The following is a 72,089-nucleotide window of genomic DNA, read 5'->3' on the forward strand; positions in this document are numbered from 1 at the left end:
ATCTTCTAGAAGGTGCTAGTTAAATGTTAAGTAGAATCTGATTGGTTGCTATGGGCAACATCTCCATTTCTATAAACTTTCACTGTAGATAATATACCCCTTAATGCTGTGCTCATCTGCTGCTGGCATGATTTACGATTCATTGCTGCAGTATAGAACACTCCTACCTAGATGGGTCTATCGCTCTCTGAATAGCAGTATATTGGGGGATAATCTCTTTAACAAAATGTAGTTTTCCACCTCAGTTTTCTATTCTCGAAATTCCATTGTCTGGAGAACATAAGTGTGTCGGGATTTTGGGCCTGATTCAATGATCTACGTTCATCCAAGGATGTGCGCATATGTAGAACGGGCCCTGAGATCTTGCTCGCAGACCCAACAGAGCGGTTGCCTGCTTGGTTGCCGTTCTGAAAATGGTGCCATGTGGCCTCCATTTTCCGGGAGGGACGAGGCTATGGTCTGTGTTAGCGGACGCAAAATCCCGGCCTCTTGCATGGCCAGGCACCGTTCAGGCTGTGGGAGGCTTCAGCTACTGGGGGCCCACACTGCACACCCTTCATCCATTTAGTATAATTGCCTCTCCGGAGTCCCACATCGGTGCTGCACAATCAACGGGAACATGGCAGACCAGCACAAGTGCAGTAGACTCTGGCACTTGGATCTTCGTACAGAGAGCCCCCTCTTACTGCTGTGTCAACCCAGGTTGAGGCTCAGTGGAAAAGGTTCCTAGGAAAAAATCCCAGGTTGACTTCCTGGGTCTGGAGCAGGGTTTTACACAGTTAAGCCCCGGGTAGAGCTCAGTTTAAACGGGGAAGCTAGGTCATAGTGATTGGGTTTACAGCATAGTGATTGGGTTAAATCGGATGATGTGACTGTGACAGCTGTCACCAGGGAGGGAGAGATTACAGCTTCACCATATGGTCCGGACCGTTGTAGTATTTATCCCATCCCCGCTTTATATGGGGATGCTGTACTCTCTCCCTGCTCCTCTCTCCGGTGCCAGCTGTGACATAGGACCCCATCAAAAAGGATCCCCTCCCTTCCCCTCTGCAGGTCGCTGGTCCTCTCCGGTCTGCCATTCCGGGGAGAGCTGGAGTTTATGGCGCTTGATGATGACCCGTGTGCAGTGTGAACAGCGCCGACCCAGGAATATTCGGTGAACAGTGCCTGGTCTGACCCGGCTTGGAACCGTGTTCCAAATCTTGCGTCAGACCTGGGATTCTGGTGGAAAAGCGGGATAAGTGAGATTTTTATTTTCTGTTGTAAAACCCACTTGAGCAGACAGCAAAATAAAAATAAGTTATTTCCGGAGTAAGCGACCTGCGGATAAACTGTAAAACTCGCTCAGGACATATGGGAAATACTTGGAAGCCTAACGTGGTACTGGGTATAGCAAAAACTTGTCTCCTAAATCATTATCTTTAATTTGATATGAATTCAGTTTTATTAAATATACATAATTATTTAAGATAATTGTAAACATGTTTCCTTTCCACTGTCTGACTGAGAAAGTATCTGTACTGTATCTCTGTAGCAGCACAGGGGTGCACACATTGCTAGTATTACTATGAAGAACATGTACAGCATGTGCAGTCTTCAAAAACTAGAGAGAAAACTGTACTACAGACAATGGACACTAAGAAATGTCTCTTATTCATTAAGCTAAGTCCAACGTATTGGCCATTTTGTTGAAGACCACAGTCATTGCTCATTGGTGTTTCTGGCTCAGAGAAAATGTCTGCACAGCTGAGACAGTAGTTTGTTAACTTCTAGTCTAGGTGAAGTGACGTATCCGGGACAGTAAGCGTTTTCTTCTGTCCTGTGCTGTGACTGTCTGCGCTGGCAACCGGCAGACATGGCGGCCTTCTCAGGTAAGGAACCTAATATAGTCCACTATAGTAATGATAGCCTATAACTGTGTACTTTGCAATGTGCATGTGCCTCTGTGCACCAACCGCTGTGGAACTACAAGCCCCAGATTTCCAGGTTCAGCTAGAGCTGGAGAGATACAGAGGCTGCTGCTCCTGCTGTACCCTAGTGCCTGTGCATTCTTATACAATAACATAATGGTGCACTGCCTCAGGGGTGCCCATTACCAATATCATGGTGCCAAAGCACCTAATGCCGAATGTAATAGTGTACTACTCTCCAGTGTATGTCTGCCTGGTACATGGGGTATATTATAAGTATGACTGTGGTCTATTCTGCACTCACAGGAGCATGGCATAGCACCCAGCAGCTGGGACTAAAGTATTCACTATTAGGATGGCGGGCAGACCCATCCATAGATATTTAGATGATAAAATATAACAGACAAAAATTAAAGTGCAACTTTATTTTGTACATCTCTTATGTAAATAACACATAAACAAATCTATTTTTTTTTTATAGAGATAGATGAATGAAGGACTTTATATTGACATCAGGTCATCTTGAACACACACATTCTGCTGCTTGTATCCTAACCCACTGCTTCATGCACCTTCCTAATTATCTACCCCTGTCAGTCTGCTCCTCCTCTTTAGAATGTAAGCTCTCACGAGCAGGGCCCCTCGTCCCTCACATGCTTCTCCTCCCCCTACTTATATTATCATTTACTCTATGTGTATAAACCATGTCCTTGTTTTGTATTACTATTAACTGTTTTTCTTGTGTGCTCATTAATGTACTGTGTAAGACGCTGTGGAACCTTTATAGCGCCATATAAATAAAGGAGAATAATAATAATATGGGCCTGATTCAGCATGAATCACAATTGCGTACACAGATCAGTCAATGGTGCATACTGCATGAGTTAGCATAGCGATCACGTACACACAGATACAAAGCCATCGCAGAGTGAGTGACGGGACATCAGTGTTTGGGGGGTGGTGACGGGAGCGGTTGGAGAAATGCAGGCGTGCCAATCTGAACACACTTTCTTGGGTGTGCATTAATTAGCCATTGTGACGGCATTCACAGCTTGTATACTCACTGCGTGCGACGACAGTTGCAATTTCTGAGACAGTTCAGGGCTGCTGTAATTGTGCGTGAGGGGCCGATGTTACTCGATGGTACCGATGTATAGGTAGGTCTGCGAGGTATTACGGATGTGAGATAGCGGTAGTGGGCGTCTCTATGCTGGCTTTGCGATTGCAGACATTAGCATATTTCCGCAGCAGAACTGCGTGCGGAATGGCAGCTGAGATCGTAATAGCGATCCATAGTGAATCAGGCCCTATGTCCTGGATGAGTTCTGCAAACCATTTATTGTATCTTAAAGCAGCGGTACCACATATTTATTGTTTTATTTATATAGCAAGTTAAGTACCTATGTAAGCCTGCACCTGACGATGATTTGCAGAAGGACATCTTAAGCTGCATACACACGTAAAGATTTTCTGTCCAACCATCCAACTAGTTGATTGGTTGGAATGAAAATCCGGTAACGTATGAAAGCAAATGACAATCAGCAATTGCTCCCAAATACCGGAAAATGGACAAAAACTGTTTGAACAAATTGTTTAGATCAAACATTTAACAAACATGTCTGACGACCATTTTCATCTGTTTTCTGACATCTAGGAGCAAATTGTTGATCATCAGTTACTCCCATACGTTACCAGATTTTCATTCCAACCAATCAACTAGTTGGATAGCTGTACAGAAGATCTTTATGTGTGTATGCAGCTTAAGAATGACTATTTCCTTTCCAAAATATTTCTGGAGCATAAACAAAAATATCTGCAAGTCAAAGTCAGTCTGTCAGCAAGTCATGTGATGGAAGGGAGATATGACTGTGGTTGCCATGGTAGTTTTCAATCATAAACCATCAATGGCATACTGACCTAAATAAACAATGGAAAATTACTAGGAATATAGTTGTTGTTGTTGTTGTTATTCTTTATTTATATGGCACTAAAAATGTTCTGCAGCGCCTTATAAAGTAAATAAGTGAACAAGAAACCAGTGACTAACAGTATAGTAAGGACAAGGTTTATATACATTGCTGCATTTAGCGATCATAACACTCAAATAAGCAACAGGGCGTAAGGCACTAAGTGATAGGTGTCCAAGTGGGGAGTGAGGAGTAGATGAAGGTATAAGTAAGGAGAAGCACAAGAGGGTAGTGGGCCCTGCTCGTGAAAGCTTACAATCTAATGGAGAGGGGCAGAGAAACAGGCATGACACAGGTGGGGTAGACAGAGAGAAGGAGCATGTACAAGCGGATTAGGATAAGAGCTGGAAGGTATGATGAAGTAGTGGGACTTGAGAGCCCGTTTGAAGATTGGTGGAGAGGGGGAGAGTTTCAGAGGTAGGGAGCAGTGCGGGTTTACAAGGCAAGTTGATGTAGTCACACTGTAGTATGCAATAAGTAGTGCAGGGATTATGTGTTTTGGACACAGGCTGTTTGTAGTACACTGATTATTTAGTGCTTGTATACAATATTTCGAGCAAGCATGGAGGGAGGTTCAGTTCCCTGTGACTGCTGCAAGTGCCTCCTGTAATGGGCGGGTGAACGCAATTTCTGACCAGTAACATTGCTAAATTTCCCACAGCGGTGTTCAGAAAAATGAGCAATGTTTAGCTGCTATAATATTGATATATGCAGCCGAGATTTGAATATCCATCCATTTACTGGGCATTATTAGTTATGACATGTCTGTTCTGCATTACTTTCTGTCTAATAACGTTTTGCTAAACTCCTCTTTTTACAATCCTATCCTAAGTACATTATTGCTTATACAACAAATGTGTGTTTAGTTAACTTTCTTGCTTTATATTGCAGAAATGGGTGTGATGCCGGAGATTGCCCAGGCTGTGGAGGAAATGGATTGGCTGTAAGTTACATATAATTGCACTTTCCATACATACCTGTGGTATAATCAAACTGTAAACTTAAAGCAATGTAATATTGTCGTCTTTACAGATGATTATTCTCAGCCCTTTAATACATGTTCATAACGTTTCTGGCTGTTTAGACTTTATATTGGGCAAGTGATGATTTAACTATATACTTGTCATGTCTTATTGCTCAGGCTTCCCACTGACATCCAGGCGGAATCTATACCAATGATCCTGGGTGGCGGGGACGTACTCATGGTAAGTGAGCTGCCTCTATTATTCTTCCAATATTGCGCTTTCTGACTTATGGGCATACCCACTGCCCACATCATTTCATCTATTTAGGATTCTGTAACTAGTTTCTATTTCTAATTTTGTTTTTAGGCTGCTGAGACAGGAAGTGGGAAGACGGGGGTACGTATGCTTTGGATGGATAGACACTGCTTAAAGTTGTTACTTAAACAGAGACATAAATCTATGGAACCAGATGGTTTATTGGATACATGATTGTTATTTTATATTGTAGTTATTTGCATTGCTTTGTAATTGTTTCTGGCTTTAGGCTTTTAGCATCCCGGTCATCCAAATTGTGTATGAAACCTTGAAGGACCAACAGGAAGGCAAGAAGGGAAAAGCCGCTGTAAAGACCGGTAGCACAGGTATCCATCCCGATTACAATGCGGCTATCTTACACACTTGCCAATCTGTAGCTTGATAAAGTGGAGAGAGATAAATTGCCAATCAAGTAGCTCCTAAGGCCGGGTACACCAGGCGATATATTGGATGATCTATCGTTCCAACGCGGATCGGAACAATTTGTCGCCCAGTGTGTACTCTGTCACTCGTTCACCAGCGTCATCATCCTACCTAATGTGTTGTATGTAAGATGGGATGACGTCGCTGACTATCGCATGCACGTGAATGCAGGATGGAAGGCTATATCTCGTGGTTGTACACCGGATTGTGCATCCGTGTATGGCCGCCTGATATATCCTTCCATTGGGTGTCAGGTCGGCTGGGATACATCGTTTTGATGTGTTACCCAGCCTTAAGGTGGGTACACACTAGGTCGAAGGCCGGCAGATTGGTCGATCCTATCTAATGATTGGTAAGTGTATGCACACTTATCAATCATTGGCCTGATGTGTCGAGATTGACGTCACTGTGTCCGCCCAGCTATCAGTCACCGGTCACCTCTACAGAAAGTGTACGGGCAGTCGGCTTACCGCCCGTGCACACAGCACCATGTGCCGATATATCTTCAGACATATAGTATTTCTACTTCAGGGTCCATAGGGGGTCCACAGGGTTGACCTTGGGGTAAAGCTGGATCTGGATCCACGGGCACCACGCAGTTAAAGCTTTGCTGCTCCCAGGATGCACTTGGGTCCGTCCTCCTCTATACCCCGCCCCCGACCACAGGCACCTCAGTTTTAATTGGTGTCGGGTCACCCTGTCGCAGTGGGGCTGCAGGAGCAGCCCCTAAGCTTTATTTTAAAAGAGAAATTTTTTATTTTTTTCTACTTTTTTTACACTTTTAGAGCGGCAGCATCAGACTGTCCTTTAGGACGTCCACGCTGCCGCTCCTTCTCCCCGCTGGCGCCGCGACGCCAGTATAGCTCTGGGGATCGCGGCGGGACCCCAGAGCCTGTACTAGCCGGGCTCTGGGGACTTCCTTGACTGCTGCCGGACGCGACGGGGATCAGGTAAGCTGCGGGTCGCCGCGTGCGGCGGCCCGCGGATACTTTCTATGCAGTCAGAAGTCTCTGGGGACAGACCGGAGGCGCTAGCGGCGGCGGCGGGCTCCCCCTCTATTGAGGAATACCCCACGTGTCCGCTAGACCACCAGGGTAACAGGCTGGTAGCGGGACCGGCAACCCGGGGGTTAATTGCTAGCCAGGGGAGGCAGCCTTCCCTGTCTAGCGGCTCCTCCCCTCAGCTCAGCGCGCCTTTCAACAAGCAGTCTGGCGTCGCTGAGCTGCTCTAATCTTACGGCCACTCCTCCTCTGAGGTCTCCGGCGGCCATCTTTACTGGCAGGCATCGCAGGCTCCCAGGCGGTATCAAGTGGACCGATCCCCCTGTGTACCTCTCCCCTGCTAAAGGACAGTGTACACAGCGCTATAGCCCTCCCAGACACTGAATCTGGGCGGTTGATTGTAGCGGAAGGTGCAGTGAGTACTAACTTTTCTGCATTGTATGTGACTATTGCTAGTGATGCCTGTCTGTGACTTATTCTCCTTGCTGTCAGCTTATAACTAACCCTTTCCTTCTCCTACAGCCCGGCAGGTGTGTGGGGGAAGGGCGTTTTTCTGAGACCCTCACTTATATAAATCACGTATTTGTGGGGTCAGTCACATACTGTTGTGTGCACACAGTACCATATCTGGGCTGTTGTGTCACATACTGGTGAGTGCGCGGGTGTTAAAACCGTAATTCCTCTGGTGATATGTATTTCTTGTGTATTTACGGTATCATGTCTGATGAGGAGACTGAGCGCTCTGTGGCTCCTGTGCTATTTTCCTGCAGACGCTGTGCTGCTGGAGTTGATGGGGAGGACTTATCTCAGGATGGTCTGTGCGGGCGGTGCCAGCTGGTACCGGGCCCCTCCAACCCCCTTGTATCACAGGACCCTCCTTGGGCGATGTTTTCACAGGTGCTGGCGTCTATTGCGGACCGGTTATCGGTCCCATCAGCGGTCCCTTCTAGGGCGTTGCCTCAGCCCACCATCCCCCATTCCCCGGGTGTTCCACAAATATTGCGGTCTCCCCCCGGGGCCCAGACTGTGGGTCCTTACTCGGGACTGCCTGTGTATGTGCAGTCTTCCCCAGTGACGCGTCAGTCTGTAGTGCCTTTGCAGAGTTTTGCTCCGACGGCTCCTCCGCCTTGGGTGGATGTTCTCTCCAGCTCCGTACAGAGTCTGGCGGCTTCATCCTCAGCGTTTCAGTCCATGTTGCAAGGTGATGTGCCACCAAGGGCGTCTAAACGTCCGGTTGTGAGTTCATTAGCTGCGCAGTTGTCGGACTCGGAAGTGTCCTCAGATGATGGAGAAATCCATGAGGACTCTGACTCTGATGCCCTGGGGCAGGAGGTGGAAGCTAAGTCCTCCATTAATGTTCCAGCCTTAGTTAGGGCGATGCGGGCTATCCTACATGTTGAGGATGATGCGCCGGCTCCTAGGTCGAAGTTCCCTAATTTTAAAAAGGCCAAGGTGACTTCAACTGTGTTCCCCCTGTCTGATCAATTATCGGATCATATGGCGGCGGCCTGGCAATTACCCAGTAAGAGGTTCCATCCACAGAAGAGGTTGGCGGCGAACTATCCTTTTCCTGAAGCTCATTGCAGGAAATGGGAGACTCTGCCGGCGGTGGATTCCCACGTTACCCGCTTGATCAAAACCGCGACGCTGCCATTGCCGTCTATCTCCTCTTTGAAGGATCCCACGGACAGGATGGTGGAGACTTGTTTAAAGTCCATTTATTCTCTTTCCGGGGCGGTTGCTCGCCCGTCCATGGCTATCTCCTGGGTGGCTAAAGCCATTGAGGCATGGGCCAATGCCTTGGAGGATACCTTTCCTGATGAGGCTCCGGATATCCAGAGAGCGTTAGTGGGACAGATGCGGGATGCAGCTTCCTATATTGGGTAAGCGTCTTTGGATGCCAGCCTGCTCACTTCTAGGGTGTCAGCTGCAGCGGTGTCTGCTCGGCGCTCCCTGTGGCTGAGGTCCTGGAGGGCTGATGCAGATTCAAAAAAGGGTCTGGAGGCCTTGCCTTTTAATGGTGATTTACTATTTGGTCCGGATTTGGACAAAATAGTGGATACTTTGGCTAAGTCCAAGTCGGCTTTCCTCCCTTCAGCCTCTGCGCCAGCTAAAGTGAGGAGCTCTGCCTTTCGGTCCTTTCGGGTTCAGGGTAAGGCCAAGGGCCAGTCCTTCCCGAGACATTCGGCGACCAAGGCCGCACCCAAGCCCAAGAAGCAAGCATGGAGTGCTCGGCGCCCTTCTTCCAAGCAGGAGGATAAGCCTGCTGCCTGATGGGACGGGCCTCTCTCTGGGGGACCCCAGAGTGGAAGGCCGACTTCTCCAATTCGCCCAGTGTTGGCACAATACCACCACGGATGCCTGGGTTCGAGAAGTAGTCTCTCAGGGGTACGCCCTGTCTTTTCGGTTCAGGCCGCCCCACCAGTTTTTCTGTACGAGTCCTTCTCTGGACGAGACCAAAGCTGGTCAGATTCAGGTAGCTATAGAATCCTTGCTACAAGCAGGGTTCATCGTTCCCGTTCCGCAGTCTCAGCGCGGGACGGGGTACTATTCTACTCTGTTTCTGGTAGAGGAAACCCAATGGTTCTCATCGCCCTATCCTGAATTTGAAGTCTCTGAACAGATACCTCAGAGTTCCCAAGTTCAGGATGGAAACGTTACGTTCCATCATTCTGGCGATGGAACCCGGGGATTATATGGTCTCCCTCGATATCCAGGACGCCTATCTCCATGTGCCCATAGCACCGGCACATCAGCGGTATCTGAGGTTTGCTATACTGAACCATCACTACCAATTTCGGGCGTTGCCTTTCGGCCTCTCCACGGCTCCGAGGGCGTTCACCAAGGTGATGGCAGTTGTGGCTGCCCACCTTCGGGGTCAGGGTCTACGTCTGTTGCCGTACCTGGACGATCTTCTGCTGCTGGCGAGCTCCCCGGAGGTGCTTCTTCGACATCTCCACCTGACCATTGCTTGTCTTCAAGCACACGGGTGGTTGATAAATTGGAAGAAGTCCTCCCTGATTCCATCACAGCGGATGGTTCATTTGGGAGCCCTGCTGGATTCTCGTCAGCAACGGATTTTCCTGACTCCGGAGAAGGTCTCCTCCCTGCAACTGCGGATACACCGTTGCCTGAGCAGTTGCCGCCTGTCGGTCCATTCAGCTATGAGAGTTCTGGGGTCCATGGTGTCGACATTCGACATGGTGGAATTTGCCCAGTTCCATTCCCGGCCCCTGCAGGGGCTGATTCTATCGGAATGGAACGGGTTACCTCACCGGATCCGCTCTCAGATGCTGGTGTTGTCCCCGGAGGTTCGGCAGTCTTTGGCTTGGTGGCTTCAGACAGCGCATCTGGTCGAGGTGCACCCCTTTTGGATCCCGGACTGGGTCCTGCTCATGACGGATGCCAGTCTCCGGGGTTGGGGGGCAGTGACCGGCTCATTATCGCTTCAGGGTCGTTGGTCCGCGGAAGAAGCACTTCTGCCCATCAACATCCTGGAACTGCGGGCGGTATACAGGGCCCTGCAGTCGTCCGGCCCCGCTCTTCACGGAAGGGCGGTTCAGGTGCAGTCCGACAACGCCACCACGGTGGCGTACATCAACCACCAAGGGGGAACTCGCAGTCGGGCAGCAATGTCGGAGGTGTCTCGCATTCTTGCTTGGGCGGAGTGTCACGTTCCAGCGATCTCGGCAGTCTTCATTCCCGGAGTCCTCAATTGGGAGGCGGACTTCCTCAGCCGTCACGACGTGCATCCCGGGGAATGGTCGCTTCACCCAGAGGTGTTGCAGCTACTCGTGGACAGGTGGGGGCTGCCGGAGCTGGACTTGATGGCCTCCCGTCACAATCACAAGTTGCCCGTTTACGGGTCAAGGACAAGAGACGCAGGTGCCTGTCTGGTAGACGCTCTGTCGGTGAAATGGACGTTTCACCTGGCGTATCTGTTTCCTCCGATATCCCTGCTTCCTCGGGTTCTGCGGAAATTCAAGCAGGACGGCGGCACGCTCGTGCTGGTGGCTCCGGCGTGGCCCAGACGTCCTTGGTACTCCGATCTGAGGTGCCTCTCCATCGACGCTCCGTACCTTCTCCCTCAGCGTCGGGACCTGTTGTCTCAAGGGCCCTACCTTTACCCGGATCTGGGTCGGCTGTCTTTGATGGCATGGCTCTTGAGACAGCCGTCTTGAGGTCTAGGGGTTTCTCCAGTTCGGTCATTGGTACCATGCTTAGGGCACGCAAGCCGGCTTCCGCGCGGATTTACCACAGGGTGTGGCGCACTTATTTTCAGTGGTGTGAATCCAGAAACTATGATCCGCAGGTGTTCCGGGTTTCCAGAATCTTGGAGTTTCTTCAGTCGGGTTTGGACCTCGGCTTACGCCTGGCCTCTCTGAAGGTTCATGTGTCTGCTTTGTCCGTGTGGTTTCAGCTACGGATTGCTACACTGCCAGATATTCACACCTTTTTCCAAGGTGTTCTCAGTATCCAGCCTCCCTTCGTGCCTCCGGTGGCTCCTTGGGACTTGGCGGTGGTACTACGGGTCTTGCAGGGTCCTCCTTTTGAGTCGGTGGAGCTCAAGTGGCTGACGTTTAAGACCATTTTTCTCCTGGCAATTGCTTCTGCCAGCAGGGTGTCAGAATTGGGGGCGCTTTCCTGTCGCCCTCCTTTTCTGATTTTTCACCAGGACAGGGCGGTGCTCCGCACGCGTCCTGAGTTTTTGCCCAAAGTGGTCTCAAAGTTCCACATTAATCAGGAGCTTGTTGTGCCAGCTTTTCAGTCACCTGATCTTTCTGCTGGTGAGGCTTCCTTGGATGTGGTCCGGGCACTTAGAATCTATGTGGACCGGACTGCTTCGGTTAGGAAGTCGGATTCTTTGTTTGTCCTCTTCGGTTTTCACAAGAGGGGTTGGCCTGCCAACAAGCAAACGTTAGCCCGTTGGCTTCGTTCAGTTATTTGTGAGGCTTATGCACAGGAGGGTTTACCTGTGCCAGCCTCTGTTAAGGCTCATTCCACTCGTACTGTGGGTCCCTCTTGGGCTGCTAGACGTGGCGCCTCCGCTGTTCAGCTGTGTAAGGCGGCTACTTGGTCTTCAATTCAGACGTTTTTGAGGTTCTATGCGTTTGACACCTTCGCCTCCTTTGGGCGCCGGGTACTCCTTTCAGCACAGGAGCGTCCCCGCCCTTAGTTGAACTGCTTTGGGACATCCCCAAGGTCAACCCTGTGGACCCCCTATGGACCCTGAAGTAGAAAACAAGAGATATGGTAAGAACTTACCTTTGTTATCTCTGTTTCTACGAAGTCCATAGGGTCCACAGGGCGCCCGCCCTGACGCACCTAGCTTCAAATGGGCTGTGTGGCTGGTCACCGGTTTTCCGTCTCCCATTTCTGTGAGTATGGTTTCTTGTGTGTTCCAGTCTTCCTTCTCTCTGTTTAGTCTCCTCCTCCGGCCTTAGCTGCTTACCAACTGAGGTGCCTGTGGTCGGGGGCGGGGTATAGAGGAGGACGGACCCAAGGACGGACCCCTGGGAGCAGCAAAGCTTTAACTGCGTGGTGCCCATGGATCCAGATCCAGCTATACCCCAAGGTCAACCCTGTGGACCCTATGGACTTCGTAGAAACAGAGATAACAAAGGTAAGTTCTTACCATATCTCTTGTTGTACACACTGGCCGACACGCACATAATATATTGGCTGGTGTGTACCCAGCATTACTGCCACTTTGCAGTCTGTGTTTAAAAAAGGACAGTTAGGATCTGATTGGTTGGTACTTTATCTTTCTCCACTTTGTCTCTAGGGCACATGTTTCCCATGATTGATCGTCTCATTTTAGGAGGGTTATGACTACAATTTGTGCACTATGTATAACCGTGAGCCATGAACTAAGTCCCTGTCTAGCCTAGCATGTCTGAGCGTCACTCCTAACATGTGAGCCAATTCTAACTGCCTGAGCACTGACTGTGTGTCTCTGAGCGATGGACCTTACAGGGGAGATTCTAGTCTCCCATTCCTTACTTGTATGACCTTCCTCTACCTAATAAATATACACTTATAACTGTATATATTATTTCTCCATTTTCTTTACAGTCCTAAATAAATGGCAGATGAATCCGTATGACAGGGGCTCAGCCTTTGGTAAGTGACTGTCATGTATTTACTGTAGTATGACCTATTTCTATATGCATTATCTGAAAACACCTGTGTACATAAAATGAGCCCTAGCCATATTACTTCTTCCTTGGCCTCACGTCATAGATACAGTTATTGATCATACATCCTAATTACCCGTCTCTGCTTTCCTCTTTCTCAGCAATTGGATCTGATGGCTTTTGTTGCCAAAGCAGAGAGATGAAGGAGTGGCATGGATGCAGGTCAACTCGTGGCGTCAGTAAAGGTGAGCACAGCCAAACCCCCCCGAGGGGGCCGGGAATAAACAGCGGGGCATAGCGAGAACGTTTCTTTAATATAAACTCTTGGTAATCCACACACAGACCAATCTACATACATAAATTTAATGAAACAGGAATGTGAGCGCCAATTGTGCTTGTATCACCTTGTATAAATCTACATACATATTTGTGCAAACACATTTTCCTGACATGGATTGGTAATCTCTCTCTCATGCTGAGTTGCATCCTCTCCTTCCTGAAGTTAGGGGTGTATTCTTAAGGTGCGTACACACTGGGCGATTAAAGTGGACGACTGAACGGTAACGATATAGTTATCGTTCAGTCGTCCACTTTAATCGTCCATTTTTAACACAAAAACGATGAACGATAACGACGACGCGCGTTCCCGCGGGTCGTTCGTCATTATTGTTCATCGGGTTAACATGCAGGCCAACCTGACGATGTCGTCAGGTTGCTGCATTTTGTGGAATGAGGGAGATAGCCCGGCGCTGAACGATATCGTTAATGATATCGTTCAGCGGGTGTGCTCAATGTCATGAACGACATTGAGCACACCCTGCCGGGGACACACTAGCCGATATCGCTCAGGGAGCATATCGTCTAGTGTGTACGCTCCTTGGGAGGACCGTGTCCCATCCACAGAGTAAGCGATTTCTACTTTCTACTTCAGGGTCCATAGGGTATCCACAGGATACCTTGGGTATAGGTGATGACTTCAGGTACGGACACCACAGAGTTAAATTTTCAGCCTCCCTGGATGCACCAGGGTCCCTCTCCTATACCCCACCCCCAAGCCAAGGCAATTGAGTTTCGTGGGTGTCCGGCCAGAGGTCGGATCACATTCACAGAGGGGGCTGCAATAGCCCTAGAAGATTTCTTCAGAGTGCAGCTGTGGCTGCACAAGATGAGCCTTACAGCATGGACAGTCAGTACTGACGTCCATGCTGTCGCTCCTACAGCCCGCCGGTACCAGAACGCCGGTATCGATCCGGGGATGCTGGTAGGTAGCTGGGGTCACAGCTAGTGGTGACCCCGGCTACCTGGACTGTGGCCGGATGTACGGGGGACAAGGTAAGCGGCGGGGTCCCGGGGTGGGCACCCGCCGGTAACACAGTCCTTTTTGGTCCCCAGGCAGGGGGCTCCCTGGGGACCGGCTGCGCGTGGGGCCAGGTACTGATCCTGCGCCTTCCATTAGACCACCAGGGACAGCGGACCGCAGCATGTGCGGTACAGCGCGGCGTCCCAGGGGTTAATAGCAGGCCAGGGGAGAATGCCTTCCCTGTCTCATAGCCGTGGTCTCCTCCGCTGCACATTGCCGTTCCACAGCGGTCTGAACGTGCTGTGTCAGCGCTCCTCTCCCGGGCCCGCCTCCTCTCTGCTCCTCGGTGGGCATTTTCTGTCTGCATGTGCTGGGGATGGCAAACACTGCTGGAAGCTGATACAGGTGCCATTGCGGTCCGGGTCCCCTGCACACCTCTCCTTCAATTAAGGTCAGTGTATGCAGCACTGTTTCCTACCAGGCTCTGGTCTGTGTAGTTGATCGCAGTGCTTGTAATGCAGGATGTGATCTTTGCATTGTATGTGACTTACATGCTAGCGCTGTTTGCCTGTACTTTCATTTCTGACTGTCAGCCCTTTTCCTATCCCTGTTCTTTTTCTGCTACAGCCCTTGCGGTGCGGTGTTGCAGGGTGTTTATTACCTCACAGTAAACGTGGTTTTTCTGTGTGGGAAGTCGCATACGCTCCGTTCACACTCCTCATGTCGGAAAGTGAACGAGGATATCCTCTTCCAGCTATAATGTACTGATATAATGTGCAGTTAGCGGAGGGATATGTAGATGCTGAGGGTTTATGGAGGGCATGTTTTATTATACAGTCAGGTGCATAAATATTGGGACATTGACAGATTTTTCATATTTTGTCCTCTATTCACCACCACAATGGCTTTGAAATGAAACAAACAAGATGTGCTTTAACTGCAGACTTTCAGATTTAATTTGAGGGTAATTACATCCACATCAGGTGAACAGTGTAGGAATTACAACGGTTTCTATATGTGCCTCCCACTTTTTAAGGGGCCAAAAGTAATGGGACAAACTAAACAATCCTTAATCTAACTTTCACTTTTTAATACTTTGTTGCAAATCCTTTGCAGGCAATTACAGCCTGAAGTCTGGAACGCATAGACATCACCAGACACTGGGTTTCATCCCTGGTGATGCTCTGCCAGGCCTCTACTGCAAATGTCTTCAGTTCCTGCTTGTTCTTGGGGCATTTTCCCTTCAGTTTTGTCTTCATCAAGTGAAATGCATGCTCAATCGGATTCAGGTCAGAGGATTGACTTGGCCATTGCATAACATTCCACTTTTTAGCCTTAAAAAACTCTTTGGTTGCTTTTGCAGTATGCTTCGGGTCATTGTCCATCTGCACTGTGAAGCGCCATCCAATGAGTTCTGAAGCATTTGACTGAATATGAGCTTATAATATTGCCCGAAACACTTCAGAATTCATTCTGCTGCTTTTGTCAGCAGTCACATCATCAATAAATATAAGGGAACCAGTTCCATTGGCAGCCATACATGCCCACGCCATGACACTACCACCACCATGCTTCACTGATGAGGTGGTATGTTTTGGATCATGAGCAGTTCCTTTCCTTCTCCATACTCTTCTCTTCCCATCACTCTGGTGCAAGTTGATTTTTGTCTCATCTGTCCGTAGGATGTTGTTCCAGAACTGTAATGGCTTTTTTAGATATTGTTTGGCAAACTCTAATCTGCTCTTCCTGTTTTTGTGGCTCACCAATGGTTTACATCTATATTCGCTCTTGTGAAGTCTTCTCTTGATTGTTGACTTTGACACATATACACCTACCTCCTGGAGAGTGTTCTTGATTTGGCCAACTGTTGTGAAGGGGTTTTTCTTCACCAGGGAAATAATTCTTCTGTCATCCACCACAGTTGTTTTCCGTGGTCTTCCGGGTCTTTTGGTTTTGCTGAGCTCTCCGGTGCGTTCTTTCTTTTTAAGAATGTTCCCTACAGTCGATAATGTTTTTGCTATCTCTCTGATGGGTTTGTTTTGATTTTTCAGCCTAATGATGGCTTGCTTCACTGATAGTGACAGCTCTTTGGATCTCATATTGAGAGTCGACAGCAACTGATTCCAAATGCAAATGTCAAACCTAGAATCAACTCCAGGCCTTTTACCTGCTTAATTGATAATGAAATAACGAGGGAATAGCCCACACCTGTCCATGAAATAGCTTTTGAGTTGATAGCCCCATCACTTTTGGCCCCTTAAAAAGTGGGAGGCACATATAGAAACCGTTGTAATTCTTACACCATTCACCTGATTTGGATGTAATTACCCTCAAATTAAATCTGAAAGTCTGCAGTTAAAGCACATCTTGTTTGTTTCACTTCAAAGCCATTGTGGTGGCGAATAGAGGCCAAAATATGAAAATTCTGTCAGTGTCCCAATATTTATGCACCTGACTGTATATCACGCCCCATTTCTGTCACTGTGCCTGCACAAAAAGGGACCGCCCTCGGCTGGCTAAGATGCTTACAGCCCTTGTGGGCAACGCTCCCTGTGTTTCCCCATAGGGGTTATCGCAGCGAGTGGTGGTCTCATCACATGCAGGGGTCACTGGGCAGTTGATGGTACCCCAGTGTATCCTGTCTTTTGCCCCCCCCCCCCCCCAGGTCTCGCAGGAGCCTGTGTGGGTGAATTTATTGTCCAAATGGTATAGCACCTGATGGACGTTTTACAGGGGGAGTCACCATTTCGGCCTTCTAAACGGCCTCTCGGGTCTCAGACGGCTAAGGATAATAAGGACATGACGTCTGATGACGGTGACATTATTGACTTTTTCAGACACGAGCCCCTTCGTGCAGAGGAGGCGTAGTCTGGGTCTAAAGTCTATATACCTGGCCTTATACGGGCAGTCCGTGCGGCTTTGGTTATTACATATCCCCGTGGCTAAATCCAAATATACCTTCTTTAAGGTTAAGGGTGTTGCCACTGTAATTCCTCTATCTGGTCAGGTGGATCATTTAGAGGAGGCATGGAAAATCCGGGTGAGCGGTTCCAGCTTCAAAAACGGTTGACCTCCTTTGCGGATAATTACTTTTCCGAATGGGAGTTACCTTTACGGGTAGATTCTCATGTTACACGCCTAGTGAGGAGTGCTACGTTGCCCATGCCCTCCAGTTCCTCCTTGAAGGAGGTTACAGATTGCAAGGTGCAAATATATCTAAAATCCAATTATTCCCTTGCTGGAGGGGCGTCCAGGCTGGCTATGGCCATGTGCTGGGGGGCCAGAGCCATGGAGCGCTGGGTAGGTAACTGGATCTCTGCACACTGACTCTCCAGCAGAGCAGGTGGATAGTGGCAAATTCTCAGAGACTTAGCCACGTTCATAATGAGACAGTCTTACATATAGCCTGCTCCTTTCCAGAATCTCTTCGGCAGCAGTAGCGGCTTGCGCTCTTGGAAAGCGGACGCGAATTCCATTTGGAATGCTTTGCCTTTTACGGGACAGGTCCTGTTTGGCCCTCATCTGGACACAGTTGTGGCCCCGCAGGCAGCAGCTACGTCTGCGTGTCTGCCATCGTCTATAATCCCATCGGGGTCTGGGGCTTCGTGTTTTCGGCCCTGTGATGCCAGGGTAAGTCTAAAATACAGCTTTCCAAGACAGTCAGTAGCCAGGAAATCTGCTCAGCCATAAGAACAGGCTTGGAGTTCAAGACGTCCTACTCCCAAGTTGGACTATAAGCCTTCAGCCTCACGGGACGGGCCTCCTCTAGGGGGACCCCAGAGTTGGAGGCCGGCTTCTCCAGTTCGCCCAGTGTTGGTGTCTGACCACCACGGACACTGGGGTAAGAGAAGTATTTTCTTGAAGGTATGTCCTCTCCTCACGGTAAAGGCCTCCCAGACGGTTTTTCGTTGCAAGTCTTCTGTCAATTCAAGACAAGGCCCTGTAATTTTTGTTACACTCTATGCTACAGGCAGGAGTTATAGTACCTATTCCGTTGCCCCAAAGGGGAACGGGGTATTACTCCATTCTCTTTCTGGTACAGAAACCCAATGGGTCTTACCAGGACATCCTCAACCTCGAATCATTCAACAAATTCTTAAGGGTTCCTCGGTTCAGGAGGGGGACCCTGCATTCCATCATTCAATGGAGCCTGGGAATTTTGTGGTGTCGTTGGATATATTCAGGGTGACTACCTGAATATCCCTATTTTCTTAGCACACCAGTGTTTTCCTCAGGTTTGCAGTGGTCGATAATCGTTTCCAGTTTCTGGCATTGCCCCTTGGTCTGGCCTCCGCGCCTCACGGTTTACCGGGGTCATGGCAGTTATGGCAGCCCACCTGCGGATGCAGGGGGTCTGCTTGTTACCCTATCCGGGTGATCTCCTGTTGTTACCAGGGTCTCCAGAGATACTTCAGTGCCATCTGCAACGGACAATATCTGTGTTGCTACGTTACGGCTGACTGATGAACTGGAAATGGTCCTCTCTGATTACTCACAGAGGATGCTCCATATCCCAACATCTGAGGATCTTTGTGATTGAGGTAAAGATCTCTGCATTACAGGCAAAGGTATGCAGTTGCCTGCAGAGTCGCCGAGTGTCTAGTCCAGGGGTCTTCAAACTTGGCCCTCCAGATGCTGTGGAACTACACATCCCAGCATGCACTGCACATTGTTTTAGCATGCTGTTATATCAAAAAGGTGACAGTGCATGCTGGGATGTGTAGTTCCACAGCAGCTGGAGGGCCAAGTTTGAAGACCCCTGGTCTAGTCACTTGGCTATGTGGTTCCATGGTGTCACTGTTCAACATGGTGTAGAGTACCCAGTTTCACTCTAAACCTCTAGAAAAAATTGTTCCTCTCCGGATGGGATGGGTTGCCTCATAGGATAAAGTCAATAGTGCTTTCCCCGGAGGTTTGTCTCTCTCTGGCCTGGTGGCTGCGGAAAGCTCACCTTAACAAGGGGCACCCCCTTTGGGATTGCGGACAGGGTCCTTCTGACGACGGACGCCAGTATCCGTGGCTGAGAAGCAGTGACGGGTCCACACTTGTTCCAGGGCGGGTGGACTCCAGCAGATTATGCACTTCCCATAAACATCTGAGAACTCTGAGCAGTACTCAAGATTCTCCAACATGCAGGACAGGTCCTCCACGGAAATACCGTGCAGGTACAGTCTGACAACGCCATCATGAGGCGTTCCCGAAGTCAGGCGACACTGACAGCGGTGTCTGGTGTCCCGAATTCTGGTTTGGGTGGAAGGCTATATTCCTGCCATCATCGGCAGCGTTTATTCAGGAATCCTCATATGGAAAGCAGGCTTTCTTAGCCGTCAAGACGTGCATTCAGGGAAATGTTCGCTTCATCAGGAGGTGTTCAATGTTCTGGTGAACAAGTGGAGCCTTTCAGAGATAAGACTCTTCTGGTAGACGTATGTAGGTCCAGTGGACCTTCCAAGTTGTGTACCTCGTCCCTCCATTATCCCTTCTTCCTCCAGTAATAGCAAGAAGAAGGCACGCTCCAGCGTGGGCCAAATGGCACTATTACTCAGCTCTTCGGAGCCTCTCTGATAACACTCCGAAGCTGTTGCCTTTACGCTCTGACCTGTTGTCTCAGGATCCTAGCTGATACCCAGACCTGGTTTGTCTGTCCTTGACGGTGTGGCGGTGAAGACTGCCCTCTTAAGGTCTAGGGGTTTTCCAGCTCTATAGTTAATAGGGGCTCTGTCCATGCTAAGAGCTCGGACGCTTTTATCTGCAAGAATTTACCATCAGGTATGGCATACTTTCTTTCAGTTGTGTCGCCCTAGAGGCTATGCTCCTCGGGCATTCTGGATATCCAGAGTGTTGGCTTTCCTACAGGTGGGCTTAGATAACGGTCTTCGCCTTGCTTACCTGAGTTTGCAGGTTTCTGCCCTGTTAGTATGGTTTCAACGTAGGATTGCTACTCTTCCTGAGGTCCGCACCTTTGTGCAAGGTGTACATTATATTCAGCATCCCTTTGTTCCACCGGTGGCTCTTTGGGATTTGGCTGTGGTCCTTAGGGCTCTCCGAGGATCGCCATTTGATCCACTGGGCTCAGTGGATTTCAAATGACTTACGACTAGGACTGTATTCCTTCTGGCCTTTGATTTGGCCAGTAGGATCGCAGAATGGGGGGCTCTGTCATGTAGACCTCCCCTTTTTCTCATCTTTCCTAGGAACAGGGCAGTGCTTCGCACTTGCCCTGGTTTTTTACCTACGGTGGTGTCTAGTTTCCACATCAATGAGGAAATTATAGTACCGGCCTATAGAACCTTTTCTTCCCCAGTCCTGTCTGCTGGTGAGGCCTCCTTAGATGTGGTACGGGCTCTACGAATTTAAGTTGACCGTACCAGTCCATTTAGGAAATCAGACTCTCGGTTTTGTCCTTTCTGGTTTCCATAAAAAGGGTTGGCCTGCCACTACGCTAACTTTGGCAGGATGGATTCACAGGTCTTCCTGTTCCATCCTCTATTAAAGCTCTTCCACTAGGTCTGTGGGTCCTTCGTGGGCAGCTCGACGTGGCACCTCAGCGGTGATTGGCAGCCACGTGGTCATCTGTCCATATTTTTGTAAGGTATTATGCTTTTGATACCTTCGCCTCTCAGGATGCTTCCTTCGGGTGGTGGATTCTCCTTACAGCACAGGAGCAATCCCCACCCTTAAAGGATACTGCTTTGGGACATCCCCAAGGTATCCTGTGGATACCCTATGGACCCTGAAGTAGAAAATATGAGATATGGTAAGAACTTACCCTTGTTATCTCTATTTCTACGAAGTCCATAGGGTTCCACAGGACTCCCGCCCTGTCGCACCTGTACTGCAGATGGGCTTTGATCTGGTCACCGGTTTCTCCGTCTCCTTCTGGTGAGAATGTAATTCTTGTGTGTTCCAGACTTTCTTCTCTCTTGTTCTCCTCCGGCCTATGGCTTGTTACGAAACTGAATTGCCTTGGCTTGGGGGTGGGGTATAGGAGAGGGACCCTGGTGCATCCTGGAAGGCTGAAAATGTAACTCTGTGGTGTCCGTGCCTGACGTCATCACCTATACCCAAGGTATCCTGTGGAACCCTATGGACTTCGTAGAAATAGAGATAACAAGGGTAAGTTCTTACCATATCTCATATTTTCAATCTAGTTGATTAGAAACCTGATCTCTTCTGTGCGTTAACAGGAAAGTACTACTACGAGGTGTCTTGCCACGACCAGGGACTGTGCAGAGTTGGTTGGTCTTCACTGCAGGCCTCATTAGATCTTGGTGAGTGTCTGTATACTATAAATAGAGTATATTCCCAGCACTACACTTCCTAATAGTGTGTGATGCAATTCCTAGTGTTTCGATTGTAAGCTCAGGAGTACGGATAATTTAATGTTCTTCTGTGCTCTGTACTTTTAGTAAAAACTTAGGCCAGTAATCAACGAGCCCCATTCATTTTTCTCACGAAAAAAAAAAAACAGGCTGTTATCACGATTTTTGCCCGATGGTCATTATCAGGCTATCCAATCAGAGCCCGTTTTGTTAGTGAGAAAACACACAGGGTACGTGAAACCTTTGTTTTTTGGCGAACGCCGACACGGTAACGGGGCTGTGTTCTGGGATTTTGTTTCTCCTCCCTGAGGCAGGTGGATCACAATCCCCAATAAGTGCCGGCTTTCGGGGCTAATTGAGTACCGGCCTTGGCGTGTGTTCTTTAGTTTCCATCTTGAAGGTATTCATAAGCCCACAAGTGTAATCTGTAATTATCGGTCTCTTTTTGCTGAGCTTTTTCACAGAGGTTCATCACCCAGCGGAGACACGTTCTTGTCTGTTACAAGATTGTACCGAATCACGTGCAGTTATATGCCCCACTTAATGTCCACAGCTCTGTTTTCTCCTAGGAACGGACAAGTTTGGCTTTGGGTTTGGTGGAACTGGAAAGAAGTCTCATAACAAGCAGTTTGATAACTATGGGGAGGTAAGTCACTCTTGTTATATGTAAGGTGATAATGCATGCACGCTCATCTGTTAATTGCAAAATGCCCAAACCTATGTATTTGGATCATTTATATTTATTTTTGCAGACTGTTTCTGGCAGTGTGTATTGTTCCTGTCACAGCAGTCGTAGAAAATTATTATTCGGGCCAAATTCAATTATCCGCGAGTTCCTTAGTGTGCAGTACTACATTACATTAACGCGCATTTATGCAGCGCTCTGCTGATAGCCGCGCAATTCAATTATATTAAATTACGGCACTGTGCGACCTGATTCAGAGGTTTTTGCAAAGCCTATATTTACGCAAATGGAGCAATTGCTTGCCATTGTGATATGTGCGAAGCTGCGCTGCGCATGCACAGAGAGTACGAGGGTTTCTGAACGTACTTGCAATGCAAAGTGAGTGACAGGTAGTCGGCATTCGGGGGCGTGTAGAAAAACGAAGGCGTGTTTGGGCGTTTAAATGCCGTTTCATGGGCGTACATAAATTAGCCGCTGCAATCTCCTTCACGGCTCAATGTGCGTCAGGGGAGCTGTAATGTTTGCGGCTGGTCAGACTTTATTTACATGCTGTGTGATTGGCCGATGTGCGTTACTGAAGTTTACGCTGTTGCACGTCGTCGGGCGGATATGTGAAGGCAGCAGTGGGCGTCCCTATGCTCGGCTGAGCTTTGGACGGCATGCGCTTATTTTAGCAACTGAGATCCGTGAGAGAATGCTGTTGCGATTGCATTAGCATACATCTCGGAATCAGGCCTTATGTGATGTACATGGAAGAGTGGGGAAATCAACCTGAATGCCAGAGAAGTGGCAAGTAAGATAGCAGGACAGTGTAGGCGGCTGTTAGTGGCCACAAGCAAAGTATTGGAGGCAGTTACATGGTGTCATATGGTTGGTTTTTGCAATTTTTATAAACGATGGACAAAGTATAGCCAGCAAGTGCATCTCATCAAATAGAAGAGTTTACAATATTTTGGTGGCGTCTCTACAGTGATGTATAAGTGTGTGTTTGTGTATATATAAGTTTCTAGAAAGCTGGGGAAAATAAATACTTGCAACTCCCACCTGCAAGTTCAGGAACATACTGATTTTTAGTGCAATTCATTTTTTAATTGGCTCAATTTGAATTAGATTTATTTTTAATTTGCTGTAGGAATTCACAATGCACGACACCATTGGATGTTATCTGGACATAGATAACGGTCGGGTTTCATTCTCTAAAAATGGTGAGTGACGTCTTTTCTCATAATCGCCATTATTCGGGTACTTTTTTTTTTTTTGTTACTTATGTGGTTAATGTTTCGTCTTTAGGCAAGGACCTCGGACATGCGTTTGATATCCCTCCACATTTGAAAAACCAGGCGCTCTTTGCATCGTGCGTTCTGAAGGTAAGATAATGACTGTACTTACACTGAGAGAACAGAGAGCAGCCCAAGGGTTCTCCGAATTGCTCTCCTCAGTGTCTGTGTAATGTTGCAGCTGTAAATGGGAACTGACTTAGAGGACTTGTCTCTTACACCCCATGGAGGCACCAACTTTGTGGGATTCATACCTCACTGGTTTCTAGAAAATTGATCGGCTCATTATAGAGCCTATCCTCTACATATGGCTGCCCCTACTGTCTACAACAGCGTTTCCCAAACTCAGTCCTCAAAGCCCCCTTACAGTGCAGGTTTTTAGGATAGCCATGCTTGAGCGCAAGTGGTTAAACCCAAATGGCCAAGGTACTAAATAAGTCACCTGTGCTCAAGCATGGATACACTTAAACCAAGGCTGTTAGGCGGCTTTGGGAAATTAATTTGGGAAACACTGGTTTATAGGTTCGATCATAGTAATGTTTTATCTTTAGACAGCAGTTTTCTTTAATTATAACCTTCAGGACAGATATTTGGACTACAAATGCTTTAGAATTAATATGACAAATATTATATCCCTTCAGCCATGGGGGGACAATGGGATGATGACTGTGTGTATAGAGTGGAGCAGCAGAGCCCGGGCACCATACAGTTAATTTTTGTGTCCCATCAGCACAGGCTCCCTCTCCCCTATACCCCGCCCCCTGTGCACCTATAGGCCAGTTTTAGCTTGGTGCCCTGGACAAGGGCACAGGTAGGTTGCTGCTTAGCAGCCTCTTTTATTTGAACTTATTTTAATTTCTTCTCTGAGCGGGCAGTGGGTGAGCCCTCACGACCGCTCTACCACCACAATCTCAGCGGCCGATGTGCCGGCGACCGGGTCAGCGTCACCGGCCAGCTCCTGCACACCATTCGGAGCACAGCAGCAAGCGGACAGCGGGGATAAGCTATGGCAGCTTTCACTGCTGGTGTAGGAGACCTCCGGTGGTGCGGCAGGTGGAGGCCAGGTGTTTTCGATACCACCATTAGTCCACCAGTGATATTAGGTAATTGGACACTGTAGGTTTTTCCCTGGGGGGTTTTGCTGAAAGGGGGGAGGTGGCCTTTTCCCATTATTCCCTCCCCCGACCCTTGATGTGTTTCTGTCCTAGGCTCCCGCCAAGAGGGTTTCTCCTCCTCTCTTCCCCTACCAGCAAGCGGAGTGGCCATCTTATGAATCCAGCATTGGCTGAGAAAGAGAGAGAGAGAGGGACACAGACAGGCTTCTGCCTCCCCAGTACTCCTTGTTCCCGGTGCCGGGTTGTAGTTGTCTGCCCCCCGCATTGAGGTCAAGTAGTTGAGCTTTGTGCCGGTTATTTTGGCTTGAGTGTATTTTTGGTGTGCATTTCTTCTTTCTATATTCTCTTCTCTCTATGGGGTATATTTACTAAAGTCAGAGTTTTTAGAAGTGGAGATGTTGCCCATAGCAACCAATCATATTCTAATTAACATCTATCTACCCCCTTCTAGAAGATAATAGCTAGAATCTGGTTGCTATAGGGAACATCTCCACTTCCAAAACCCGCACTTTAGTAAATATACCCCCGAAGTCTCTCTTCTGAGTGCATTGCTATTTTTTTTCTGTCCTTCTTTAACTTTATTATACTTCACGGTTGATTTTGTTGTATACAGACATTCATTGCCTCTCCCATATATACACATACTGTGCTCCCTGGTTATACACTGTTTGGTGATTACCCTCTGGTTTTAATTTGATAGGTCATGCTACTAAGTCCTGCCTCCTTTGCCTGTTTTCCATGTATCTGCGCGTGTGCTTGATATTTCCCGAATTCAATTTAAAAGGACGCGAAAACGGGACCCGGTGACAAAATATAAATAATAAAAGGGAATTTTTCGGGAAATCATCCTTGGACCCCCCCTAAAGATGTCCAGACATGGGGGATCACTATGGGTACCCCTGTTTTTGCATGCAGAAGGGAAGTTAGGTTTTTAAATAGCGGCAGGTGCATAAAAGCGGCTTTGAAGAAGGTGATGCAGAAGAGCATTTAGCAATTTTTTTGGGGGGAAAACTAACTATGCCAATCAAATTTGGGGTACATGAAAATGGGTGCAAGCATATTTTTAAGTCCCTAAAATGATTTTTAAAAATTCTTCAAAAATGCACCTGCCGCTACTACCCGCAATGAAGAAAACACCTGCCGCATACTTTGGAACCCCTCTGAAATGTATTTTGCATTTTAGGATTTTTTTGCCACAATTTTTTTTTTTAACCCCAAAATTCAAATACATTTTTGGGGTGTCCCGATTTTTTTTTTTTTTTTTTTAACTTTTTTTGATATGCATTAATTTTAGGGGGCATTCCCAGGGGTACAGGCTTTTTTTTTTTTTTTTTTTATAAGCCTGCACCCCTAAACCCCAATTCTGCACTTTTTTTTTTTTTCGCCAGCAAAAGGCTGGAGAAAACGTATCCCCATTTTTTTTACATTGACTTTTCACACCGGCGAAAAGTCTTTGTAATTGAATACAGGGATAATGATCATAGGCGAAAATTACGTCATCGGCGATGACGGGTTTTCGCCTCAAATTGAATATGGCCCTAAGACCTCTAAGGAAGGGGGTGCTGCTTCTTAGCACGCAATTCCCTGCAGTTCACTGCCATGAGGTTATTTCTATGCAGTCACAAGATGGATTTTTGTGACGATTGCTTTGCTAAAACACGGTGTGATGGTTCTTCTGCCGCTGCCTCCCCTCAGAGCCATGATGGGCATCTACCCTCTCGCAAACTATGCCCCAGTTAGCTAATCAGCTCTCAGCCTCTAGACCCTCACCTCCCTTACAGCCATCTGTCAGTGGGGTTCACACTCTACCTCCAGGGGCTACACAGGTGGTAGTAACTGAACCTGCATAGGTTAAGGGCCTCTCTGTCAGTTTAGGGCCTAATACAGATATAGGGCTAAATGGGAACCTCCACCTCCAGTGGATGCTTATATTACCAGGCTAGTCAAGTCCACTACTTCACATATTCCGAACATGGCATGACCACACTGATAGAAAGTTGGAGTACTTTCTAAAACCTGTCTGTGCTAATGCAGGGGCTACTGTTCGTCCAGCCCTTCAGCTTGGGTTGTTGAGGCTTTGGGCCGCTGGGCAGACTCCCTTAAAGAAGGATTCCGTAAAGGCACTAACATATTTTTTATATATTATTTCTGACTAATAGGTCTAAGTTGCTCTCCAAGGTGTGTATCATTCGAGAAACCAGTATGTATCTGGGTGAGGCATCTATTGATTTGGGCCTTCTCGTCTCTGTGATACTTTTATTTGTTTCTGCGGTGGACGTTAGATGTGGCCTTTGGCTACGATCCTGGAAGGTGATCTTATATTCCACGAAGGCACTAGAACCTCTCCTTTATTCGGGTGAGGTCTTATTCGGTCCAGAGCGAGATAGGATAGTAGCTACGGTAGCACCGTCTAAGACAGCCTTTCTGCCTTCCATGGCTCACAAGTCTTGGTCCTACCTCCTTATGTCTGCAAGGGAAAGCGAAAAGCAGTCCTGCTCCAGATATCCGATTCTCCTCAAAACCTTACAAACTCCGTGGCTGCCAGTTGCCCGACTCCTAAGCCTGCAGAAAACAAGCCTGCCACATGACTGGCTGGGCCCCCACCCGGGATTTTCCGGTGTGGGTGGCCGTATTTTGCTTTTTCAGACATCTGGATGGACATTTGTGGGTAAGGAGCATTGTCTCCAGAGGGTTTGGCCTCCCACTCTCTTTTTTTCACAAGAGGCTACCTCTCACTTTATTTATTTTTTTTACCATAAGTCTACCCTTAATTCGGTCTACTTTGGCTCCATCACTATTGCACTGCGGGGCATCAGATTTTATACCAATCTCTACTTGGTTCAAAAGCAGGTGAGTCCTTTCGCCCTATACTCAATCTAAAGTCCATCAAACCATACCTCAGAGTTCCCAAGTTTCGGATAGAGTCACGTCACTCTATCCTACTGACTATGGAACCATGGGACTTTATGGCCTCCCTTGAATGTTCAGAATGCATACTTACATGTGCCTATCCGGAAGCACCATCAGAGGCTCCTCAGGTTTGCTGTTAGGACAGACCATTATCAGTTTCAGGCCTTACCTTTTTGGGTTTTCCACCGCGCCAAGAGTCTTTGACCATGATGGCTGCTTTCCTCAAGAACAAAGGAGTGCGTATTGTCACATATTTGGAGTACTTTTCTTGGCTCAGTCCCCGGAGGTCCTTCAAAAGCACCTTCGTCTCACAGTGGAGGTTCTTCAGTCTGGCTAATAGGCGAAAATCATCGGATTCCATCTCAAGAGCTGATTCACCAAGGATTCCTGCTCAATTCCCGGGCTCAGCGTATCTTCCTTTCCGGAGATGAGATCCAGGCCCTGCAGGACAGAATTTGGGCCCTCCTCCGTCAATGCAGGGTTTCAATCCACTCTTGCATGCAGCTGTTGGGAACTCTGTTCTCCACCTTTTGACATGGTGGAGTATGCACAGTTCCACTCTAGACCCCTTCATCTGGAGATGCTCACCTGGTTGAACCACTCCCATCTCACCCTTTGCTGTCTGGGTATCCTGCTGTCTCGGGAGGCGCGCCACTCTAACTTGCTGGCTTCAGTTCGCACTTTTAGACAAAGTGCTTCCCTTCTTTGTTCAGGACTGGGTCCTTCTCGCAACCAGCGGAATTCTTCGAGGCTGGGGAGTGATAACAAATCAACACACCTTCTAGGGCCACTGGACAGCACAGGAAGCAAGGCTTCCTATCAGCATCCTGGAGCTCCCAGCTATTTATAGGGCAGTTTACCAGGTTTCTCCTCCTTAACAAGTCTGTCAAGGTACAATCTGGCAACACAACGACTGCTCCGTACATAAATTAGCAGGGGGTACTCTCAGCCGGAGTGCCATGATGGAAGTCAGCCACACAGTCTTCATTGGGCCGAACACTACCTTTCGGCTCTGTCAGTGTTCATATCCCCGGAGTCCATAACTTGGAGGCCGACTTTCTCAATCGCTAAGGCGTACACTAGGAGGAATGGTCTCTGCACCCAGATGTGTTTCTCATGTTAGTAAGTCGTTTGGGTTGTGCGGACATAGACCTGATGGCATTGCGCCACAATTACAAGTTGCCTTGCTATTGCTCTCGCACGAGAAATCCTGAAGCTTTTCTAGTGGATGCCTTGACGATTCATGTTTCCTTTCCTGTACTTGTTTCCTCCGATATTCATGATATTTTGTGTCCTGTGGAAGCTGAAGTTGGAAGGGGGCACAGATATTCTAGTCACCACAGACTGGCCCCATCAGGCTTGGTACACCCAACTTCTGGCCCTGTCTGTAGATTCCCTGTGGCGTCTTCCACTTCAGCCGGATTTGCTGTAGCGGGGTCCATTTCTTTATCCAGATCTGGACCACCTCGCTTTGACGGGGTGGCTCTTCGAAGGTCCATCTTAAGAGCTAAGAGCTTCTTGTCTCGGGTGATACATACCCTCCTTAATGCCCGTAAGACTTCCTCTGCCAGGTTTTACCAACTGGAAAGGGAGACTTATTTTAGCTGGTGCTCAGCACAAGGTTTTAATCCTCGGTCCATTCGTTTGGCTCACATTTTGACAATTCTTAAGGCAGGAATGGACCCGAGCCTTCACTTTTTTTTCTCTTAAGGTCCAAATTCCTGCCCCTTCAGTTGTTTTCCAGAAGAAGATTGCTCTGCTGTCAGATGTTCAGACTTTTTTGCAGGGTGTTCTCCACCTACAACCTTTGTTTGTCCCAGCTGGGACCTATCCTTGCTACTTCGGGCACTCCGGGGGGGCTCCCTTTGAACATTTTGGAGACAGTCAACCTTTGGTGTCTCACTTCAAAGCCTATCTTCCTTCTTGCCATTGCTTTGGCCCGTAGAGTATAGGACCTGGGTGCTTTATCCTTTCGGTCTCCGTTCCTGGTCTTCCACCCTGACAGGGAGTTCTGCGTACATTCCTCCTGTTGCCTACCTATGACCGAACTCAGAATATTATGAGTCATACTCCCTAATTTTTCCTTTATGATTTTCAACAGGCTAGGCTGAGCGGTGACCAAGCAGACTTTGGATAGCTGGCTGCTCTCTACTATCGAACATGCTTACTCTCATGAACCATCAGAACTCTGCCTCCGTGTGTGCCCGTTCCACCAGGGTTCCGTCAGGGTTGCCTTGACAGTCCTGCATGGTGCTTCAGCGGAACAGCTTTGCAAGGCTGTCACGTGGTCTTCTACCCATACTTTCGCTCGGTTCTACCAATTCGACACTTTTGTCTCTCCAGATGCAAGTTTTGGTAGAAGGGTGTTAGGTGCAGCACAGGAGCATTTCCTCCCTTGAGGGGACAACTTTAGGATGTCCCACAGTCATCATCCCTGTGTCCCCCATGGCTGAATGGAGAAAAGTGGAATTTTCTCCTTTCCTGTTTAAATCCTTTTCTCCGAAGCCATGGGAGACACTGGGCGCCCTGACGCTCCTGCTTGCGGTGCTTCTTGCCTACTTCCGGGTGTGTGTTTGATGGTTTTCCTCTTTTCTGCTCCTTCCGCGATTCCCTGTTCTTGAGCATCTTAACTGAACTGGCCTATCCGGTATTCAGGGAGCGGGGTATAGGGGGGAGAGGGAGCCTGTGCTGCTGGGAGAAAAGAATTAACTGTTTGGTGCTCAGGCTCCACTCTACACCCACAGTCGTCATCCCAGTGCCCCCATGGCTTCGGAGAAAAGGCTTTAAAAGGTAAGGAGAATAATCCCCTTTTTTATTATCCTATTTAGAATAACTTTGTGGTTGCCTCAATGTTCTTTTGTCTACATCCATTAGTCTAACATTACTCTCAGAATGCATTTCACGGTTTAGGTGGAACATGACTATTTGTGTTTTTATTCAGAATGCTGAGCTGAAGTTTAACTTTGGAGAAGAAGAATTTAAGTTTCCCCCTAAGGACGGGTTTCTTGCGCTTTGCAAAGCATCCGACGGCCACGTGGTGAAATCACAAAACGCTGGTATGTGCAGTGCCGCCTTTGGGATTTTTATATACTGCAGTATTCTGTCCTTGTTTTATAATGCTCAAGTACTGTAATATACCCTTTGTGTCTCATTACCTTTAATTGTATTAAGGTTTAGTCACTGTAATGCTGATCACACATGTAAGGTTCCTTATTCCAGCTGCTTGAAGGCCAGACGGAATGGTGTAATGATGCTTCCTCTGCTGTCAGTGGCTGATATGTTCTGTTGTATTTATTTATAATTTCAGGAAGCGCCCAAGTGACGCAAACCAAGAATTTGCCAAACGCACCAAAAGCTCTTATTATTGAACCATCCCGAGAGCTGGCAGAACAGACGCTGAACAACGTGAAGCAGTTCAAGAAATACGTAGATAACCCAAAACTGAGGTAACCACGGCAACCATGTTGTTAGGGTTATTTTTGCATCCAGTGCTCTTATCCCTTATCAACATACTATTTACTCTTGTTGTTCTATAGGGAGCTACTAATCATTGGGGGTGTAGCTGCAAAGGATCAGCTGGCTGTACTGGAAAGCGGTGTAAGTTGTGTTTTTTTTTTTTTTAAATGAACTTACATAGTTTGGTCCTGTTTGTGGGTTGTACCCTGCCAGACGGAGGACTCTATAGTGTACTTTCAGCACATTTACTCTTCTAGAGAGACCAATGCTATAAAGAGGGTATGTAGTCATAGCGCTTAGAATGCCGACACCAGAATCCTGACTGCAGGCACCCCGATGGTAAGTACTGGGGTTAGGGGGATGGTTAGGGTTAGGTGTAGGCTTCGGGGAGGGTTAGGTTTAGGAGTAAGGATAGGATACTTACCGACAGGTGACCTATATTCTAACCCTGTTTGGATGCCATCATAGGGACTCTGACCGCCGGGATCCCGAGCGCCAGCATCCTGTAACCAACCCATAAAGAGAACTTCTTATGGTTTAGATTATACTAGTTTTACATAGCACCTAGTATTAGTGTACAAAAATGTTTATAGGCTCTGCATGATGCTTGTTCCATATAAAGTCTCCCAACACCATAGATTTAGTAACCGAAATATGAGAAGAGAACATGAGTTTTAACCTATGTATTCCATTGTTACTATTCTACTATTATGCTCATGGTATCTCTCTTTTCTCTTTTTGTTTTCTTTTTTTTTTTCATATTAATGTAAAAAATGATTTTATTTCAAACCAAAATAACACTATGTCCGTTCCCTACAGGTAGATATAGTGGTGGGGACACCAGGCAGAGTCGATGACCTTATTTCAACAGGGAAATTGAATCTGTCTCAAGTGCGCTTCCTGGTGCTTGATGAAGCTGTAAGTTTGGATGATGTAATCCCCTGGTTACCCTATACTGTGATTCTCCATAGTCTCTGCTGTTATTTTATTCATATTGTATTTTATTTTGAACTCTTTTCTATTACTGCTGGTGTGATGTCATAACTGACACTTCTGCCCTATAACCTGCTTATAGTTCTGTTTTGTTTTGTTTTTTTAAGTAATTTCTATAGAGGATCATTCTGTATTATAGAACTTTTTGAACTTAATGTGCTTTTGTCATGTAAAGTTAAAGGCAGGCCAAGGCATAATATGGCTATCAAACAGTAGTACACAGCTGCCAATCAGAAGTTGGCATTGTACATTCCAGTAACCATTAGACACGTGAAAGCCAGTATCTGGTTGGTTGCTATGGGTTTTAGCACATTTTCTTCAAGCGCAGTGCCTTGGATATTGCTAATAGTTTATCTTCTCATTCATCACTTTCGATGTTGTATTTTGTCAGGACGGTCTCCTGTCCCAGGGATATTCCGACTTCATTAATAGAGTTCATCAGCAAATCCCCCAGATCACCTCAGATGGCAAAAGACTGCAGGTAACACATACATGAATAAAACTGTTTATGCCTTGAAATATCAATGCAAACATACCTTTAATAACACTTTTCTTCTTCACTAGAGGGATACAGACAATGTTTAATGTCCCCCCAATGAGGCATGGCATTGTGGGGAGGAGGGGGGGGGTGGTGATAATATGGAATCCTCATATTCTCAGCGTACCCTCTGAGCAGATTCTTTTTGTTGTGGACACACAAGGATCTGGAGTACATTAACCCTTTCCTTTCTTCACGCAGTGGTAATAATGTAATGGGCTCTGATATTTAGCAGGTTTTTTTTTTCTTTCTCTTTAAAGGCAAAACCAACCTGGGTCTGATTTGAAAGCAAAGTTGATTCTTTAAATCCCATGCCAAAATCACTGGAAAATCCTCACTCTTGCATAATTGGACCCTATTCTATTTTTTTTAAGCATCTTCTTCCCTGTTCTGGAGCACCAGAGGATGTCAGGGCCATTACACTAACCTTTTTCTGATGTAAATGACACAGGGGTAAATGTTATAGGTTCCGAGTTTGTAAAATGTGCGAGTATAGAGCTATACTTGCACATTTCTACAACTCGCCCTATGTAATAGGGAGCGAGAACATGCAAACTTGCATGTTTCTCACACCCCAGAACGCGCAATGGCAAAACACGCATGCAGATGATTTGCCATTGTGAGCATACAACTCTGGCAATGTAGTAAAGTGTGAGGGTTTAACTCGCACACTATTACTGCCTGAAAACTTGAGAGAATACAGACCTGCTTCAGGCTAGCGAGTCTCGACTGAGCAGGTCCGAGTTACACAGAAAGATGCACAGATCCATGAGATCCATGCATGTTTGCGTGTGTGTAATAAAATAAATGAGTAGGGGTCCCCTGTATTTTTCATAACCAGACCCGGACTCTTTCTAATGGGGGTGTAATGTCACAGCCTGGTAACCCTTTCACCGGGGTCCCCGGCCAAAGCATTCTACTTAACCGCTAGTCAGCCCAGGGATACCTGGGGAGGTCGGGGCTCCCCCAATAAAGGGGTCCTCCCAGTCCTGGGCCAAGGGTTCCAGATTGATTGTGTAAATGTGTTGGTAAACAATAGATTTAATAATATTGTCTTTTACTGGAGAACTAGAGTTCCCAGCAAGCTTCTCCCGCATGCTGGTACTTGGAGAACCACAAGTACCAGCATGCGGGTCATTAAGGGCCCGCTGGTACCTCCAATTCAGGATGCAGTTATAATACCGACTGCTGGAATTCCGCCGCTCAGAATGCTGGCGCCGGAATCCCGACACCTGTCTGAATCCCAAGCACAGGCATCCCGTACCCAACCCCTCTAGTTCACCTACAAAATAAATATTAAAACAAAGACAATACTCACTGTGAAAGTAAAATTTTATTAAAGCGTACATGCACACACATTCACACTCACCTAAATTCTTTGTAACCATTCACGTCCACTTGTCCAGTAGCATCCACAACACCTGTAAAAAAAAAAATAATAAAAAAAAAATACTCGCCTATTCCTAGTGTAGATCACGTCCTCTTCATTCCAACTAGTCATTCACGGTCCTAAAAAAAAAAAAAAAAGGGCACGCGAAACCTAGTTGGACAGGAGGAAGGGTAAGTGTTTACACATACTGTTCCTCCACACGAATGACCGCAACCCATGTGAGTCATGTCCTTTACAGGAGCTTCCAGCCAATCACTGGGCACCTACGTAGGAGCTGCCCACTGATTGGCTATGAACGGTCAGCCTGTCTGTCACACTTTCTCCCATAGACTTCAATGGTGGTAAAACGCCATTAAAGTCTTCTAGTGGGAACTGTTACATTGTAGCCTGTGATGGTAACCGCAAGGTTAACCATCATAGTCTACAATGTAGTGGAGAAGGGGGGGGGGGCGCACATCATTTATTTAATTTTATTTCTACGCTTACATTTTTTTTTTTTAAACACAGAAGCCTTCATGGATCTCACTGATCTGTGAAAGCTTCTGTATAACTCTGACCTTTTAATGCTAGTCGCATTTACAGGTCAGAGTTTACTCAGACTCTCATAATGTAATAGCCCCGTACTCACAAGTTTATAGACTATTTGGCGAGTTGTGGGACAAACTTGGACCTTTAAATGTGCGAGAAGGTCTGAGTTTGTCCCGCAGGGAAAACTCGGACCCCATTACATTTATCCCACAATCTTCGTTTCTTTCCATTTTTGATCAAAAAGCCCTCGTGGCTCTGGATACACCTGAACTCCTACCTTCTAAAACATTGTGGCCATAGGCTTACCAACTAGTAATATTGGAACTTGATTTGTCACGTTAATGGTAAACTAAAGAGCGGCGGGAGGGTTGTAGGGGAGCGGAGTGGTAATTTTTTTTCCCCACACTGCTCTACCATCTGGCGGATGGCACATAACCCATCGTCTCCGGTTCTCCCTGCAAGCTGGTGTTGCATTGAGTAATCTCTATCTTGTGACCCAGTTGCCCTACTTTATACACGTGCTGTGTTCCTTTGTCAGGTGCGTGTGATTTCTTGGCCAGGTCTCACGTATCCTTGTGTCAGGTGACTGCTCCATCGTTTTACATTCATGTGAGGCATAGAGCCTGCTCTCCTGTACATATGTGTATTGTTCCGGCAGGTGATCGTGTGTTCTGCCACCCTACATTCATTTGATGTGAAGAAGCTGTCGGAGAAGATCATGCACTTTCCCACCTGGGTGGATCTGAAAGGAGAAGATTCTGTCCCGGAGAGTGTCCACCACGTTGTTGTCCCTGTCAACCCAAAGAAGGATAAGACGTGGGAGCGAGTTGGTAAAAACCATATGAGGGTGAGAACATGGTCATAGTAGATATGAGAGAGATCATTGTGGCCATAAGATCCCTGATTATCGGGTACTGACATAAATGACGCCAAAAACAAATGTTTGTTTTATTTTTTCAATTTGTCCATTTGTGTGACACAGCCAGTTTATGTACGATTTTCCCCACCTGAGAATACATCCAGTATGTCTCGCTGACAGGCAACCATGGTGGGCACAGAATGATGGCTTTAGCTTATCCCTGGGTGGGAATTTCTCGTACATTGATCTCAAACTGCATGCATGGAGAATATTTGCCCATATGCAGAGCTGTGTGTGTCTTGCAGTGCGCCGACCCCTCCTGTGCGCGCATGGCTTGCTACTAGTCATCCTTTTCATCATCAACGCCAACCTGGGCCTGAGAGAGAGAGAGTAGGGGGAGAGAGAGAGAGAGTAGGGGGAGAGAGAGAGAGAGTAGGGGGAGAGAGAGAGAGAGTAGGGGGAGAGAGAGAGAGAGTAGGGGGAGAGAGAGAGAGAGTAGGGGGAGAGAGAGAGAGAGTAGGGGGAGAGAGAGAGAGTGAGAGAGTAGGGGGAGAGGGGGAGAGAGAGAGAGAGAGTAGGGGGAGAGAGAGAGAGAGAGTAGGGGGAGAGAGAGAGAGAGAGTAGGGGGAGAGAGAGAGAGTGTAGGGGGAGAGAGAGAGTGTAGGGGGAGAGAGAGAGTGTAGGGGGAGAGAGAGTGTAGGGGGAGAGAGAGAGTGTAGGGGGAGAGAGAGAGTGTAGGGGAGAGAGAGAGTGTAGGGGGAGAGAGAGAGAGTGTAGGGGGAGAGAGAGAGAGTGTAGGGGGAGAGAGAGAGAGTGTAGGGAGAGAGAGAGAGAGTAGGGGGAGAGAGAGAGTAGGGGGAGAGAGAGAGTTAGGGGGAGAGGGAGTGAGAAGGGGGTGAGAGAGAGAGTGAGAAGGGGGTGAGAGAGAGAGAGTAGGGGGTGTGTGTGGGAGAGAGGAAAGGGGGGGTGAGGACGGGTGCCAGATAGGAGGGTGAAAGAGAGGAAAGGGGGGGAGGGTGAGAGAAAAAAAGGAACAGAAGCGGGGAGAGAGTTGGACTGGGCAGATACAGAAGGAAGGGGTATAGAGACTGGAAGAGAGATGGGTTGAAGACCTGGGAGAGCAAGAGCCAGGGAAAGAGAGAGGGAAGTGTGGTGGGGGAGAGAGCAAGAAAATAGAGAGAGAAAGGGGGAGAGAGTGAGACAGGGCAGAGACATGGGAAATAAGGGTGACAGACACAATGGGGAGAGAAACAGGGAAAAGATGGTGGAAATAGATGGAGGGGGACATGGAAAAGTGAGGGGGAGTGTATAGAATCACGTAACTGTTGTTTTCCGTGTGACAATCTGTACTGGAAGAAAGAAAAGGATAAATCCGTCTGAGTCGCTGGTTCCTAGCAATTTGCTGGGCTGCCAATGGCTTCACATCATACAATGTATGTCTCCATTGTGTGTCTCCTATACAATGTATGTCTCCATTGTGTGTCTCCTATACAATGTATGTCTCCATTGTGTGTGTCTTATACAATGTATGTCTCCATTGTGTGTGTCCTATACAATGTATGTCTCCATTGTGTGTGTCCTATACAATGTATGTCTCCATTGTGTGTGTCCTATACAATGTATGTCTCCATTGTGTGTGTCCTATACAATGTATGTTTCCATTGTGTGTGTCCTATACAATGTATGTTTCCATTGTGTGTGTCCTATACAATGTATGTCTCCATTGTGTGTGTCCTATACAATGTATGTCTCCAATTGTGTGTGTGTCCTATACAATGTAAATTGGACTGCAGTTATGTATAATGTATTCTGACCAGCACCTTGTGTCAATGTTGCAACAAATGTGCCTAAATAGTGATCACATTTGTATTCCTGCCCCCAGACATAGTGTCAGCATTGCCTGCCATTACATCGCTTCCCACTTTACATTCTACTTCAGCTTCTCCAATCTCTGAAATGATCTCTCTTTCCCTAGACTGATGGCGTGCATGATAAGGATAACGTTAGGCCCGGAGGAAGTTCTGCAGGTAATCCTATAACATAAGCGTTCTCTAGTAAAATGATAATATATGTAGCAGGAAGTCCGTGTGCTTTATAATGCATTTTTTTTGTTAGAAACATTGTCAGAAGCAATTAAGATACTGAAGGGCGAGTACATAATCCGTGCAATCAAAGAACACAATATGGATCAAGCCATCGTATTCTGCCGCACTAAGCTGGACTGTGACAACTTGGAGCAATACTTTATACAGAACGGAGGAGGTAATAACTGCGACCACTGCTGAGGGCGGATTGCTGGGATTTCTCTATCAGCTACTGAGGGACTCGGGCACTACAGGAGTAAATCATTCTCATCTAAGAGTTAGGACACGTAACTGTTGCTTATTCACATGCAGGTATAGAGCTGCCCATTGTACGTTACCCTGGGGTCACTTGGCTATGAACAGAGGGCCTGATTCAGACCCGCTCGCAAGAGCATAGCACTCGCAAGCGGGTCGATGGTGGCCCAGTGTGCATGTGAGCCCCGGAACGAGCGCAAAAAGCGCTCGCTCTGTGGCTCACTACAAAAGGGGCGGCTGTCGATGTTTATCGACCGCTCGCCCCGTTTTGTAGGCGTGGCCGGGGTGTGGCTTCACAAACAGGCATTCCCAAGCGAACGCCTGCCGTTTGGTGGCGTCCCCACTGACATCACCAGTGATGTCAGTGGGAGAGCTTCCGGCTCTATTAGAGCCAGAAGCGCTCTGGGGCTTGCGGCCACGAGACCCTACCACAAGGTTCTCATCGCAAGCCCGATGGTCGCGATGGTCTTGACCATCACGACCATCATCCTGGCCGCTCGCAATAGCTGTGGGTGGTCACCCACAGCTATGCGAGCAGCCAGGAGGCCGCAACTAAAAAAACCAAGCTCCCGCCCTGATTCAGAACGAGCGCTCGATTTTTGCGAGCGCCTCTGAATCAGGCCCTGAGCTCAGAATAGTGATGTATCACTGAGGACCAGACTATCAATACTAGCAGAAGCCAGACGGGCCAAAATCACCTGTATTGCACTAAGCAACGAATCCGCTTTCACCCGTCTAGAGCAGAATGAACAATGAAAGCTGATTTTTTTTGCACCAAGTACATTGTTGGTGTATGAGCCCAGCTGACCCCTTTCCTGGGCCCTTTATGTTTTTTTTGTTGCAGCATCATAACTTTTTGGTGTCTATTTACCACCAATGTATAGAATACCTTGCTAATAGGGAAAGCTTGTAAGCGGGTCTAACTTTCTATTACCAATGTGTTACTGTCACAGGGGCTTGGGCCTAGCTTGTCCATCATCGCTCATCTTGTTTGGTGCACGGTAGAAGTAGGGGCTCAGGTGCCTGTCCTTGGCTTTCTCCATTGCTCATACAGCTGGATGTAGGTGTAAGGGGTGTGTGTGCTTTTTATATACTGATGTCTGCGCTGATTGTGCATACTTACATGGATGTGATCATTTGTAGGACCCGATAGGAAAGGACATCAGTTATCGTGTGTGTGTCTTCACAGTGACCGGAAACCTCATGAAAGGAAGCAGAACCTGGAAAGATTTAAGGTACAATAGTGGCCACGGCCAGTGCAGAAAGTGTTTGGAGGGTGCCACTGGTGACTCCTCAGACCTCTCAGTGAATGTGTGTATTTGGTATGGCCTGTAGGTGTCACTGTTGCTCTGTGGCCTGCTGTGGGACTTAGCTGCAGGCTACGGAATATCAATGCCAAAAACAATGAACAGTAAATATACACTATTCTTTCTCTTAAATACAAAACGCTTTTACCTTTTGTAGTTAAAGGATTGTATGTCCACCCGTAAATGGATGTTTTCCTGCACCATCATTCTATACAGGAAACGTTAGATTTCGCTAGCATTACTTCATTGGAACTTTCCAACCCTGGCCAATAGCACTGCCGGATCTACATTACACAAGGTTCCATCTGTACCGTGCTCTCCTGATATCACTGGCTTATTATCAGGGTCGTAACCAGAGATATGCCGGCCCCATAGCAACATTTCTGCAGGGCCCCCCCATAGGTCTATCTATGCCCGCCACCCTCCTGCCCCGCACTACTTACCTCCTGAGCCCGGCGCCCCGCTCCAACTCTCCTCACTGAAGCTCGGAGGGGGCGTGGCCGTTGTCCGGGGATGTCCTCATAGCCACACCTCCTCCCAGCTTCTCTAGTCACAGGCTGAAGTGTGCTTGTAACTAAAAGGTAGTTTTGCAGAAGGGGATCATCAGCAACTTCTCTCCTCGTAATGCCGCTGAGGTGAGACTGGAAGAGAGATGGGTACAGGGGGAGGCTGGCCCCGGAAGTGCTGCGAGCCCCATAGCAACTGCACCCACGGTAGTTAGGCACCTGCTTATTATAATATTCTTGTGCAGTTCTTGTATAAACTAGTGCATTGTGCTGTTACAGTATATAGAATTTTACAATAATCCAGGAAAGACAAAATGCTGTAATTTTGTCATATAGTAGATCAGGGTTTCCCAACCACCGTCCTCAAGGCACACTAACAGTCCAGGGTTTAAGGATAGCCATACCTGAGCACAAGTGACTTAATTAGTACTTCAGTTATTTTGATTTAGCCATCTGTGCGCAATCACGGATAGCACTAAAACCAGGACTGTTAGTGTGCCTTGGGGACCGAGGTTGGGAATCACTGTAGTAGATGGATGCATCTGATGGCTGTGCATAACACTGGATTATGCCAACTCCATAGGTTTTGCATTTAGAATATTTAAAGGGAATAGATGAGGAGGTGGAGTAGAATGTGCAAAGACTTTTATTTATTTTTTACATGGAGCTGTCCTATACATAAGTATAGCTCCCACCTGCACTGCTAGGACCAAACTAATGCACTAATGGAGCCCATTGTTTAACATGTTTTACACTGATCTGGATAATATCCAAATTAGATCTCGATCGGGTCTGTTTAAATCAATTTGTTGGAACAGACGGTATATTGGGTTATTTTGCAGAAAGTAGAACAATCCATAGATACATTTAGTTGTTACCTGTTCCGTGGGGTAGATATCCCTTCTACAGCGCGAGTCACTAGGGGGTATAATTACTAAAGTGCAGGTTTTTAGATGTGGAGATGTTGCCCATAGCAAACAATCATATTCTAGCTATTATCTTCTAGAAGGTGCTAGATAAATGATCAGTAGAATCGGATTGGTTGCTAAGGGCAACAACTCCCACTTTAGTAAATACAGATGTGTCCTCATAATCTAACCTCAATACGCCACGCAGTGCGACTTGCCTGGCATGTGTGAGCCGCCGGGTCCTGTGCTACACTGATGGCATCGGGCGTCTTTTTTCGCCAAAAGGGCTCCTAATTCGCAATGCGATGCAACTAGGACACAGTGTGCCGATTTAATGTGATATGACACTTGTATATCTGTGTGCTCCTGAGTCTGTATATGGGAGACTGTGCTGAGTAATGTGATATGTGACACCTGTATATCTGTGTGCACCTGAGTCTGTATATGGGAGACTGTGCTGAGTAATGTGATATGTGACACCTGTATATCTGTGTGCTCCTGAGTCTGTATATGGGAGACTGTACTGAGTAATGTGATATGTGACACCTATATATCTGTGTGCTCCTGAGTCTGTATATGGGAGACTGTGCTGAGTAATGTGATATGTGACACCTGTATATAGGAGACTGTGCTGTGTAATGTGATATGTGACACCTGTATATCTGTGTGCTCCTGAGTATGTATATGGGAGACTGTGCTGAGTAATGTGATATGTGACACCTGTATATCTGTGTGCTCCTGAGTCTGTATTTGGGAGACTGTGCTGAGTAATGTGATATGTGACACCTGTATATCTGTGTGCTCCTGAGTCTGTACATGGGAGACTGTGCTGAGTAATGTGATATGTGACACCTGTATATATGTGTGCTCCTGAGTCTGTACATGGGAGACTGTGCTGAGTAATGTGATATGTGACACCTGTATATCTGTGTGCACCTGAGTCTGTATATGGGAGACTGTGCTGAGTAATGTGATATGTGACACCTGTATATCTGTGTGCTCCTGAGTCTGTATATGGGAGACTGTGCTGAGTAATGTGATATGTGACACCTGTATATCTGTGTGCTCCTGAGTCTGTATATGGGAGACTGTACTGAGTAATGTGATATGTGACACTTGTATATCTGCGTGCTCCTGAGTCTGTATATAGGAGACTGTGCTTAGTAATGTGATATGTGACACCTGTATATCTGTGTGCACATGAGTCTGTATATGGGAGACTGTGCTGAGTAATGTGATATGTGACACCTGTATATAGGAGACTGTGCTGAGTAATGTGATATGTGACACCTGTATATCTGTGTGCTCCTGAGTCTCTATATGGGAGACTGTGCTGAGTAATGTGATATGTGACACCTGTATATCTGTGTGCTCCTGAGTCTGTATATGGGAGACTGTACTGAGCAATGTGATATGTGACACCTGTATATACAAGTGTCACATATCACATTATTCAGCATAACCTGCTAGTGTGGCCTAGTCACATCTCATTGCAACTTGGGCACATTTTTGGTGAAAAAAGATGCACAAAAAATTACGCCCAGCGCTGGCAGAGTCTCATGGGACCTGGCACAACAAGGGGGGCTTTTTAGCGTGTGTGCAGCAAAGATGTATAAGGACACATCTGTATACCCCTTAGTGTGAGTTATCCTGTCAACCTTTATGTGTTGTACCCTGACCACTATCATTTCATTTAGACATTTCTTGCTACTTCTAAGCCGCCTGCAATATCCATCCACCACTAGAGAACCTAATCCATCCTCTGAGTTTTAACCTAGTTCTCTTCATGCCACTACATTCTCCATGTGAGTCTCTCACTATCCTAAAGCTGGGTACACTCCTATACAATCCTTGTCCCAGTCACCCCATATTGGACGATCGGGCAGGAGCGTTAGCTGATAAACTGCTTTTAATGCTCTTGCGATGGTAGAGATCGGGAGGTCGCATCTTATGTGCTCTTTAATATAGGTCGCCCGACTTTCTGCACAGTGTACATGGGGCTGCAGGCAGCTAACGGGGGGTCACGCTGGGGACACTGGACTGATCGGGAGAGTTTAAACCGATCAGCCTCTAATTGTAAAATGTGTGTACCCACCTTAACTTAAGTATGTGTAAAGTCACATCCTCCTGGCTATTTGCTGGAGATTCTGGTATGTCGTGGAGAAAGCCTATGGTGATAAAGCTGCGTCATGTACTATGCACTATGCACTACCTTTCTACTCAAGGTGATTGGTTCCTTTCACATTAACATTGACCTTGTTCTCCCATTCTCATGCCGGCACACACACAATGAGAGAGGCCGGTCCATACTTTATGTCCAGCACTGATCAAATAAAACCAAGAAAGCAAAATGCAAAATAGATTTGTAATTGCCAAGCACTAAATTGTTATAAATGTTCAGTGACGTAATCTTATTGATAACATAAAAAGATATAGATATACAGTATATATATGTAATCAGTGTTAAATCCCGCCGCTATTGTGTGTAACATTGACGTTTTTGTGTTATAAGAAAGCAGAAGTCCGGTTCCTGATCTGTACGGACGTGGCCGCCAGAGGTATTGATATCCATGGAGTCCCTTATGGTGAGAGTTTGTACTTTTGTTTTATGTATAAATGTTGAGTTTACGCTAATATTAATAATTGACTCTGTAGCAGACAGTCCTATTAAATGCTTCTAGATAGGTGAATCCACTTTATGCTCTATTCCACGCAGTTATCAATGTAACCCTTCCGGATGAGAAGCAGAACTACGTCCATCGCATCGGTAGAGTTGGCAGAGCTGACAGGTATTGTGTTCCCTACCGTCGGGCATATCTGCTTGATGGGCCTCCCTCCAGTTAGGAAAATTTAGCACCACCATAAAGTAATATGTGTTGCTTTAAAATACAAAGTGGAACGTGATTGGCTGGTTCCAGGCAACTCTATTTGGGAGTTTGGGTCAAAGCGTCTTTTAAGGGAGTCATTTGCTTTAAGACCTACATTATTAGCATCGAGAAAGTTTGCAAATCACTGATCACTTATATTTGTTCTCTCTCGATCTCTCTCTCGATCTCTCTCTCGATCTCTCTCTCTCTCGATTAGGCTTAATCCCTAATCTGATGTGTTCTTGTTTTTTTTTGTTTTTGTTTTTTTTGTCAGGATGGGTTTGGCCATTTCTTTGGTGGCATCTGAAAAAGAAAAGGTAAGAAAGCTTTGTCACTGCGATTACTGATCTTCATAATAGTATACACAATTACTCCTAGAGCTAAGCTGATGCTCTTCAGGTCATTTTCTGATAATGCCATGGGAACAATTGTGACAGTGTGTATATTAAATTATAAAATAAAAGTAGTCTTAAATATGTTCATACTTGCCGACAATCAGTTCCCTCCTTCCGGGAGGGAACTGATTTGTCGGCTAACAGCGGGGGGCGTAGCCGGCCATGACGTCACATTTAGGGGCGTGGCTGCGTCCTCGTGGCCCTGCCCCCTCTTCACAATGGTGATATAATCGCATCGCCGCCCCAAACCCCCCCCCCTGCTGCGGGGGTTTTGACATTAACTCTGCAGGGGGTAGGGAGGGATACCGGCTTCCGGGCCTGAAAATCGCCAGGCTCCCGGCCAAATCAGGAGGCTAGGCAAGCCTGAATATGTTGTTAAAAGAAACCTCTGTATGTCCTGAAAAAAAGCGCACACACAACTTGGTGACTGGAATGTAAAATTGCCATAAAATCCAGCCGAGCTTAAACCACCTACAGTCTTAAAGGAGTTAATAATAATAATAATAATAATATAAATCTACAAAAAAAAGCCGCCATGTTTGTATTCTGTAAGTTTGGTATCTGAATTAAACGACAAGGTGAATATACTGAAAAAGAGAGTTATGGAGGAGATGGGAGCTGCCGTTACTTACACCATTCTATAAACAGGAGATTACGTAACATTTCTTTGTGTGATAGGTTTGGTATCATGTTTGCAGCAGCCGTGGGAAAGGCTGTTATAACACACGGCTGAAGGAGGACGGGGGCTGCACCATATGGTACAATGAGATGCAGGTAACTTACCTTCTATCTTCTTTTTTTTAAGTTCAGTTGTTAAACTTATTGTTTAATGTTTAAGGCATTGTATTATGTGTTTTGATTAAACGTTAAAGGCCCCCACACATGGAGCGCTATAGCGGCCGATCCGACGGATTGGATCAATATTGCAGCTATATCGTTCCGTGTGTGGGCATGATATCGGCCACTGCGCGCTCCCGTGAGGTCGTCCGTCGCTCCTCCAGATCTTTGTCTGCACAAGAGATCTGGAGAATCGACAGACGATCTCATGCTAGTCTGAGGGGGTGGGTGGGGGGGGCGGCATATCGGACGGTCGGGGAGCGGATTGCTCCGTGTGTGGGGACTGCCCGATATGTCGGATCGTGCATCGCATCGCCAGCTACATATCGTACCGTGTGTAGCCGGCTTAACACTTTCAAGGATAACCCCACACAGCTGCAGATTTTCCATACTTCCTGCCCAGCTGTCTCTCAATAACTTTTTTTTTTTTTATTGTGAAGTTGATGGCACTACCTACTGGCTTTGTGATTGGCTGTGCCACCGTAAGCCAATCAAAGAGAGTGAGAGGGGGTGGTTCAGTCAGCGGCACCACTAAGACTGTTGTGAGACATCTTGCAATGGTTTCCAGCGACGACAGACGTCAAAGGAAAACTGAAGCGTGGGTTCTCTTTAAAATTAAATACAAAAATATTTCCCCATTTTAACTTGAGTTCTTCTTATATGTATAGTAATTGAAAGGTAGACACATTGTACTAAGTGATGCAACTGTGGTTCCTCTGTAGCTGCTGTCTGAAATTGAAGAGCACCTGACTTGCACAATATCCCAGGTAGAACCTGATATTAAAGTTCCCCTGGACGAGTTTGATGGAAAGGTGGTCTATGGACAGAAGAGGGCTGGTGGCGGTAAGACCAAGTTTGTTTCTCAGTCATTTACCACGGTTATATTTTATACACTAAGGCTGCCCAGCTGATGCGATAACTGGTGCCCATATTTCTTAAAAGATAATTACACCCCAAAAATATTTCTTAGGACCTGCCACCTCCCCTCAGCTAGCAGAAGTGTGTAGGTCTCGGCCTGCTTGCACACTGTACCGCTGCCTGACCCCCGTTGACCACGGTAGTAAGTAAGGGAGGGAGAGCTGTGTTAGCGTCTAGGACAGACCGTGACTAAAGTCCATTCACCTCCAGCTCTGTTTCGATGTAGAACAGTTATCCCCTCTCATCTACTCACTTGAAGGGGTCCTGTTCTGAGGCTACCACAGTTATACTATTTTGGAAGAATTGCTCACAATTCATAATTTGCATGAAGAATTAAGGTGCGTACACACTGGGCGATAAAGTGGACGACTAAACAATAACGATATCGTTATCGTTCAGTCGTCCACTTTATCGTCCATTTTTAACCCCAAAACTTTCCTGCGGATCGTTCTTCATCATCGTTCATCGGGCTGACATGCAGGCCAACCTGACGATCTCGTCAGGTTGCTGCATGTTTTGGAATGTGGGAAGAGAGCCCGGCGCTGAACGATATCGTTAATGATATCGTTCAGCGGCTGTGCTCAATGTCAGGAACGACATTGAGCACAGCCTGCCGGGGACACACTACACGATATCGCTCAGGGAGCATATCGTGTAGTGTGTACGCACCATTAGATTACAACCAGGATAGCCTTTGCCCCATATCACAAGATTACAATAAACAAAATTCCACGCTATCATTCTACATTGTTATAATTTAATCCATCTAACAAACACAGGTTTCCCAGGTAATGGAGTTCATTCTTACAATGAGGCATTTTCCCAATTGCAGGTGGGCTGTATAAAGGACATGTAGATATTTTAGCACCAACAGTACAAGAACTGGCTGCTCTAGAGAAAGAGGCTCAGACGTCCTTCTTACAACTGGGGTATCTCCCTAACCAGCTGTTCAGAACCTTCTAATCCTCTGATCAGTGTGTGGTAACCGGCCGTTCAAGCTCTGGAGAGGCCGCGAGAAGAGGCTGACCGAGTCAGGCATCCCTGCGCGATGGAACGACAAGCTGAACACCGAAGCAACACTGCGCTGCAGCTACTCAGTTTAGAATGCTGTAACTGTGGATACTTTCAATTTTTTTCCTCATCATTTTGCTCTTTTGTTCCTTACTAGATCGTAATAATTATAGAAAGCATTAACGTATGTCATCTTGTTTTTCCTTGTTCAGATTGATGATGCTCTGTGTGCGCAGTGGAAATAATAAATTGAACGGACTACAAATTCATGGAGTTTTGTGACCTTTAGAATATATAAACATATATACATATATAATATAATATATAGACGTTTATAACATATAGACTAGAATATACCTATACAGTATATTCTAGTCTATATGTTTACCGACAGCAAACATATAGACTAGAATATACTGTATAGATATATTATAGTCTATATTTTGCTGTCGGTGTCTGATCTATATCTTTCCTATTCACTCTTGTGTCACATAACTTGGTTTGGAAAGTTTCCCTGATGAAACTCATAAGTAATATAATGTAAAGTAATATAATATAAAGTAAGCAAACATTAGAGAATCAGCGTTCTGCACGCAGCTGATCTGTGCTGTCCGGTAATGTGATTTTCAGCTGACTTCTGAGAATTACCCCTTTCAGGGTTATACCGAGATCTTCAATAGTGCTGCCACTTATTATGAACCAGCTGGAGCCGGACCATTCTACCTGATTATACTGTTGTAACCAATAGTGGAGCTGCGTAGCGTGTGTGCATTCATTCCTCGGGTGCCACACTAGATACACAACATGGTGCATCAATAAAATGTGGCACAGCATACAGTATGTACAAAGTCAAAGCTACGTGAAAAGAAAAAATGGATCCTGCAAAAACCAAACATTGTAGTAAAAAAACAGGATTTTGGTACTTACCGATAAATCCCTTTCTCCGATTCCACAGGGGACACTGGAGCTCAAGACAGTGGGGTATAGACGGTGGTAGAGTAGAGCCTGGCACTTTAAATAATTAAGAAGTGTGACTGGCTCCTCCCCCTCTATGCCCCATCAGCCCCAGTTTAAGAAACTGAGCCCGAGAGGAGACGGAGGACAACAGGAAAAAGAGGAGAAGTAGAAGACCACAGAACAGACAAAACCGGCTGAAGGAGAATAGAAGAACCCACTGCAGGGAACACATGCAGTCATACAACCATATACTGAGCCAACAAAACGGCAGGAACACAGCACTGGGCGGGCGTCCAGTGTCCCCTGTGGAATCGGAGAAAGGGATTTATCGGTAAGTACCAAAATCCTGTTTTCTCCTTCATCCACTAGGGGACACTGGAGCTCAAGACAGTGGGGACGTCCCAAAGCCAACCTCCTGGGTGGGAAGTGCTGAGAACTTGCCGTAACCCGCGGCCAACCGAAACAGGGACAGCCGAGAACCTTAGGCCCAATTGAAAGGCAAGAGCTGTATCTAGTGGACAACAAAGATTAGAATCGTCAGAACACCGTAATCACAGCTGAAAACAAACCGACCCAGACCCTTGGGAGCAGTGAGTCCCAACATGAGTCCATAGGAAAAGGGGCGGTAATCCAAGAATAAAACTCCACAAAACTGTAGTAGAGTTTAAAACAGGAAGGTGCAACAGTCGCAGACTGTAGAATACCAGCACTGCTGAACATAAATTATATCGATATATGTAGAATTATACAGATAACTGATGCAGATCCTGTCCACAAACTTCTTTAACAAAGAGTATATCTGAAGGCCAGAGGCATATATCGAACTGTCGTCCAGGACCAGTCCTGAGGTCTAACTAATTAGGTGGATTTCAACCAGCGGAAGGGCTAAAACGTAGAAGTCACCAACCAGTGGAGATTCTACTGGCAAGTAACAGGGATGGCATAGAGAAGATTGAGACAACAATTCTTTACAGAGGGTCAAACAACAGGACAACCCAGTCTGGAACAGAGGGATAAAACCGCAACTGGAACCCTTCCATGTATTCAGGCGAAGACCAGCTTCCCCTTCACCTGGAAAAAAAACCAGAACAATCAACCTCCGCCAACAGCGGAAGGGAAACCACAAATGGACGACTTCCAACGTAATGGAAGCGTGTAGACAGTAGCAGCTTCTGGCCCATAATAGCATGAATACAACTGGGATACCTTAGCTGCTGAAAATCATGGATGCAACAGCCACCCCGGGAAAGCGAGACACCAAATAGGGAAGCATCCTATATAGTGAGGCTAGAGCCCTAGGTCAACGTGAAAGTACCTGTCAGTGTAATAAAAGTATCAACAGATACTGAACACAAAAAACCAAACAAGGCCTCTTGTGTATAATATTTCTGTTATAGGAACAGGACCTGTGACTGACGTACGTAATGTAAACCTGTGCACTAGCCTGAAAATGCACCGCAAATCAGAAAATAGCATATCACTAATCTCTATGGTGGATGGACCCACACACCAGGAAGGCTCTAAGGTGTAGAGCCAACTAACGTGAACAGGTACCATAAGGGGGCGAATGTCTGCCAGGACAGCAGCTAGGGTGCAGAAGGGAGGATAACTGATGTGTAATGTCAGGTTGCAGTATCAGGAGCCTCTTCCGGAGGATTAGGGGGTGAGCCTGCTCACCTGTGAGTGACCAGAAGCCCTCTGGATGCTACGTAGAATGTCACTGACCTTTTCCATTTCACAACAAACCATCCGGTATAAGAGTAACATCGGTGGTCAAAGACCCAATGCTCTATAGCTTGGACTTCAGTCTGGAGATATTGTTGTAGAAAATACTGTAGAAACTAGCAGAATTGTTAGTCGAGACATGTAGATCATACAACAGGACTACATTCAATGACTTTATCTGAGAGTGTTCCATTAGAGATGTGTATTCATATAGAGAATACACATATACCCCAAACACCCTGCTAGTGTAAGTATCATTACATTAACACTTATAATGGGAAAGTGCATATAGCCAAGAGGCAGAATCACCAGATAGCGTAAGATATTAACTAAGACCCTCTGCATGTATACATAGAATTTCCATGGATCCCCACAAGTGACCCTTGACATTGAAAGTGGTCACATACCAATATAAAATACAATACTTATATTGCTGAGTAGGAACTTCTTGGTGGATATTTCAGCCAGCCAGCCTGCATGGTGACGCCGGGCCACAGTCGCAGCAGGCAGCTAAACAGAGGAGCAACAGGTAAGTGTTGGCGGCGGCCAGGGGGAGGAGGGAGGTTGGAGCTGAGGACACAGGGCTGGGGGGAGGTTGGAGCTGAGGACACAGTACTTGGGGGGTGGAGCTAATGACACAGGGCTGGGGGGAGGTTGGAGCCGAGGACACAGGGCTCGGGTGGGGAGGTCTGGGCATATAGTTCAGTCCCATATGTCTATCTTCTGATCTAGCCATAACTACCCAGCATTTCTCACCCCACCTTACATAGGGATCAGGCATGTGCAGCTATAACTATTTATAATATGAACTGATATTATTGGTTATAACACTGTGCTTTATTAATACTTTCATAAAACATGGCAGCCAATTCTCCACACGGCATTGTTGTGGAGAGTGCTAGGCAATGTATGGTGTGTTTTCAAGATGGTGACCAGAATTGGCCTGGATGATTCAAAGAGGGCAGTTGGGTACCTGTGACTTGTTTACCAATGCATCTTTGGGTACCTGTGACTTGTTTACCAATGCATCTTGTCCTGGCACTGCTACTATAGCAATCAAGTAAGTAATGTGGAGGTGCAAATGATGGAGATGTGAACAATAGATAACAGGTGGCCAAGGAGACCCGTAGACACTGGAACAAAGCTGGGTGCAGGGAAAGACAGGCATGACTAAAATCCACTTTCTGGACAGTTTAAAACAGGGGTCTTCAAACTTGGCCCTCCAGCTGCTGTGGAACTACACATCCCAGCATGCACTGCCACCTTTTTGATATAACAGCATGCTAAAACTATGTGCAGTGCATGCTGGGATGTGTAGTTCCACAGCATCTGGAGGGCCAAGTTTGAAGACCCCTGGTTTAAAACATACTTGCTTTCTAGTTTTTCTTTATTCCTTTTAGATTATAGTGTGATCTAGGTGACGCACACTGGGTCTGGGGGAATGTAGCTGAGAGATGCACACTGGGTCTGGGGGAATGGGACTGAGATGCACACTGGGTCTGGGGGAATGGGACTGAGAGACGCACACTGGGTCTGGGGGAATGTAGCTTAGAGACGCACACTGGGTCTGGGGGAATGTGGCTGAGAGACGCACACTGGGTCTGGGGGAATGGGACTGAGAGACGCACACTGGGTCTAGGGGAGTGGGGCAGAGAGACGCACACTGGATCTGGGGGAATGGGGTCGAGAGATGAACACTGGGTCTGAGAGATGCACACTGGGTCTGGGGGAATGGGACTGAGAGACGCACACTGGGTCTGGGGGAATGGGGTCGAGAGACAAACACTGGGTCTGGGGCAGAGAGACGCACACTGGGTCTGGGGCAATGGGTCTGAGAGATGCACACTGGGTCTGGGGGAATGTGGCTGAGAGACGCACACTGGGTCTGGGGAATGTAGCTGAGAGACGCACACTGAGTCTTGGGGAATGTAGCTGAGAGACGCACACTGGGTCTGAGGGAATGGGGCTGAGAGACGCACACTGGGTCTGGGGGAATGGGACTGAGAGACGCACACTGGGTCTGAGGGAAAGGGGCTGAGAGACGCACACTGGGTCTGGGGGAATGGGACTGAGAGACGCACTCTGGGTCTGGGGGAGTGGGGCAGAGAGACGCACACTGGGTCGGGGGAATGGGACTGAGACGCACACTGGGTCTGGGCGAATGTAGCTCAGAGATGCACACTGGGTCTGGGGGAATGGGGATGAGAGACGCACACTGGGTCGGGGGGAATGTGGCTGAGAGACGCACACTGGGTCTGGGGAATGTGGCTGAGAGACGCACACTGGGTCTGGGGGAGTGGGGCAGAGAGACGCACACTGGATCTGAGGGAATGGGGCTGAGAGACGCACACTGGGTCTGGGGGAATGGGGCTGAGAAACGCACACTGGGTCTGGGGGAATGTGGCTGAGAGACGCACACTGGGTCTGGGGGAATGGGACTGAGAGACGCACACTGGGTCTGGGGGAATGGGACTGAGAGACGCACACTGGGTCTGGGGGAATGGGACTGAGAGACGCACACTGGGTCTGGGGGAATGGGATTGAGAGACGCACACTGGGTCTGGGGGAATGGGATTGAGAGACGCACACTGGGTCTAGGGGAGTGGGGCAGAGAGACGCACACTGGATTTGGGGGAATGGGGTCGAGAGATGAACACTGGGTCTGAGAGACGCACACTGGGTCTAGGGGAATGGGGTCGAGAGACGCACACTGGGTCTGGGGGAATGGGGCTGAGAGACGCACACTGGGTCTGGGGGAATGGGACTGAGAGACGCACACTGGGTCTGGGGAATGTGGCTGAGAGATGCACACTGGGTCTAGGGGAATGGGGCTGAGAGACGCACACTGGGTCTGGGGGAATGTAACTGAGAGACGCACACTGGGTCTGGGGGAATGGGACTGAGAGACGCACACTGGGTCTGGGGAATGTGGCTGAGAGATGCACACTGGGTCTGGGGGAATGGGGCTGAGAGACGCACACTGGGTCTGGGGGAATGTAAGTGAGAGACGCACACTGGGTCTGGGGGAATGTGGCTAAGAGACACACACTGGGTCTGGGGGAAAGTGGCTGAGAGACGCACACTGGGTCTGGGGGAATGGGACTGAGAGACGCACACTGGGTCTGGGTAAATGGGGTCGAGAGATGAACACTGGGTCTGAGAGACGCACACTGGGTCTGGGGGAATGGGGTCGAGAGATGCACACTTGGTCTGGGGGAATGGGACTGAGAGACGCACACTGGGTCTGGGGGAATGGGGTCGAGAGACAAACACTGGGTCTGGGGCTGAGAGATGCACACTGGGTCTGGGGGAATGTGGCTGAGAGATGCACACTGGGTCTGGGGGAATGGGACTGAGAGAAGCACACTGGGTCTGGGGGAATGTGGCTGAGAGACGCACACTGGGTCTGGGGGAATGTGGCTAAGAGACACACACTGGGTCTGGAGGAAAGTGGCTGAGAGACGCACACTGGGTCTGGGGGAATGGGACTGAGAGACGCACACTGGGTCTGGGGGAATGGGACTGAGAGACGCACACTGGGTCTGGGTAAATGGGGTCGAGAGACTAACACTGGGTCTGAGAGACACACACTGGGTCTGGGGCAGAGAGACGCACACTGGGTCTGGGGGAATGGGGCTGAGAGATGCACACTGGATCTGGGGGAATGTGGCTGAGAGACGCACACTGGGTCTGGGGGAATGGGACTGAGAGACGCACACTGGGTCTGGGGGAATGGGACTGAGAGACGCACACTGGGTCTGGGGGAATGGGGTCGAGAGACGAACACTGGGTCTGAGAGACGCACACTGGGTCTGGGGGAATGGGGCTGAGAGACTCACTGGGTCTGGGGGAGTGGGGCAGAGAGACGCACACTGGGTCTGGGGGAATGGGGCTGAGAGACGCACACTGGGTCTGGGGGAATGTGGCTGAGAGACGGACTCTGGGTCTGGGGGAATGGGGTCGAGAGACGGACTCTGGGTCTGGGTGAATGGGACTGAGAGACACACACTGGGTCTAGGGGAATGGGACTGAGAGATGCACACTGGGTCTAGGGGAATGTGGCAGAGAGACGCACACTGGGGCCGAGGAATGGGACTGAAAGACTCACACTGGGTCTGGGGGAATGGAGCTGAGAGACGCACACTGGGTCTGGGGGAATGGGGCTGAGACGCACACTGGGTCAGGGGGGAATATGGCTGAGAGATGCACACTGGGTCTTGGGGAATGGGGCCGAGAGACGGACTCTGGGTCTGGGGCTGAGAGATGCACACTGGGTCTGGATGAATGGGACTGAGAGACGCACACTGGGTCTAAGGGAATGGGACTGAGAGATGCACACTGGGTCTAGGGGAATGTGGCAGAGAGACACACACTGGGTCTGGGAGAATGGGGCTGAGAGATGCACACTGGGTCTGGGAATGGGGTCGAGAGACGGACTCTGGGTCTGAGAGACGCACACTGGGTCAAGGGCTGAGAGACGCACACTGGGTCTGGGTGAATGGGGCTGAGAGATGCACACTGGGTCTGGGGGAATGGGGCTGAGAGATGCACACTGGGTCTGGGGAAATGGGGTCGAGAGACGGACTCTGGGTCTGAGAGACGTACACTGGGTCTGGGTGAATGGGAGAGAGACGCACACTGGGTCTAGGGGAATGGGACCGAGAGACGCACACTGGGTCTGGGAGTGTGGAGCTGAGAGACGCACACAGGGTCTGGGGGAATGGGACTGAGAGATGCACACTGGGTCTAGGGGAATGTGGCAGAGAGACGCACACTGGGGCCGAGGAATGGGACTGAAAGACTCACACTGGGTCTGGGGGAATGGAGCTGAGAGACGCACACTGTGTCTGGGGGAATGGGGCTGAGAGACGCACACTGGGTCAGGGGGGAATGTGGCTGAGAGACGCACACTGGGTCTGGGGGAATGGGGCCGAGAGACGGACTCTGGGTCTGGGGCTGAGAGACGCACACTGGGTCTGGATGAATGGGACTGAGAGACGCACACTGGGTCTAGGGGAATGGGACTGAGAGATGCACACTGGGTCTAGGCGAATGTGGCAGAGAGACACACACTGGGTCTGGGAGAATGGGGCCGAGAGATGCACACTGGCTCTGGGAATGGGGTCGAGAGACGGACTCTGGGTCTGAGAGACGCACACTGGGTCTAGGGCTGAGAGACGCACACTGGGTCTGGGTGAATGGGGCTGAGAGACGCACACTGGGTCTGGGGGAATGTGGCTGAGAGATGAAACTGGGTCTGGGGAAATGGGGTCTAGAGACGGACTCTGGGTCTGAGAGGCGTACACTGGGTCTGGGTGAATGGGAGAGAGAAGCACACTGGGTCTAGGGGAATGGGACTGAGAGACGCACACTGGGTCTGGGAGTGTGGAGCTGAGAGACGCACACTGGGTCTGGGTGAATGGGAGAGAGACGCACACTGGGTCTAGGGGAATGGGACTGAGAGACGCACACTGGGTCTGGGAGTGTGGAGCTGAGAGACGCACACTGGGTCTGGGGGAATGTGGCTGAGAGATGCACACTGGGTCTGGGGGAATGGGGTCGAGAGACGGACTCTGGGTCTGGGTGAATGGGACTGAGAGACACACACTGGGTCTAGGGGAATGGGACTGAGAGACGCACACTGGGTCTGGGGGAATGGGGCTGAGAGACGCACACTGGGTCTTGGGGAATGTGGCTGAGAGATGCACACTGGGTCTGGGGGAATGTGGCTGAGAGATGCACACCGGGTCTGGGGGAATGGGGTCGAGAGACGGACTCTGGGTCTGGGTGAATGGGACTGAGAGACACACACTGGGTCTAGGGGAATGGGACTGAGAGATGCACACTGGGTCTAGGGGAATGTGGCAGAGAGACTCACACTGGGGCCGAGGAATGGGACTGAAAGACTCACACTGGGTTTGGGGGAATGGAGCTGAGAGATGCACACTGGGTCTGGGGGAATGGGGCTGAGAGACGCACACTGGGTCTGGGGGGAATGTGGCTGAGAGATGCACACTGGGTCTGGGGGAATGGGGCCGAGAGACTGACTCTGGGTCTGGGGCTGAGAGATGCACACTGGGTCTGGATTAATGGGACTGAGAGACGCACACTGGGTCTAGGGGAATGGGACTGAGAGATGCACACTGGGTCTAGGGGAATGTGGCAGAGAGACACACACTGGGTCTGGGAGAATGGGGCCGAGAGAGGCACACTGGGTCTGGGAATGGGGTCGAGAGACGGACTCTGGGTCTGAGAGACGCACACTGGGTCTAGGGCTGAGAGACGCACACTGGGTCTGGGTGAATGGGGCTGAGAGACGCACACTGGGTCTGGGGGAATGTGGCTGAGAGATGCACACTGGGTCTGGGGAAATGGGGTCGAGAGACGGACTCTGGGTCTGAGAGACGTACACTGGGTCTGGGTGAATGGGAGAGAGACGCACACTGGGTCTAGGGGAATGGGACTGAGACTCACACTGGGTCTGGGAGTGTGGAGCTGAGAGACGCACACTGGGTCTGGGGGAATGGGACTGAGAGATGCACTCTGGGTCTAGGGGAATGTGTCAGAGAGACGCACACTGGGGCCGAGGAATGGGACTGAAAGACTCACACTGGGTCTGGGGGAATGGAGCTGAGAGACGCACACTGGGTCAGGGGGGAATGTGGCTGAGAGATGCACACTGGGTCTGGGGTTATGGGGCCGAGAGACGGACTCTGGGTCTGGGGCTGAGAGACGCACACTGGGTCTGGATGAATGGGACTGAGAGACGCACACTGGGTCTAGGGGAATGGGACTGAGAGATGCACACTGGGTCTAGGGGAATGTGGCAGAGAGACACACACTGGGTCTGGGAATGAGGTCGGGAGACGGACTCTGGGTCTGAGAGACGCACACTGGGTCTAGGGCTGAGAGACACACACTGGGTCTGGGAGAATGGGGCCGAGAGACGCACACTGGGTCTGGGAATGGGGTCAGGAGACGGACTCTGGGTCTGAGAGACGCACACTGGGTCTAGGGCTGAGAGACGCACACTGGGTCTGGGTGAATGGGGCTGAGAGACACACACTGGGTCTTGGAGAATGGGGTCGAGAGACGGACTCTGGGTCTGAGAGACGCACACTGGGTCTAGGGCTGAGAGACGCACACTGGGTCTGTGTGAATGGGGCTGAGAGATGCACACTGGGTCTGGGGAAATGGGGTCGAGAGACGGACTCTGGGTCTGAGAGACGTACACTGGGTCTGGGTGAATGGGAGAGAGACGCACACTGGGTCTAGGGGAATGGGACTGAGAGACGCACACTGGGTCTGGGAGTGTGGAGCTGAGAGACGCACACTGGGTCTGGGGGAATGGGGCTGAGAGACGTACACTGGGTCTGGGGGAATGTGGCTGAAAGATGCACACTGGGTCTGGGGGAATGGAGTCGAGAGACGGACTCTGGGTCTGAGAGACGTACACTGGGTCTGGGTGAATGGGACTGAGAGACGCACACTGGGTCTAGGGGAATGGGACTGAGAGATGCACACTGGGTCTAGGGGAATGTGGCAGAGAGTCGCACTCTGGGTCTAGGGGAATGGGGTCGAGAGACGGACTATGGGTCTAGGGGAATGGGGTCGAGAGACGGACTATGGGTCTGAGAGACGCACACTGGGTCTGGGGGTATGGGGCTGAGAGATGCACACTGGGTCTGGATTAATGGGACTGAGAGACGCACACTGGGTCTAGGGGAATGGGACTGAGAGATGCACACTGGGTCTAGGGGAATGTGGCAGAGAGACACACACTGGGTCTGGGAGAATGGGGCCGAGAGACGCACACTGGGTCTGGGAATGGGGTCGGGAGACGGACTCTGGGTCTGAGAGACGCACACTGGGTCTAGGGCTGAGAGACGCACACTGGGTCTGGGTGAATGGGGCTGAGAGACGCACACTGGGTCTGGGGGAATGTGGCTGAGAGATGCACACTGGGTCTGGGGAAATGGGGTCGAGAGACGGACTCTGGGTCTGAGAGACGCACACTGGGTCTGGGTGAATGGGAGAGAGACGCACACTGGGTCTAGGGGAATGGGACTGAGAGACGCACACTGGGTCTGGGAGTGTGGAGCTGAGAGATGCACACTGGGTCTGGGGGAATGGGACTGAGAGATGCACACTGGGTCTAAGGGAATGTGGCAGAGAGACGCACACTGGGGCCGAGGAATGGGACTGAAAGACTCACACTGGGTCTGGGGGAATGGAGCTGAGAGACGCACACTGGGTCTCGGGGAATGGGGCTGAGAGACGCACACTGGGTCAGGGGGGAATGTGGCTGAGAGATGCACACTGGGTCTGGGGGAATGGGGCCGAGAGACGGACTCTGGATCTGGGGCTGAGAGAAGCACACTGGGTCTGGATGAATGGGACTGAGAGACGCACACTGGGTCTAGGGGAATGGGACTGAGAGATGCACACTGGGTCTAGGGGAATGTGGCAGAGAGACACACACTGGGTCTTGGAGAATGGGGCCGAGAGACGCACACTGGGTCTGGGAATGGGGTCGAGAGACGGACTCTGGGTCTGAGAGACGCACACTGGGTCTAGGGCTGAGAGACGCACACTGGGTCTGGGTGAATGGGGCTGAGAGATGCACACTGGGTCTGGGGAAATGGGGTCGAGAGACGGACTCTGGGTCTGAGAGACGTACACTGGGTCTGGGTGAATGGGAGAGAGACGCACACTGGGTCTAGGGGAATGGGACTGAGAGACGCACACTGGGTCTGGGAGTGTGGAGCTGAGAGACGCACACTGGGTCTGGGGGAATGGGACTGAGAGACGCACACTGGGTCTGGGGGAATGGGGTCGAGAGACAAACACTGGGTCTGGGGCTGAGAGATGCACACTGGGTCTGGGGGAATGTGGCTGAGAGATGCACACTGGGTCTGGGGGAATGGGACTGAGAGAAGCACACTGGGTCTGGGGGAATGTGGCTGAGAGACGCACACTGGGTCTGGGGGAATGTGGCTGAGAGACGCACACTGGGTCTGGGGGAATGGTGTCGAGAGACGGACTCTGGGTCTGGGTGAATGGGACTGAGAGACGCACACTGGGTCTAAGGGAATGGGACTGAGAGATGCACACTGGGTCTAGGGGAATGTGGCAGAGAGACACACACTGGGTCTGGGAGAATGGGGCCGAGAGATGCACACTGGGTCTGGGAATGGGGTCGAGAGACGGACTCTGGGTCTGAGAGACGCACACTGGGTCTAGGGCTGAGAGACGCACACTGGGTCTGGGTGAATGGGGCTGAGAGATGCACACTGGGTCTTGGGGAATGTGGCTGAGAGATGCACACTGGGTCTGGGGAAATGGGGTCGAGAGACGGACTCTGGGTCTGAGAGACGTACACTGGGTCTGGGTGAATGGGAGAGAGACGCACACTGGGTCTAGGGGAATGGGACCGAGAGACGCACACTGGGTCTGGGAGTGTGGAGCTGAGAGACGCACACAGGGTCTGGGGGAATGGGACTGAGAGATGCACACTGGGTCTAGGGGAATGTGGCAGAGAGACGCACACTGGGGCCGAGGAATGGGACTGAAAGACTCACACTGGGTCTGGGGGAATGGAGCTGAGAGACGCACACTGGGTCTGGGGGAATGGGGCTGAGAGACGCACACTGGGTCAGGGGGGAATGTGGCTGAGAGATGCACACTGGGACTGGGGGAATGGGTCCGAGAGACGGACTCTGGGTCTGGGGCTGAGAGACGCACACTGGGTCTGGATGATTGGGACTGAGAGACGCACACTGGGTCTAGGGGAATGGGACTGAGAGATGCACACTGGGTCTAGGCGAATGTGGCAGAGAGACACACACTGGGTCTGGGAGAATGGGGCCGAGAGACGCACACTGGCTCTGGGAATGGGGTCGAGAGACGGACTCTGGGTCTGAGAGACGCACACTGGGTCTAGGGCTGAGAGACGCACACTGGGTCTGGGTGAATGGGGCTGAGAGACGCACACTGGGTCTGGGGGAATGTGGCTGAGAGATGAACACTGGGTCTGGGGAAATGGGGTCTAGAGACGGACTCTGGGTCTGAGAGGCGTACACTGGGTCTGGGTGAATGGGAGAGAGACGCACACTGGGTCTAGGGGAATGGGACTGAGAGACGCACACTGGGTCTGGGAGTGTGGAGCTGAGAGACGCACACTGGGTCTGGGTGAATGGGAGAGAGACGCACACTGGGTCTAGGGGAATGGGACTGAGAGACGCACACTGGGTCTGGGAGTGTGGAGCTGAGAGACGCACACTGGGTCTGGGGGAATGTGGCTGAGAGATGCACACTGGGTCTGGGGGAATGGGGTCGAGAGACGGACTCGGTCTGGGTGAATGGGACTGAGAGACACACACTGGGTCTAGGGGAATGGGACTGAGAGACGCACACTGGGTCTGGGGGAATGGGGCTGAGAGACGCACACTGGGTCTGGGGGAATGTGGCTGAGAGATGCACACTGGGTCTGGGGGAATGTGGCTGAGAGATGCACACCGGGTCTGGGGGAATGGGGTCGAGAGACGGACTCTGGGTCTGGGTGAATGGGACTGAGAGACACACACTGGGTCTAGGGGAATGGGACTGAGAGATGCACACTGGGTCTAGGGGAATGTGGCAGAGAGACTCACACTGGGGCCGAGGAATGGGACTGAAAGACTCACACTGGGTCTGGGGGAATGGAGCTGAGAGATGCACACTGGGTCTGGGGGAATGGGGCTGTGAGACGCACACTGGGTCTGGGGGGAATGTGGCTGAGAGATGCACACTGGGTCTGGGGGAATGGGGCCGAGAGACGGACTCTGGGTCTGGGGCTGAGAGATGCACACTGGGTCTGGATTAATGGGACTGAGAGACGCACACTGGGTCTAGGGGAATGGGACTGAGAGATGCACACTGGGTCTAGGGGAATGTGGCAGAGAGACACACACTGGGTCTGGGAGAATGGGGCCGAGAGACGCACACTGGGTCTGGGAATGGGGTCGAGAGACGGACTCTGGGTCTGAGAGACGCACACTGGGTCTAGGGCTGAGAGACGCACACTGGGTCTGGGTGAATGGGGCTGAGAGACGCACACTGGGTCTGGGGGAATGTGGCTGAGAGATGCACACTGGGTCTGGGGAAATGGGGTCGAGAGACGGACTCTGGGTCTGAGAGACGTACACTGGGTCTGGGTGAATGGGAGAGAGACGCACACTGGGTCTAGGGGAATGGGACTGAGAGTCGCACACTGGGTCTGGGAGTGTGGAGCTGAGAGACACACACTGGGTCTGGGGGAATGGGACTGAGAGATGCACACTGGGTCTAGGGGAATGTGTCAGAGAGACGCACACTGGGGCCGAGGAATGGGACTGAAAGACTCACACTGGGTCTGGGGGAATGGAGCTGAGAGACGCACACTGGGTCAGGGGGGAATGTGGCTGAGAGATGCACACTGGGTCTGGGGGAATGGGGCCGAGAGACGGACTCTGGGTCTGGGGCTGAGAGACGCACACTGGGTCTGGATGAATGGGACTGAGAGACGCACACTGGGTCTAGGGGAATGGGACTGAGAGATGCACACTGGGTCTAGGGGAATGTGGCAGAGAGACACACACTGGGTCTTGGAGAATGGGGTCGAGAGACGGACTCTGGGTCTGAGAGACGCACACTGGGTCTAGGGCTGAGAGACACACACTGGGTCTGGGAGAATGGGGCCGAGAGACGCACACTGGGTCTGGGAATGGGGTCAGGAGACGGACTCTGGGTCTGAGAGACGCACACTGGGTCTAGGGCTGAGAGACGCACACTGGGTCTGGGTGAATGGGGCTGAGAGACACACACTGGGTCTTGGAGAATGGGGTCGAGAGACGGACTCTGGGTCTGAGAGACGCACACTGGGTCTAGGGCTGAGAGACGCACACTGGGTCTGGGTGAATGGGGCTGAGAGATGCACACTGGGTCTGGGGAAATGGGGTCGAGAGACGGACTCTGGGTCTGAGAGACGTACACTGGGTCTGGGTGAATGGGAGAGAGACGCACACTGGGTCTAGGGGAATGGGACTGAGAGACGCACACTGGGTCTGGGAGTGTGGAGCTGAGAGACGCACACTGGGTCTGGGGGAATGGGGCTGAGAGACGTACACTGGGTCTGGGGGAATGTGGCTGAAAGATGCACACTGGGTCTGGGGGAATGGAGTCGAGAAACGGACTCTGGGTCTGAGAGACGTACACTGGGTCTGGGTGAATGGGAGAGAGACGCACACTGGGTCTAGGGGAATGGGACTGAGAGACGCACACTGGGTCTGGGAGTGTGGAGCTGAGAGACGCACACTGGGTCTGGGGGAATGGGACTGAGAGATGCACACTGGGTCTAGGGGAATGTGTCAGAGAGACGCACACTGGGGCCGAGGAATGGGACTGAAAGACTCACACTGGGTCTAGGGGAATGGAGTTGAGAGACGCACACTGGGTCAGGGGGGAATGTGGCTGAGAGATGCACACTGGGTCTGGGGGAATGGGGCCGAGAGACGGACTCTGGGTCTGGGGCTGAGAGACGCACACTGGGTCTGGATGAATGGGACTGAGAGACGCACACTGGGTCTAGGGGAATGGGACTGAGAGATGCACACTGGGTCTAGGGGAAAGTGGCAGAGAAACACACACTGGGTCTGGGAATGGGGTCGGGAGACGGACTCTGGGTCTGAGAGACGCACACTGGGTCTAGGGCTGAGAGACGCACACTGGGTCTGGGTGAATGGGGCTGAGAGACGCACACTGGGTCTTGGAGAATGGGGTAGAGAGACGGACTCTGGGTCTGAGAGACGCACACTGGGTCTAGGGCTGAGAGACACACACTGGGTCTGGTAGAATGGGGCCGAGAGACGCACACTGGGTCTGGGAATGGGGTCGGGAGACGGACTCTGGGTCTGAGAGACGCACACTGGGTCTAGGGCTGAGAGACGCACACTGGGTCTGGGTGAATGGGGCTGAGAGACACACACTGGGTCTTGGAGAATGGGGTCGAGAGACGGACTCTGGGTCTGAGAGACGCACATTGGGTCTAGGGCTGAGAGACGCACACTGGGTCTGGGTGAATGGGGCTGAGAGATGCACACTGGGTCTGGGGAAATGGGGTCGAGAGAAGGACTCTGGGTCTGAGAGACGTACACTGGTCTGGGTGAATGGGAGAGAGACGCACACTGGGTCTAGGGGAATGGGACTGAGAAACGCACACTGGGTCTGGGAGTGTGGAGCTGAGAGACGCACACTGGGTCTGGGGGAATGGGGCTGAGAACGTACACTGGGTCTGGGGGAATGTGGCTGAAAGATGCACACTGGGTCTGGGGGAATGGAGTCGAGAGACGGACTCTGGGTCTGAGAGACGTACACTGGGTCTGGGTGAATGGGACTGAGAGACGCACACTGGGTCTAGGGGAATGGGACTGAGAGATGCACACTGGGTCTAGGGGAATGTGGCAGAGAGACACACACTGGGTCTGGGGGAATGGGGTCGAGAGACGCACTCTGGGTCTAGGGGAATGGGGTCGAGAGACGGACTATGGGTCTGAGAAACGCACACTGGGTCTGGGGGTATGGGGCTGAGAGACGCACACTGGGTCTGGGAGTGTGGAGCTGAGAGACGCACACTGGGTCTGGGTGAATGGGAGAGAGACGCACACTGGGTCTAGGGGAATGGGACTGAGAGACGCACACTGGGTCTGGGAGTGTGGAGCTGAGAGACGCACACTGGGTCTGGGGGAATGTGGCTGAGAGATGCACACTGGGTCTGGGGGAATGGGAGAGAGACGCACACTGGGTCTAGGGGAATGGGACTGAGAGACGCACACTGGGTCTGGGAGTGTGGAGCTGAGAGACGCACACTGGGTCTGGGTGAATGGGAGAGAGACGCACACTGGGTCTAGGGGAATGGGACTGAGAGACGCACACTGGGTCTGGGAGTGTGGAGCTGAGAGACGCACACTGGGTCTGGGGGAATGGGGTCGAGAGACGGACTCTGGGTCTGGGTGAATGGGACTGAGAGACACACACTGGGTCTAGGGGAATGGGACTGAGAGACGCACACTGGGTCTGGGGGAATGGGGCTGAGAGACGCACACTGGGTCTGGGGGAATGGGGCTGAGAGACGCACACTGGGTCTGGGGGAATGTGGCTGAGAGATGCACACTGGGTCTGGGGGAATGTGGCTGAGAGATGCACACCGGGTCTGGGGGAATGGGGTCGAGAGACGGACTCTGGGTCTGGGTGAATGGGACTGAGAGACACACACTGGGTCTAGGGGAATGGGACTGAGAGATGCACACTGGGTCTAGGGGAATGTGGCAAAGAGACTCACACTGGGGCCGAGGAATGGGACTGAAAGACTCACACTGGGTCTGGGGGAATGGAGCTGAGAGATACACACTGGGTCTGGGGGAATGGGGCTGAGAGACGCACACTGGGTCTGGGGGGAATGTGGCTGAGAGATGCACACTGGGTCTGGGGGAATGGGGCCGAGAGACGGACTCTGGGTCTGGGGCTGAGAGATGCACACTGAGTCTGGATTAATGGGACTGAGAGACGCAGACTGGGTCTAGGGGAATGGGACTGAGAGATGCACACTGGGTCTGGGGGAATGGGGCCGAGAGATGCACACTGGGTCTGGGGGAATGGGGCCGAGAGACGCACACTGGGTCTGGGGGAATGGGGCTGAGAACGTACACTGGGTCTGGGGGAATGTGGCTGAAAGATGCACACTGGGTCTGGGGGAATGGAGTCGAGAGACGGACTCTGGGTCTGAGAGACGTACACTGGGTCTGGGTGAATGGGACTGAGAGACGCACACTGGGTCTAGGGGAATGGGACTGAGAGATGCACACTGGGTCTAGGGGAATGTGGCAGAGAGACACACACTGGGTCTGGGGGAATGGAGTCGAGAGACGCACTCTGGGTCTAGGGGAATGGGGTCGAGAGACGGACTATGGGTCTGAGAAACGCACACTGGGTCTGGGGGTATGGGGCTGAGAGACGCACACTGGGTCTGGGAGTGTGGAGCTGAGAGACGCACACTGGGTCTGGGTGAATGGGAGAGAGACGCACACTGGGTCTAGGGGAATGGGACTGAGAGACGCACACTGGGTCTGGGAGTGTGGAGCTGAGAGACGCACACTGGGTCTGGGGGAATGTGGCTGAGAGATGCACACGGGGTCTGGGGGAATTGGAGAGAGACGCACACTGGGTCTAGGGGAATGGGACTGAGAGACGCACACTGGGTCTGGGAGTGTGGAGCTGAGAGACGCACACTGGGTCTGGGTGAATGGGAGAGAGACGCACACTGGGTCTAGGGGAATGGGACTGAGAGACGCACACTGGGTCTGGGAGTGTGGAGCTGAGAGACGCACACTGGGTCTGGGGGAATGGGGTCGAGAGACGGACTCTGGGTCTGGGTGAATGGGACTGAGAGACACACACTGGGTCTAGGGGAATGGGACTGAGAGACGCACACTGGGTCTGGGGGAATTGGGCTGAGAGACGCACACTGGGTCTGGGGGAATGGGGCTGAGAGACGCACACTGGGTCTGGGGGAATGTGGCTGAGAGATGCACACTGGGTCTGGGGGAATGTGGCTGAGAGATGCACACCGGGTCTGGGGGAATGGGGTCGAGAGACGGACTCTGGGTCCGGGTGAATGGGACTGAGAGACACACACTGGGTCTAGGGGAATGGGACTGAGAGATGCACACTGGGTCTAGGGGAATGTGGCAGAGAGACTCACACTGGGGCCGAGGAATGGGACTGAAAGACTCACACTGGGTCTGGGGGAATGGAGCTGAGAGATGCACACTGGGTCTGGGGGAATGGGGCTGAGAGACGCACACTGGGTCTGGGGGGAATGTGGCTGAGAGATGCACACTGGGTCTGGGGGAATGGGGCCGAGAGACGGACTCTGGGTCTGGGGCTGAGAGATGCACACTGAGTCTGGATTAATGGGACTGAGAGACGCACACTGGGTCTAGGGGAATGGGACTGAGAGATGCACACTGGGTCTGGGGGAATGGGGCCGAGAGACGCACACTGGGTCTGGGGGAATGGGGTTGAGAGACGGACTCTGGGTCTGAGAGACGCACACTGGGTCTGGGGCTGAGAGACGCACACTGGGTCTGGGTGAATGGGACTGAGAGACGCACACTGGGTCTTAGGGAATGGGACTGAGAGATGCACATTGGGTCTAGGGGAATGTGGCAGAGAGACACACACTGGGTCTGGGGGAATGGGGCCGAGAGACGCACACTGGGTCTTGGAGGAATGGGGCAGAGAGACGCACACTGGGTCAAGGGGAGTGGGCTGAGAGACGCACACTGGGTCTGGGGCTGAGAGACGCACACTGGGTCTGGAGGAATGGGGCAGAGAGACGCACACTGGGTCTGGAGGAATGGGGTGAGAGACGCACACTGGGTCTGGGGGGAATGTAGCTGAGAGACGCACACTGGGTCTGGGGGAATGGGGCTGAGAGACGCACACTGGGTCTGGGGAAATGGGGCTGAGAGACGCACACTGGGTCTGGGGGAATGGGGCTGAGAGACGCACACTGGGTCTGGGGGAATGGGGCTGAGAGACTCACACTGGGTCTGGGGGAGTGGGGCAGAGAGACGCACACTGGGTCTGTGGGAATGGGGCTGAGAGACGCACACTGGGTCTGGGTTTATGTGGCTGAGAGACGCACACTGGGTCTGTTGATTGGGGTCGAGAGACGGACTCTGGGTCTGGGTGAATGGGACTGAGAGACACACACTGGGTCTAGGGGAATGGGACTGAGAGATGCACACTGGGTCTAGGGGAATGTGGCAGAGAGACGCACACTGGGGCCGAGGAATGGGACTGAAAGACTCACACTGGGTCTGGGGGAATGGAGCTGAGAGACGCACACTGGGTCTGGGGGAATGGGGCTGAGAGACGCACACTGGGTCAGGGGGGAATATGGCTGAGAGATGCACACTGGGTCTGGGGGAATGGGGCCGAGAGACGGACTCTGGGTCTGGGGCTGAGAGATGCACACTGGGTCTGGATGAATGGGACTGAGAGACGCACACTGGGTCTAAGGGAATGGGACTGAGAGATGCACACTGGGTCTAGGGGAATGTGGCAGAGAGACACACACTGGGTCTGGGAGAATGGGGCCGAGAGATGCACACTGGGTCTGGGAATGGGGTCGAGAGACGGACTCTGGGTCTGAGAGACGCACACTGGGTCTAGGGCTGAGAGACGCACACTGGGTCTGGGTGAATGGGGCTGAGAGATGCACACTGGGTCTTGGGGAATGTGGCTGAGAGATGCACACTGGGTCTGGGGAAATGGGGTCGAGAGACGGACTCTGGGTCTGAGAGACGTACACTGGGTCTGGGTGAATGGGAGAGAGACGCACACTGGGTCTAGGGGAATGGGACCGAGAGACGCACACTGGGTCTGGGAGTGTGGAGCTGAGAGACGCACACAGGGTCTGGGGGAATGGGACTGAGAGATGCACACTGGGTCTAGGGGAATGTGGCAGAGAGACGCACACTGGGGCCGAGGAATGGGACTGCAAGACTCACACTGGGTCTGGGGGAATGGAGCTGAGAGACGCACACTGGGTCTGGGGGAATGGGGCTGAGAGACGCACACTGGGTCAGGGGGGAATGTGGCTGAGAGATGCACACTGGGTCTGGGGGAATGGGTCCGAGAGACGGACTCTGGGTCTGGGGCTGAGAGACGCACACTGGGTCTGGATGAATGGGACTGAGAGACGCACACTGGGTCTAGGGGAATGGGACTGAGAGATGCACACTGGGTCTAGGCGAATGTGGCAGAGAGACACACACTGGGTCTGGGAGAATGGGGCCGAGAGACGCACACTGGCTCTGGGAATGGGGTCGAGAGACGGACTCTGGGTCTGAGAGACACACACTGGGTCTAGGGCTGAGAGACGCACACTGGGTCTGGGTGAATGGGGCTGAGAGACGCACACTGGGTCTGGGGGAATGTGGCTGAGAGATGAACACTGGGTCTGGGGAAATGGGGTCTAGAGACGGACTCTGGGTCTGAGAGGCGTACACTGGGTCTGGGTGAATGGGAGAGAGACGCACACTGGGTCTAGGGGAATGGGACTGAGAGACGCACACTGGGTCTGGGAGTGTGGAGCTGAGAGACGCACACTGGGTCTGGGTGAATGGGAGAGAGACGCACACTGGGTCTAGGGGAATGGGACTGAGAGACGCACACTGGGTCTGGGAGTGTGGAGCCGAGAGACGCACACTGGGTCTGGGGGAATGTGGCTGAGAGATGCACACTGGGTCTGGGGGAATGGGGTCGAGAGACGGACTCGGTCTGGGTGAATGGGACTGAGAGACACACACTGGGTCTAGGGGAATGGGACTGAGAGACGCACACTGGGTCTGGGGGAATGGGGCTGAGAGACGCACACTGGGTCTGGGGGAATGTGGCTGAGAGATGCACACTGGGTCTGGGGGAATGTGGCTGAGAGATGCACACCGGGTCTGGGGGAATGGGGTCGAGAGACGGACTCTGGGTCTGGGTGAATGGGACTGAGAGACACACACTGGGTCTAGGGGAATGGGACTGAGAGATGCACACTGGGTCTAGGGGAATGTGGCAGAGAGACTCACACTGGGGCCGAGGAATGGGACTGAAAGACTCACACTGGGTCTGGGGGAATGGAGCTGAGAGATGCACACTGGATCTGGGGGAATGGGGCTGTGAGACGCACACTGGGTCTGGGGGGAATGTGGCTGAGAGATGCACACTGGGTCTGGGGGAATGGGGCCGAGAGACGGACTCTGGGTCTGGGGCTGAGAGATGCACACTGGGTCTGGATTAATGGGACTGAGAGACGCACACTGGGTCTAGGGGAATGGGACTGAGAGATGCACACTGGGTCTAGGGGAATGTGGCAGAGAGACACACACTGGGTCTGGGAGAATGGGGCAGAGAGACGCACACTGGGTCTGGGAATGGGGTCGAGAGACGGACTCTGGGTCTGAGAGACGCACACTGGGTCTAGGGCTGAGAGACGCACACTGGGTCTGGGTGAATGGGGCTGAGAGACGCACACTGGGTCTGGGGGAATGTGGCTGAGAGATGCACACTGGGTCTGGGGAAATGGGGTCGAGAGACGGACTCTGGGTCTGAGAGACGTACACTGGGTCTGGGTGAATGGGAGAGAGACGCACACTGGGTCTAGGGGAATGGGACTGAGAGTCGCACACTGGGTCTGGGAGTGTGGAGCTGAGAGACACACACTGGGTCTGGGGGAATGGGACTGAGAGATGCACACTGGGTCTAGGGGAATGTGTCAGAGAGACGCACACTGGGGCCGAGGAATGGGACTGAAAGACTCACACTGGGTCTGGGGGAATGGAGCTGAGAGACGCACACTGGGTCTGGGGGGAATGTGGCTGAGAGATGCACACTGGGTCTAGGGGGAATGGGGCCGAGAGACGGACTCTGGGTCTGGGGCTGAGAGACGCACACTGGGTCTGGATGAATGGGACTGAGAGACGCACACTGGGTCTAGGGGAATGGGACTGAGAGATGCACACTGGGTCTAGGGGAATGTGGCAGAGAGACACACACTGGGTCTTGGAGAATGGGGTCGAGAGACGGACTCTGGGTCTGAGAGACGCACACTGGGTCTAGGGCTGAGAGACACACACTGGGTCTGGGAGAATGGGGCCGAGAGACGCACACTGGGTCTGGGAATGGGGTCAGGAGACGGACTCTGGGTCTGAGAGACGCACACTGGGTCTAGGGCTGAGAGACGCACACTGGGTCTGGGTGAATGGGGCTGAGAGACACACACTGGGTCTTGGAGAATGGGGTCGAGAGACGGACTCTGGGTCTGAGAGACGCACACTGGGTCTAGGGCTGAGAGACGCACACTGGGTCTGGGTGAATGGGGCTGAGAGATGCACACTGGGTCTGGGGAAATGGGGTCGAGAGACGGACTCTGGGTCTGAGAGACGTACACTGGGTCTGGGTGAATGGGAGAGAGACGCACACTGGGTCTAGGGGAATGGGACTGAGAGACGCACACTGGGTCTGGGAGTGTGGAGCTGAGAGACGCACACTGGGTCTGGGGGAATGGGGCTGAGAGACGTACACTGGGTCTGGGGGAATGTGGCTGAAAGATGCACACTGGGTCTGGGGGAATGGAGTCGAGAAACGGACTCTGGGTCTGAGAGACGTACACTGGGTCTGGGTGAATGGGAGAGAGACGCACACTGGGTCTAGGGGAATGGGACTGAGAGACGCACACTGGGTCTGGGAGTGTGGAGCTGAGAGACGCACACTGGGTCTGGGGGAATGGGACTGAGAGATGCACACTGGGTCTAGGGGAATGTGTCAGAGAGACGCACACTGGGGCCGAGGAATGGGACTGAAAGACTCACACTGGGTCTGGGGGAATGGAGTTGAGAGACGCACACTGGGTCAGGGGGGAATGTGGCTGAGAGATGCACACTGGGTCTGGGGGAATGGGGCCGAGAGACGGACTCTGGGTCTGGGGCTGAGAGACGCACACTGGGTCTGGATGAATGGGACTGAGAGACGCACACTGGGTCTAGGGGAATGGGACTGAGAGATGCACACTGGGTCTAGGGGAAAGTGGCAGAGAAACACACACTGGGTCTGGGAATGGGGTCGGGAGACGGACTCTGGGTCTGAGAGACGCACACTGGGTCTAGGGCTGAGAGACGCACACTGGGTCTGGGTGAATGGGGCTGAGAGACGCACACTGGGTCTTGGAGAATGGGGTCGAGAGACGGACTCTGGGTCTGAGAGACGCACACTGGGTCTAGGGCTGAGAGACTCACACTGGGTCTGGTAGAATGGGGCCGAGAGACGCACACTGGGTCTGGGAATGGGGTCGGGAGACGGACTCTGGGTCTGAGAGACGCACACTGGGTCTAGGGCTGAGAGACGCACACTGGGTCTGGGTGAATGGGGCTGAGAGACACACACTGGGTCTTGGAGAATGGGGTCGAGAGACGGACTCTGGGTCTGAGAGACGCACATTGGGTCTAGGGCTGAGAGACGCACACTGGGTCTGGGTGAATGGGGCTGAGAGATGCACACTGGGTCTGGGGAAATGGGGTCGAGAGAAGGACTCTGGGTCTGAGAGACGTACACTGGTCTGGGTGAATGGGAGAGAGACGCACACTGGGTCTAGGGGAATGGGACTGAGAGACGCACACTGGGTCTGGGAGTGTGGAGCTGAGAGACGCACACTGGGTCTGGGGGAATGGGGCTGAGAACGTACACTGGGTCTGGGGGAATGTGGCTGAAAGATGCACACTGGGTCTGGGGGAATGGAGTCGAGAGACGGACTCTGGGTCTGAGAGACGTACACTGGGTCTGGGTGAATGGGACTGAGAGACGCACACTGGGTCTAGGGGAATGGGACTGAGAGATGCACACTGGGTCTAGGGGAATGTGGCAGAGAGACACACACTGGGTCTGGGGGAATGGGGTCGAGAGACGCACTCTGGGTCTAGGGGAATGGGGTCGAGAGACGGACTTTGGGTCTGAGAAACGCACACTGGGTCTGGGGGTATGGGGCTGAGAGACGCACACTGGGTCTGGGAGTGTGGAGCTGAGAGACGCACACTGGGTCTGGGTGAATGGGAGAGAGACGCACACTGGGTCTAGGGGAATGGGACTGAGAGACGCACACTGGGTCTGGGAGTGTGGAGCTGAGAGACGCACACTGGGTCTGGGGGAATGTGGCTGAGAGATGCACACTGGGTCTGGGGGAATGGGAGAGAGACGCACACTGGGTCTAGGGGAATGGGACTGAGAGACGCACACTGGGTCTGGGAGTGTGGAGCTGAGAGATGCACACTGGGTCTGGGTGAATGGGAGAGAGACGCACACTGGGTCTAGGGGAATGGGACTGAGAGACGCACACTGGGTCTGGGAGTGTGGAGCTGAGAGACGCACACTGGGTCTGGGGGAATGGGGTCGAGAGACGGACTCTGGGTCTGGGTGAATGGGACTGAGAGACACACACTGGGTCTAGGGGAATGGGACTGAGAGACGCACACTGGGTCTGGGGGAATGGGGCTGAGAGACGCACACTGGGTCTGGGGGAATGGGGCTGAGAGACGCACACTGGGTCTGGGGGAATGTGGCTGAGAGATGCACACTGGGTCTGGGGGAATGTGGCTGAGAGATGCACACCGGGTCTGGGGGAATGGGGTCGAGAGACGGACTCTGGGTCTGGGTGAATGGGACTGAGAGACACACACTGGGTCTAGGGGAATGGGACTGAGAGATGCACACTGGGTCTAGGGGAATGTGGCAAAGAGACTCACACTGGGGCCGAGGAATGGGACTGAAAGACTCACACTGGGTCTGGGGGAATGGAGCTGAGAGATGCACACTGGGTCTGGGGGGAATGGGGCTGAGAGACGCACACTGGGTCTGGGGGGAATGTGGCTGAGAGATGCCACACTGGGTCTGGGGGAATGGGGCCGAGAGACGGACTCTGGGTCTGGGGCTGAGAGATGCACACTGAGTCTGGATTAATGGGACTGAGAGACGCAGACTGGGTCTAGGGGAATGGGACTGAGAGATGCACACTGGGTCTGGGGGAATGGGGCCGAGAGATGCACACTGGGTCTGGGGAATGGGGGCCGAGAGACGCACACTGGGTCTGGGGGAATGGGGCTGAGAACGTACACTGGGTCTGGGGGAATGTGGCTGAAAGATGCACACTGGGTCTGGGGGAATGGAGTCGAGAGACGGACTCTGGGTCTGAGAGACGTACACTGGGTCTGGGTGAATGGGACTGAGAGACGCACACTGGGTCTAGGGGAATGGGACTGAGAGATGCACACTGGGTCTAAGGGAATGTGGCAGAGAGACACACACTGGGTCTGGGGGAATGGGGTCGAGAGACGCACTCTGGGTCTAGGGGAATGGGGTCGAGAGACGGACTATGGGTCTGAGAAACGCACACTGGGTCTGGGGGTATGGGGCTGAGAGACGCACACTGGGTCTGGGAGTGTGGAGCTGAGAGACGCACACTGGGTCTGGGTGAATGGGAGAGAGACGCACACTGGGTCTAGGGGAATGGGACTGAGAGACGCACACTGGGTCTGGGAGTGTGGAGCTGAGAGACGCACACTGGGTCTGGGGGAATGGGGCTGAGAGACGTACACTGGGTCTGGGGG

The 72,089-nt window shown here is 50.8% G+C and overlaps 1 protein-coding gene across 1 annotated transcript; it reads left to right on the forward strand.

Annotated features, from left to right (window-relative positions):
- Positions 1-1,772: 1,772 nt before the first annotated feature.
- Positions 1,773-46,448, forward strand: DDX1 (DEAD-box helicase 1). The gene is made up of 26 exons (XM_088451842.1): positions 1,773-1,871; positions 4,769-4,820; positions 5,019-5,082; positions 5,209-5,238; positions 5,387-5,483; positions 12,657-12,704; positions 12,880-12,963; positions 21,206-21,289; positions 21,910-21,986; positions 23,158-23,230; positions 23,316-23,392; positions 30,269-30,383; positions 30,635-30,773; positions 30,864-30,924; positions 31,603-31,701; positions 32,168-32,257; positions 34,891-35,079; positions 37,067-37,118; positions 37,207-37,353; positions 38,574-38,665; positions 42,664-42,736; positions 42,868-42,940; positions 43,293-43,335; positions 44,092-44,187; positions 44,973-45,093; positions 46,001-46,448. Exons 1-26 carry the CDS (start codon positions 1,856-1,858, stop codon positions 46,129-46,131), a joined length of 2,223 nt encoding a protein of 740 aa, XP_088307968.1. The 5' UTR covers positions 1,773-1,855; the 3' UTR covers positions 46,132-46,448.
- Positions 46,449-72,089: the final 25,641 nt, after the last annotated feature.

This window comes from Taudactylus pleione, unplaced genomic scaffold, assembly GCF_031769625.1.
Source record: "Taudactylus pleione unplaced genomic scaffold, aTauple2 ptg000030l, whole genome shotgun sequence".
In the NCBI taxonomy this organism is placed as follows: Eukaryota; Metazoa; Chordata; class Amphibia; order Anura; family Myobatrachidae; genus Taudactylus; species Taudactylus pleione.

Coding starts and splice junctions, on each gene's coding strand:
- DDX1 (XM_088451842.1), top strand. Junction 23,393..30,268: donor TTGCATCGTGCGTTCTGAAG/GTAAGATAATGA, acceptor GTTTTTATTCAG/AATGCTGAGCTGAAGTTTAA. Junction 31,702..32,167: donor TCCTGGTGCTTGATGAAGCT/GTAAGTTTGGAT, acceptor GTATTTTGTCAG/GACGGTCTCCTGTCCCAGGG.